The sequence below is a fragment of the Humulus lupulus genome, chromosome 7 (genome assembly GCF_963169125.1).
Source record: "Humulus lupulus chromosome 7, drHumLupu1.1, whole genome shotgun sequence".
Classification (NCBI taxonomy): Eukaryota; Viridiplantae; Streptophyta; class Magnoliopsida; order Rosales; family Cannabaceae; genus Humulus; species Humulus lupulus.
This window is the reverse complement of record NC_084799.1, coordinates 172226369-172298457: the sequence shown is the minus strand read 5'-3', so window position 1 is coordinate 172298457 and position 72089 is coordinate 172226369. Positions and strand designations below refer to the sequence as shown.

The 72089-nt window shown below is 34.4% G+C and overlaps 2 protein-coding genes and 1 non-coding gene across 11 annotated transcripts in view; 2 read left to right on the top strand and 1 right to left on the bottom strand.

The window, feature by feature from the left end:
* The window catches only part of LOC133788822 ((+)-neomenthol dehydrogenase-like), an 8588-nt gene extending 665 nt beyond the window's left edge, over positions 1-7923 (top strand). For 3 of the 4 annotated variants that reach the window (XM_062226433.1, XM_062226434.1, XM_062226435.1), the window contains exons 3-8: positions 5345-5458; positions 6046-6141; positions 6273-6522; positions 6747-6824; positions 7109-7294; positions 7414-7923. In XM_062226433.1, the coding sequence (XP_062082417.1) occupies positions 6119-6141; positions 6273-6522; positions 6747-6824; positions 7109-7294; positions 7414-7791 (915 nt within the window). In that variant the 5' untranslated portion in view covers positions 5345-5458; positions 6046-6118 and the 3' untranslated portion in view covers positions 7792-7923. Of the gene's footprint in view, positions 1-635; positions 697-5344; positions 5459-6045; positions 6142-6272; positions 6523-6746; positions 6825-7108; positions 7295-7413 lie in introns of all 4 variants that reach the window. The other variant, XM_062226436.1, reaches the window with a different exon arrangement.
* A 13421-nt stretch (positions 7924-21344) lies between these two features.
* LOC133788821 (uncharacterized) lies at positions 21345-44986 on the bottom strand. Of its 6 annotated transcripts, XR_009873391.1 has the most exons (13): positions 44753-44981; positions 44283-44436; positions 44107-44184; positions 43886-44001; positions 43533-43586; positions 31713-31800; positions 31476-31568; positions 25796-25836; positions 25244-25297; positions 24949-25112; positions 24578-24647; positions 23174-23356; positions 21345-21832 (listed from the first exon to the last, which is right to left on the bottom strand). XR_009873391.1 is itself a non-coding variant. In XM_062226431.1 (12 exons), exons 1-12 carry the CDS (start codon positions 44846-44848, stop codon positions 23231-23233), a joined length of 1116 nt encoding a protein of 371 aa, XP_062082415.1. In that variant the 5' UTR covers positions 44849-44986; the 3' UTR covers positions 22893-23230. The 6 variants fall into 6 exon arrangements, 5 of the variants coding, with proteins under 5 accessions (XP_062082415.1, XP_062082413.1, XP_062082412.1 ...); XM_062226431.1 differs by lacking the exon at positions 21345-21832 and having other exon boundaries at positions 22893-23356; positions 44119-44184; positions 44289-44436; positions 44753-44986; XM_062226429.1 differs by lacking the exon at positions 21345-21832 and having other exon boundaries at positions 22893-23356; positions 44119-44184; positions 44753-44984.
* Positions 44987-64547: 19561 nt separating this feature from the next.
* Positions 64548-64654, top strand: LOC133793073 (small nucleolar RNA R71). Its single transcript, XR_009874534.1, has one exon. It is a non-coding gene; the product is annotated as a small nucleolar RNA R71 (small nucleolar RNA).
* The last annotated feature ends 7435 nt before the right edge of the window (positions 64655-72089 follow it).

The window sequence follows — 72089 nt, the reverse complement described above, 5'->3', positions numbered from 1 at the left end:
CTCTCTCTCTCTAAAATATGGATTTGGTATGTTTTGTTTTTCATACGCATTACTATTTAAGTATGAATTTTACTTTTCTGTTGAAGCTCCTTTGATGCTATAGGTATTTTAGCTTAGATTTGTTTTACCAAGATTTGTTTTACCATTACTATGGCGATTCAGATTAGAGGAAGTTAAACCAAACCCTATTTTCATTTATTAATTTCTGATACAAAATTGGGCCAATTGAAACAATAAAAGCTGCTTTATTTCTTTTTTATGAAAAACTGAGTTCTTGGAAAGAGTTTTTGTTTGGCATTTCAATGCAAAGATTCTGTTTCAGTAATCTTTATATAATAATTTGGATGTATATGCAAAATAATGTATTCTATATTCATTTAGTTCTATCTATGCCTCCTTGATGTCATACTTGTATTAGTTACAATTACTGACTATGACTATGTCTTTTATAAAAGAACTATTTGTAGGTCCTGCCTTTTAGTTGCTTCTAGTGCTTGATTGGGGACTGTTTTTCTTGACCTGTTTGAAAACAAGAGTTGCACATGTGCTTGTTTTATTTTATACATGTGTAAAAGCGATTGTTTGAATTTTATTTTTGGTACTGTAAATTATTCGAATTTTTTTAAAATTTGCAGGAGATTCGTTATAACTACAAAAAAAATTGGATAAAAACACCCCTACATACTCATTTAAGAGGTGTGTTGTATCGGTAGGGCAAAAAGTACTACCCTACTACAGTTATTCCCAAATTTTTAATAAAAATTAAGATTATATATTATTATAATAATTTATAATATTAATATAATAATTAAATATATAGTATTGTGTTAATTATTATTATAATAATGATATTTTAAAAATATTTGAATTTATAATAATATAATTACTAAATATTTATTTTATCGAAAATTTATAAAAAAAATAAAGATTATGTATTATATATTATTATAATAATATTTTATAACATTTAAATTTTATAAATATTTAGTCTTGTATTAAAGATTATTATAATATGATATTTTATAATATTTGAATTTATATATTAATATAATTATTAAATATTTATTGAGTTTATATTTTTTTTGGACCTTATGTTTTTTCTCGTGTTTTAAAAAATTTATTCTTGGACCCTATATTTTGTAAAATAGTTCAAATAGACCCTTAAACTCAATTTAAAAAAAAAAAAATTGAATATAACAACACAATTTTTAAGCAGAATGATTTTATTTTTGTTCTGAATTGTTAGTTTGTTGAATTATTTATGATTTCAGTTGAGAAAACTTTGACCAAAATCGGGTTTAGGGTTCTATTTGAACCATTTTACAAAACATAAGGCCCAAAAAGTAATTTGTCAAAACACAGAGTCCAAACATGTAAAGAGACAAAACAAATGGTCTAAAAAGGTATAAACCCATATTTATTCTAGGGTTTATACATTTTTAGACCCTGTGTTTTGTCTCATTACCTGTTTGGACCTTGTGTTTTGACAAATTACTTTTTGGACCCTGTGTTTTCTAAAATAGTTCAAATAGACCCCTAAACTCGATTTTGATCAAAGTTTTTTTAACTAAAATCACAAATAATTCATCAAATTAACAACTCAGAACAAAAATACAATCATTCTGCCTAAAAATTGTCTTGTTATACTCAATTTTTTGTTCATCAAAATCAGGTTTAGGGGCTTATTTGAACTATTTTACAAAACATAGGGTCCAAACAAGTAATAAGGTAAAACACTGGGTCTAAAAATGTATAAACCATTTATTCTATTGTATTTTTAATTGGTTTTAAAGGTATATTCCTAAAATCGTTAAATACACATTTTTAGCAATGCACGATTGCTTAGTTTTATTTAGAAAATTTATTAATTATTTTTGTTAAGTTTTTATAATTGTCATATAAATTTTAAATAAATAAACAATATTATATATAAAAGAATATCATAAACATATTAAAAGAAAATTTAAACCAAAATATTATTTATGGTTTTTTTTAGAAAAAAAAATAATAACAATTTAGATTACAAACAACTTATTGAAAACTTGTTTATTCTTGATAGAATAGAAATATTATTTTCATTTCTTATGTAATTATATAATTATACTATTTGTACATACGTCACTTACATATATATTAGGCGTAAGTAACGTGCAATGCACATTTGCTTAGTTTTATTTTTTAAAAAATTATTAAATATATTTATTAAATTTCTATGATTGTCATATAAATTTTGAATAAATAAATAATATTATATATATAATAATGACATAAACATTTTAAAATAAAAATTAAACCTAAACATTGTATATGGTTTTTTTTTTAAAGTAGGATAACATTTTAGATCATAAACTACACTATTTGATGTATCAAACATTCATGACATTCAAATCACACATTTATGATTGGAGAAAAAATTTGTTTATTCTTGATAGAAGATAATTATTAAATATCTGGTTTTGTACTAAATATTATTGTAATAAGGGTTTTTTCTTTTTTAGCTGCGGTCTCCATTCTTTACACTTTGTAATACTTAGGTCCCAAAAGTTGATTTTGTATTAGTTATGTCCCCAATCTTTTCAAATCGTATCATTTAGATTCATAAATGCTATTTTTATTACTTTTTTCTTTTAAAATACATAAAAAATATTAAATAATTGGTAAATCATTCTTAAAATATTTGGACATTTAATTTATGACAATAATAATCATAACATGAGAAAAAAAATATTTTCATAACATTTTCAATAGTACATAATATTTTCTAAAATTAAATTAATATTTCATTAAAAAAATATTATTACCTACATTGTTGTTTTATAATTAATACTAATAATTATATTATCTCGATTATCTTGATATTTTTAATTTTTATTATGTTTATGTTTGTTTATTTCATACTTTTTTAAAACTTAATAGTGTATATAAAGTTATTTATGTGCATATATATGATTTGTTATAAGTTGTATTATAGAAAAAATTATAAAATAAAAATAAATATTTAAATGATAAATATTGATAATCTTGTTATTAATATTAAAAAATATAGGTGAGACTTTTTTTTAATGAAATATTAATTTAATTTGTAAAACTATTAAATATTTTTTAAAATGTCATGAAAATAATTTTTTTTAATGTCATGTTTGGTATTGTCAATAATTAAGTAGTTCAATTTTTTTAAGATTGTTTCACCTTTTTTATAATTTATTTATTTATTTTGAAAGAAAAAAGAAATAAAAATAGCATTTAGGGACCTAGATGATACGATTTGAAAAGTTTGGGACGTAATTGATACAAAATTAACTTTCGTGACCTAAGTGTTACAAAATATAAAGAATGAGGACTGCACTACTAAAAAAGCTCTTATAGTAATGATATTTTATAATATTTGAATTTATATTATTATAATTACTAAATGTATATTATAGCAAAATTTTATAAAAATTAGGATTATATATTACATGTTATATATTATTATAATAATTATAACATTTGTATTAATATAATTATTAAATATCTAGTTTTGTGTTATATATTATTATAATAATGATATTTTATAACATTTGGATTGATAATAATGGCGACAAAACTACTCAAATAGTTTCGAATCTTGCAGTTAAATACGTATGTAAAAAATTTGACGGTAAAACTACTTAAGTAATGGATTTTCTTACACTTAACTCTATGTCATTAAGTCAACAATTAAAATTAATCTTGTGACACGTGGGAGCCTCTAATTTGTCCAAAATATTTTTAATTTTTAATATTTTATAATTAATTAAAAATAATAAAAGATTCAAGAAAAAAATTTAAAAAATATATATTTAAATTCCTAAACTATAATTTTTAAATATTTAAAAATTAAAAAGAAAAAATAAAATAAACTATTTTGAATTCCAAAAAATTAACACGAGTATTTTAAAAACTAAAAAATATTAATTTAGTGGAAAATCTGAATAAAATCATAAAAATTTCATTTAGATTTTGATTAAAATCTAAATATAATCTAAATTTCATGTTAATTAAAAATGAAATTTCAATGATTTTTATAAACTTTTTTCATTAAATTAATGTTATTTTTTTTTAGTTTTTAAAATACTTGATTTAATTTTTTATAAATTTAAAATATGATATTTATTTTATTTTTTATTTTTATTTTTTCTGAATTTTTAATAAATTTTAAAATTAAAAATAGTTTGGACGAATTGGAGGCTGTCATGTGACCCAAAAGGTTAGTCAGTTGACTTAACGGCAGGGAGTGAAGTGCAAGAAAATTCGCTACTTTTGTAGTTTTGACGTAAATTTTTTTTACATAGGTACTTAAGTACAAGATTTGTAACTACTTGAGTAGTTTTGCCACCATTATCCCATAATAATATAATTGATAAATATCTAGTTATAATAATGATATTTTATAATATTTAAATTTATATTATTATAATTAATAAATATATTTTTTAATTTATTTTAAAAATATATTCCGTTAAATATTTTTAATTTATATTATTATAATTAATAAATATATATTTTAATTTATTTTAAAAGTATATTCGGTTAAATATTTAGAATATTCTATTAATAAAAACAAATCGTTATAATCAAGAATTTATGTTATCTACACATTTTAGAGATATTGTATATATAATATTTGTTGTTATTTAATATGAATATATATTTATATAAGTTAGAATAAAAAATAATATGTTTTTTTATAACATATAGATTTATATTAAAATAATTAATAAATATTTAGTATTGTATTAAATATTATTATAATCATGATATTTTATTATATTTGAATTTATATTAATATAATTAATAAATATTTATTTTTAATTAATTTTAAAAGTATATTTCATTAAGAACACACTTTTTAGAATAGATATAGATAAAAGTGTTATAAATATTAATTTTAATGAAAACAGCCATTTTGTGAAAGCATATTACAAGCATATATCTAAGATTAAAGGAGTCTTACAATTCTTATGAAAGTAGACAAAATTACTAAAAAAATAATCTAGTGTGTAGCCACTAATTTTCTTTAGATCAAAAGAAACGTAAGTATTGAACACTTCTTTTTATGTATGTATATATATAAATAATTGTCTTCATTATATTACTTCTAATGCATGTTATATTCTTGTCATCCTCAAACTTGGCGAAGTCACCAAGCTGTGATCATAAGAATTATTCCAAGTATATTATATGGTCAAACATGAATTGATAAATAATTTAGAATAGGACTAACATATCTTGTTTTTATTTATTATTGTTATTATAGTACTGATTTTTTGTCTCTAAATAGTGACTCAATTAAGCCTTATGATCATATCTCGTGTACATACAGGGTCAGCTCTCTCTCAAATAATCCCAACTACTTTCTACACTTTCTCTCAACCGAAGGAGTCACATAAAATTCAAGCTTATACACATACACATTCTACACTGATCCATTTATTCTGTAAGTATAATTTTGCAAGATTCCCTGATTATAAGTAACATATATTGCCGTCCTGAAATTAAAGTTTAAGTGTATTGACTTTAATTCTTTATGACTCGAACAGCACATTACTCTTGTATTATTATTGTATTAATTTCAAACTTAACTGGAACAGATATATCATATGGTCCAATGTTGCACATCCTTAACTATATTTAATAAATAATCTTCAAAGATCGTTATCCATCCTTAACAATTTTCTTATTTATAATTTGAAATGGTAAGGAAAGATATTGTAAATTCTGGAAAAAAAAAGGATGGATGGATGGATGTTTTTGTTATTATATCAATATCATTGATTTTTTTAAAAGGGTGCATGGATAGTCTATGATATGTTATTTGCAGTGTAGTATGTATAGTAGTATATATTACTCTATCTATAATTTTCTTAAAAAAAACTATACATGCATTTCAAGCAAAACATAAATTACATAATCATCATAGAACGAAAGTCATTGGGATCATGCATGAGTTTAAATCAAGCTATACCAAAGCAACAGAGCTGCTGGTCAAGTAGCTGATCTCACTCGCTTCTATTGATTGAGCAGAGCAAAAGGTATATGTAGGCATCACCACAGCTACACAATTCTCATCAGGATTCACAACACCAAACACCAATAAATGGCAACTGAGTCATCACAAAGGTAAGCATTCTTCTTACGATTTTTATCTTAAACATCATTTCATTATTCACATACTATAATAATGATAATGATAATGATGATGATGCTTTTTATTTGGTGTTGAATTTATATTTATATATATATATATATAGGTATGCAGTGGTTACTGGAGCAAACAAGGGGATAGGATTTGAGACAGTGAAGCAGCTGAGCTCAGAGGGAGTGTGTGTGGTGTTAACTGCTAGAGATGAGAAAAGAGGGAGAGAAGCTACTTCAAAGCTGCATCAGTTAGGTCTCAGCTCAGACTGTGTTCTTTTTCATCAACTTGATGTTTCGGACCCGCTTAGTGTCCAGGCCTTGGCTCAATTTATTCACCAAAATTTTGGCAGACTTGATATCTTGGTAAATAACCTTAATTAACATTAAGCAAAAGTATATGTTTATACGTTCATACATATATATCTACTATCTGACTATTTATAACATGTTTGATTCTATATATTATTATTATTATTATTTGTAATGGCGGAGTGTTAAATTTAAAGAATCATCTATTTTTAGTGGATTAAGTTATGAAGGCTTTTTTTTCCCTCTGGATTTGAATATTTGTTGTTCACACTTCACAGGTTAATAACGCGGGAGTCTCCGGAAGTGTAGTTGATGAGGATGCGTTGAGGGCAATGAACATAAATCCTGCGGATTGGGTAAATCATAATTTGCATGTATCAAACTTATTACATCTATATAAACATTCTATGGTCTTCTTCAGCTTTTTATTTATTAATGGTGTGCTTGTTTATGGCATTAGGTAGTAAGTGTCGTTACTAACTGTTATTCCTATATATTTTTAATCACGAAAACATTTGTTTCTAATTTCGATTCATTAATTTGATTCCAATCTAATTACTAATCAATCTGCTTGTAATCATTTTAATTATATGCATATAAACATATCATATAAGTAATAGTTGTTATAATGATGGATCAGCTATCAGGGAAGGTGGCCAACTTGGTTCAAAGTGTAATGAAACAAACATATGAGAAGGCAGAAGAATGCTTGAATATCAATTACTATGGAGTCAAAAGAGTCACAGAAGCTCTACTCCCTCTCTTGAAGCTTTCTCCTTCAGGAGCAAGGATAGTCAACGTGTCCTCTCTAAGAAGTGAGCTAAAGGTAAATATCCACTACTCAATTATCACTATAACTTGAAAACTTATAACAAATGATCCAATATTACTTTATCCTTTTTTCATGTCAAAATAGTTTAATTGGTTGAAATGAAACCATTACAGAGAATCCCAAGTGAGAGCATAAGGAAAGAACTTGGGGATTTGGAGACTTTAACTGAAGAAAAAGTGGATGGAATTTTGAAAAAATTTCTGCATGATGCCAAAGAAAATGCACTCGAAGCAAATGGATGGCATGTGATGTTGCCGGCTTATAGTATTTCCAAGGCAACCCTAAATGCTTACACTAGAATATTGGCCAAAAAGTACCCTAATATGTATATCAACTGTGTGCACCCTGGCTATGTTAATACAGATATTAATTGGCACACAGGAACATTAACTGTTGAAGAAGGGGGCAGAGGCCCAGTCATGCTGGCCCTTTTACCAGATGAAGGCCCCACTGGTTGCTATTTTGATCAGACCCAAGTGGCAATGTTCTGATTGTTGTTCTAATTAAAGGAAAACTGGGAAAGAAGATTTGGATCTACTTAGACGTGAGATTTCTCTTTTGGTAACGCCTGTTGGTATTTGTGACTGTTTTATGCGTATAAAAGTTTGAACAATTTACATCCACTAATGGCTTTTCATACGAGTAATGATTGGGATACACAAAATTGATTTACAATATGTATAATTTAACATAATGTGGTCCAATTTGAAAAATATTAATTGCTAAAATTAAGTAATCACATTTCTTACTTCAATTAATATTCTTATACCACTTTTATAACATTTTAAAACTATAGGGATATATTATTTTGGATCCTATGTTTTGCAAAAGTTATCGATTAGACTTTTTGTTTTGTTAAATAACAATTTGGACACTACGTTTTACAAAATGAAACAAATTAGTACATTTGATCTGATTTTGGTCAAACTTTTTTTTAAATATTACCAAAGTACTCCTACTTTTTTAAATTATTTGGTTTAGTAAATTAAAATAAAATATTATTATATTCAAATTCAATAAAAATAATAAAAAATTTATTTTAATTACAAAATACTTTAAAATGATTAGAAGAAATTAAAATTAAACCTAAACCTAAACACTAATCTTAAAACCTAAATTTAAATTAAACACTAATCTTTAATCTTTCCCGTCTACTTTTCTAAACTCTAGATTAATTTTATGCATACACATATGTCATCGTCAACTTTTAGATACAAAATCAAACCAGATACAAAAATTAAGAAAAACAAATTCTGAGATATAAAATCAAACCAAAATAACTGGGTACACATATTTCATCATCACATTTCAAATCCAAATTTAATAATCAAAATCATAGTTAAAAATCTACATATAAATAAAAAAATCAATCCCATATTTCAACATTACATCTCAAAATCAATATCACAACTCAACCTTTTTTTTCTTCTTATTTGTCCTCAAACATAAAACGTAGTATGAGGGACGAAGCTCCCCGACGCTGGCAGTTCATAAACCCAGATCTAGACTGTTGGGAGGGACGGAGCTCCTCATCGTCGACCTTTCACAAACTCAAATATCGTTTTCAACGATGGAGCTCTTCTAACCTCATCTTGGCGACAACCATCTGTACGGTGAATGTAACTACCCAAATTTACTAATAAGGCTTAATGGCCTTGATTAGTGTGCCGGGAGGGCATAAATGAGATTAGAGTGAATACTATTGACTTAAATGTGTGAATATGTGATTGATGATGATTATATGATAATTAATGATATTATGTGATAATATGAAATATTTATGTGATGTATGTGAGAACCACATTATTATTTGGTCAGGTTCATAGAGCGCAACTCGAGACGATCCTAGGGTCAGATAGCGGGAAAAGTCACAACAGGACTTAAGATATGACTTTGGACAAGTCAGGGGTATTTTAGGTATCGGGTAGCTATTTGGATTATCGGGTTATGAAAATAAATATATGGAGATATATTTGAGGTTAGGATGTCTAGATGGGAATACTGAGGGATTTTATCGTTTTGGCCTCGGGGACGGTTCCGGCACCCCGAGCCTTGGGATTAACTTAATGAGTGGGACAAAAGCTAGGAAGCCTTTAGGAAAAAGATAAACTGACCTTATTTTCTTCCTTCAGTTTAGTCTTCTCTCTCAAGGAACATTCAAGAGATACTCAAGGGGAAAAACAGGGGAAAATTCTTGAGAAGTTGGAGCTGTAGATTGTTGGGAACTCAGAGGAATTCATGGGTAAACTTGAGGCTTAGCTCAGTGAATAATCCAGGACTAAATCAGGGCTAAGGTAAGCACTTAATTTCTTTTTCTGTGATTAGAACTTCTGGGTTTTCTTGTTGGGTTATTGAGGAGGCTGTGGTTTTATATTTGAAGGCAGAATTGAGGAGGAAACTTGGGGATTTTGCTAGGTTTTGGCTTGGTGAAGTGGTTCAGCAGAAGAGGTAAGTTTCAACCCATGATTTAAAGGTTTTAATTTGGATTTGAATGGCTGGTTTAGGTGTTTATAGCTTTTGAGTTTCAGAAATTTGAAAAAGGAGATTAGTGTATGCTAGGCTGAGTTTTCTGTGGAATTATGTGGTTTAAGTCATGCCAAAGGAGTTGGGATTAATTGGTTATGAGTTGGGGAGCTTTGGGATGGTTTAAGGTGAGGTTTTAAGCTTTAAAATGGTGGGTTTTCTGGGTTCGAAAGGAAGGGTCGCGGCTCTGTTCTAAAGCACTGCGGCCCTAGGATGAAGATGAGCCAAGGGGGCTCGGCCAAAGGTGAGCGCCGTGGTGCCCAAGGCAAGGGCCGCGGCGCGTGTCCTCTTTCAGGGGTGGTCCTTGGCTCTGTTTGAGGCTAGGGCCGCGGCTAAGCTTGAAGGGCTGCAGCCCTTGGTTGTGCACATGAACTTTTGAGGGTTTTAGGCATGGGAATGTGGTCTAGTATGCTCAGGATTGATTTCACCACCGTGCTTGGTGGAATTCGGATTCCCGGGAGTTAGTTTTGTAACCGGAAACCTATATTCGAGTATTAATGGAACCCTATACTTTGGTTGTGACTAGGTGATAAAGGCTTAGGCTCGGGATCGGATCATGCTTGAGGGGCGTTGCTCATAATCAATAACCGTACAAACTAAAGGTAAGAAAACTGCACCTGGTTGAATATACGTGACGGGACTAAGGGCTCCCTTTTGTAATTGCTTGAAATGATGGTATTATGCCATGCAAGCTATTTAGTGAACCAGCGGCCTAAGGGTGCCGAGGGTTACACTAGCGCACAGGGCGCGACTCGGCCACTAGTAGCCGAGGACAACTTATTATGCACTGAGCTCGGTTTAAGCGGGCCAGAGTCAGTGGGTTAAACAGAGGGTGCAGCCTAAGTCGTCGGCCCTGAACACTATGTGATATGAGTGATATAAATGATTGATTGCATCCTGAATCTGAGTATATTGTGAGTTATTTGATGTGAGTTCATGCTTGATGAATGAACTGTCTGGTATCATTGATGGTGTTGTATATGATGTTTTCTTGCTGGGCCTTGGCTCACGGGTGCTACGTGGTGCAGGTAAAGGCAAGGGTAAGCTCGATCAGCCCTGATTGGAGAGCTCTGCAGGGTAAATGTACATGGCAGGCCGCTCAGCCACCATGGTTGAGGAGATTACATGGACAAGAGGACCAAAACCTTGTATTTTGCCTTAGTATGGCTAATGTTTACTTTTAACTGTTGAGTTTTGCAAACCAGCTTTTAAACACTGATCTTTTGGGGATCCCTTCTGTAAATTGTTTATAATTTATAAAATGTATCTTTTGAGGCCAAAATGTCTTTTAACCCTAGAACACTGAAGCTAATGACACGTTTTTAAATTAATGACTTGATTAGCAAGTCTTGCACTTTCTAAGTACACAGTGTAGCGGTCTTGGCTATCCAGGGCATTACAGTGAAGACCTGCAATAAGAAGATTGAGGATGACATAGGAAGATGAAGCAGATGAAGGAGAAGAATAATTCAAGGGTTTTCTTTATGACAAATAACATTTTAGGATTTTTTTATTAGTTTGTTTGTTTTTATCTTTTAATGAGATTTGATTTAAGGTTTAGTTTTATTTATATTTTGTTTAAATTTACTTTAATTAAAATAATATTTTAGTTTGTTTATTAAAATTGTTTTATTTATGTTTAATTAATTAAAATATAATTTTTTATTTTTCTTAATTTTATATCAATTTTTTTATTGATTTTTAATATAATAATATTTATTTTAAATTACTAAATAAAATAATTTAAAAAAGTAGCGGTACTTTGATCATATTTAAAAAAAGTTTGATCAAAATCAAGTTCAGGGTACTAGTTTGTTCCATTTTGTAAAAGGCAATGTCCAAATTGTCATTTAACAAAACAGATGGTCGAATCACTAACTTTTGCAGAACACAGAGTCTAAAATGATATTTATAGTTTGAGGCCCATTTCTATTTATAAGTTCAAAGATTTTATTACTATTTAAAAAAAATATTGTCATTTATATTATAAATTAATTACAAATTAAAAAAACGTCAAAATTGGAAATTTTTGTATAGCCATATTTAATTAGGAGATATATTATTTATATCCCCATTTTTAGTCATTACCCATTTAATTAATTACCTTTTATAACATCTCGTTATTCACTCTAATTTTCACGATATTCCTACTCAAAGCCCTTTCCCTCTCTGATTTTCATGGTGGTTCTCAACAACATCTAAGTTTGAGGAAGAAGATCTTATGATGCCCAATTTTATGGCTTGATTAATGGTTATGATTCGATTTTCTACGTTTTGGTTTAATTTTTATGGGATTTTGTGGTTTTGGTATTTTGAGATGGGAAATTTGGGTATTTATGCATAGTGTAGGTTCATATATCAAAAAAATACCATCATTTATCAACATTCCAAAATAATGCTACTATTTGCTTGGTTTCCAAAAATACTATTTCCATTTTTTTTAGCCTCCATTTCTCTTCTCTCACTCGGGTCACCATTTAATATTTTGGAAAGTTATGACAGCTACCACAAAACCATCATCATCACCAAATTTCTTTGAAAAAATGTCTCCAACTTTGACATCCTCCTCCCTTTTTTTCTTCTATCTTAAAGTATCCATTGAGACTAAAATAAAAATGCCGATGATAGTTTTTGACGATATAAAACTTAAATCCACTAAAGTTCAATTAAGACACTAATTTATGCATTTAGAATAAATCTGTGCATGATTTTTTAGTTTTTTTCACAATTTTTTAGATTTAAAACGTAAAAATTTGCAGAAAACTCGATATGCATCGATGCACAGCTCGATAGGCCCTTAAATATCATAATTTTCATGAAAAAAATTATCTGACTCGACACACCTCGATGCCACCTTGACATGGCTCGATGCAATTCATAGAAAGTACATAACTTTTCACTCAGGTGTCCGTTTTAGATATTTTTTTTAATTTGGGTATTTTTTTGTAATCTACACGTTTAAGATGTATACATACACATATGAGAAGTTTAAAGCTTGAAAATATACCCAACTTTGAAAATATAGGGATATTATTTTGAACTTTGGGGTGTTTTCAAGCTTTCAACTTCCCAAATGTGTGTGTACTCAAAACAATACCCAAATTAAAAAAAATCACATAAAACGGACACCCGAGTGAAAAGTTATGCACTTTCTATGAATTGCATCGAGTTGCATCGAGGTGTGTCGATGAATGTCGAGGTGGCATTGAGGTAGATGGTTTTTTTTCATGAAAATCATGATTTTTAAAGGCCCATCATGATGGGCATCGAGACACGTCGAGGTGTACCGAGGTATATCATAAAAATTGTGATTTTCATGAAAAAAAAAACCATATGCCTCGATGCCACCTCGACTCACCTCGATGTAATTTATAGAAAGTGCATAAATTTTCCCTCAGGTGTCCGTTTTAGGTAAAAAAATTTAATTTGGGTATTTTTTTGAGATCTACACCTCTAAGATGTGTACACACACATTGGAGAAGTTCAAAGCTTGAAAACACCCCAAAGTTCAAAATAATACCCCTATATTTTCAAAGTTGAGTATGTTTTCAAGCTTTAAACTTCTCAAATATGTATGTACACATCTCATATGTGTAAATACAAAAAATATACCCAAATTCAAAAAATAAATCATCTCAAACGGATACCCGAGTGAAAAGTTATGCACTTTCTATGAATTGCATCGAGTTGTATCGATGTGTGTCGAGGCATGTTGAGGTGGCATCAAGCTGTGTCGAGATAGATGATTTTTTTTCATGAAAATCATGATTTTTAAGGGCCTATCGAGTTGTGCATTGAGGCACATCGAGGTGTATCGAGTTATATCGAGCTTTCTGCACATTTTTACGTTTCAGATCTAAAAAATTGCAAAAAACCAAAAAAATTGTAACAACCCGAATTTGCTAATCGGGCTTAGGGCCCTGATTAGTGTGTCGGGGGGCAATAAATGATTTAATATGCTTTAATGTGTTAATGGGTGAATTAATGTGAATATATGATAGTGATGCATGTTTAGTGAGTTAAATGTGCATGTGGGCCCCGTCTGGATATTAGGGGCATGAACGTGATAAATGTTGTATATGTGATATGTCTGTGCAGCACGATCCGAGATAGTCCTGGGGAGCGCTTAACCCGAAAGTCACAACAGGATTTTATACCCGGCTCGGGAGGAGCCTAGGGGTACTTTGGGAATCTTGTAAGTTGAGTTGAGAATTAGTGGTTATGGTTATTTGATATTGAGTAACCTGAGTAACTATTAGTTACTGCTGAGAGTAGCAAGTTTAGATGGAAATTGGTAGAATTGTAATATAGGTGAAAGGATAAGAGTGCCCTTGAAGGTTTAGTTAGGAAAGGATTACTAGGAAGGGTAAAATGGTCATTTGGCAGGGGTTTAGATAACTTTCAGTTGGGAAAAAGGGGTACACGGTTTTAGCACTTAGTCATATTATGGTTTTTTTTTCTTTTTTTTTTGCTAAAAATTGAGAGAAGAAAGGCTAGAAGGAAATCTAGGGCAAGAAGAAGAAGAAGAGTAGAAGGAGCTGAAGTGGGAATTTAGGAGGAGTATCAAAGAAGCTTAAGGTTGGATTCTCCACTTGAGGTAAGGATTCTATGCAACTTTAAGGTTTGTTTCTGTTTTGGTTTAAGGAATTTGAAGCATGGTTTAAGTTTTGGTCTATGGGTTTAGATTTCTGAAGTTTGAAATCAAAGGTGTGGATTTTGGGTATGATTGTGTGTATGATCTTGATACTAGTGTTTATAGGTTGTTAGATGGTTCATTTGAGGTTTCAAATTGGTGTTGGGGTCTAGGTGTGTGTTTGGGTTGGTTTAGAGGTGTTTTGGATCAGGAAATTGCAGGAGAAAAAAAACTCAGAATTCTGGTTTCGCATAGGGGCGCCGCGGGGCGAGGCTGAGTCAGGGGGGGACTTTCTGGCTTCTCTGGGCACCGCGGCCCTCACGGGTAGCGCCGCGGCGCTAGGCTATTTTCAGGATGGGAAATTTTGCATTTTTGGGCATTTGTTCAGGGGGCTCGGGGGATGTTTCCGATGCATTGTTTTAGGAATTTGGAGGTCTTGAGAGTACGGGATTGGTCCCAGAAAGTGATTTTGGGTTGGTTAGTATTAAATAATGTTTTATATGTGTTGTGACTAGGGTTTCGGCGAGGCTCACGCTAGAAAGCTCGGGGCATCGGGGCATCGGTGTTCAGAAAGCTCGGAACTCAAGTAAGAGAACCCTTGTTCCCATAGAGCTTGTGTGCAGGGCTGAGCCCAATGTGTTTGAATGGACTGATATGCAGAGCTGAGCCCAGTGTGTTTGAACGGATTGATATGCAGGGCCGAGCCCAATATGTTAGAACTGCAGGGCGTAGCCCTTTATCTGATTATGCTAGAATTCTATACTTGCCTGTTATGCTATGTGTATTATGATGTGAATGGTCGGCTTGAGCCGGGAACGGTGTAGATCGAGAACGGTGAAGGGCCGGAAACGGCGTTGGGCACGTTGAGTGCAAGGCCGAGAACGGCAAGGGGCCGGGAGCAGCATGAAGCACGTGGAGTGCGAGTTGCCAGGGTGAGTCCCTAGAAGGATACCTGGGATATCCTCACGGCGTGGACCGCAAATCCAGGGCTTGGTAAACGCCTGGAACGGCTAGGCCGTATGTGTTTAGCCAATTGGTGGCCTATTTATATGTGTGATATATGTGTTGCATATGTTATCTGTTTGTGGGTTCTCTTGCTGGGCCTCGGCTCACAGATGCTCTGTGATGCAGGTAAGGGTAAAGAAAAGATCAACCAACCATGAGTATAGCAGGCGTGGGGCGGCGTGTACATGTTTGGCCAGCTTGGCTGCCACGGCCAGAGGATTTTTGGGAGATGCTTGTAAATAAACTCTGATTTTGTCGTCTAGTCGACTTAGTCTAGTTAATATGTTGTAAACATTTCTAAACTGTATTTTGGGATCCCAAATGTAAACCTTTTATGATTTTCTATGGAAATTATTATTTCTAAGGTTTTTCCTCTGTTTACTGCTTAATTACACTGTTTGATCTAAAACCTCGATTAGCGAGATGAAAGCACGTTTTTAAACTCACTTAGTAACGGTTCTAAGGAAGTAGGGCGTTACAAAAATCATGCACAGATCTATTCTAAATGCATAAATTAGTGTCTTAATTGAACTTTTAGTGAGTTTAAGTTTTATATCATCAAAAACTATCATTTGACATTTTATTTTAGTCTCCATGGATACTTTAAGAGAGAAGAAGAAAGAGATAAGAAAAAAAAGGAGAAGGATGCCAAAGTTAGGAACGTTTTTTCAAAGAAATTTGGTGGTGACGGTGGTTTTGTGGTGGCTTCCATGACTCTTTAAATAATCAAAGGGTGACCGAGAGAGAGAGTGAGAGAAGAGAGGGAGAAAGGAGAGATGAAGGCTAAAAAAATGAAAATGGTATTTTTGAAAACCAAACAAATAGTAGCATTATTTTGGAATGTTAGTAAAAGATAATGTTTTTTTGGATATAGGAACCTACACTATGCATAAATACCCAAATTCCCCTTTGAGATAACATCTTCAATGGCTTTTATACACAATATGGTTTATTGTATTTTTGGTTTTTGTATTTTAATATAACACATTCACCACGATTGAGGATGTTATTAAGGTCTAATTTTTTAAGGGATTTGGGTATTTAATTTTAACATGACGATTTTGGAGTTGCATGTCTTGTTATTGGTTGAATAGATTTACTAAATATTTTATTTGTGGATACGGACGTTGAATGTTTGATATAGTAAAAAAATTAGTTTATTTTGTGTAATTCTTATCTGTTTTAGTGATAAGAATTCATCTATTAAATATAAAATTAAATATTTAATAATTCCTTTAAAATCAATTAAAAATAGATATTTATTAATTATATTAATATAAATTCAAATATTATAAAATATTATTATTATAATAATATTTAATATAAGATTACATATTTAATAATTATATTAATATAAATTTAAATTTGATAAAATATCATTATTATAATAATATACGATACAATATTAAATATTTAATAATTATATTAATATAAATTCAAATGATATAAAATATTATTATTATAATAATATTTAGCACAAGACTAGATATTTAATAATTATATTGTTGACTACTTTTTTCGCTATCAACCTTAAGAAGAGAGATTAAATAAACAAACAATATGAACACAATGCTTTTTACTTGGTTCAAGTTATAAAAGAACCCTAGTTCACGAGTCTCTGGTATTAAGAAAATTGGAAGTTTGTGATGGCAAACTCCAATGGTGTATTCTCAGGCAGCGTTTAGATTGCTCTAAGTACAAGATGTTTTCTATCCAAAAAACTGAACCATTTACAATGAGACTCCCAACTCTATTTATAGAGGTTGAGGTCATTAATACTAATCATCAGTAATTAATATCATTCTTTCCATTATTGGGGGATTAATACCAATGCAATGCATTGTGCTGCATTGAATAGAGACCACGACCCAAGTGAAATTTGCGGGGCCCACTACAGAAAGACACCTACTTTATGGGGAACATGCCCCAAGTACTGTCAGGGCATGCTGTAAGTACCTCCATGTCAAACGACGTAGTGGGAATGCGAATTGTCGAGTTGTACACTCGACAACACTGTTGATGGATCTCCCAAAAAGGTTGTCAGCCGATCCTCTGGCACTGTAAACCCGCATTTGCTGACACATTGCGCCTTATCTTAGATCTAAGGACCAGAACCTCGGACCTAGAAGACGACTGGGAGAGGAGAGCCCTCACCTTAATTGCCTGAGCTGGAGAACCTCCAGTTCCAGGCAATCCTCGGAGAGTAATCTAATAAGGCACCCACGACCTACTGTCAAAGACAAGGTCTCACCTAGGAGGACCCTTACCTTGAATAAAGGCATCGGGGAGTAACATATCCCGATGATGTCTATGAGCGTCCAAGCCAGTCACGGGGATTGCCACGTGTCGGAGATGAAAATACGGATAACATATATTAATTTAAATTTAAATATTATAAAATATCATAATAATAATAATAATAATAATAATAATAATAATAATAATAATAATAATAATAATAATAATGATATATAATACATAATACATATTCTTAATTTTTATTAAATTTTTTATCATTTATATTTAGAAAGAAAATATGTTATTTTTTTATTTGATCAAACTTATATAATATATATATTCATATTGAATAATAATAAACATTATATATTATTGGTGTCGTGTGTATATAAATAGTATAACTGTGTAACTATATAAGAAATTATAATAATATTTATCTTCTATTGAGAATAAATAAGCTTCTTCTCTAATTGTTATAGCGTAACTTGAATAATATTATGAATATTTTGTAACTTAAATATGATAGTTTGTGATCTAAAAAGTTATCATATTATATAAATATATTTTTTTTAAAACTCAAACAATATTTTACTTTAATTTTTCTTTTAATATATTTATTTCATTCTTTTATATAATATTATTTATTTATTTAAAATTTATACGACAGTTATAAAAACTTAATAAAAATAATTAATGAAATTATCTAAATAAAACTGAACAAAACTACTTGTATCTAATATATATATATATATGGGTGCACTCTTAATGGTTACTACCCTGTTGACGCCGTTTTTCGTCAACAGTGAAAGAAGAGCACGTAAACAATAACTAGTAATGGCCAATAAAAGTTTGATAATACAAAACACGATTTTTACGTGGTTCAGCAGTTAAATCTGCCTAGTCCACGAGTCTTTTTTATTAAGCTCAAGATGATCTATGAAAATTCTTCAAAGATGAATTCTTCAGAGTTTTCTCTCAAGAATCAGAAATTCGGTCATTTACAATGGTGCATGACCTCTCTATTTATAGAGAAGAATGCAGAATACTATCCCACATATTTTGGGTAGTTACTCTTTATTTGCAAATAAATCAAATGGCTTTAAATGCCCATAATCCGATATAAAAGGAAACGTTCCCTGTAGACCAGGGAGCGTATAACTAATCAAATAATATCTCATGATTTTAGGGGATTTACATTAATAAATGTAGACCACGTCTCTTATGGACAACACTTGCAGAAATTCAAAGTTATTATCATATATCTCCAAGACCTTCTTCTCCCAGGTCTCACATCAAGTTTCGAGCTAATAACATCTCCCGAGGTCACATGGCTTTCGAGATTGTATGCGTGTCAGGCTCGGAACCCCTGACCCGAGGTCATCCCTGAGGACAGATGCATCTCGGGAGCTACCCTGGGAGATCGTGTGGATTTCGGGGCCAACATATTCGAAGTCGTCTCAGCTTTGCAGGCTCGATGTCTAGTCTTGGAACATACTTCAGACTTTACGAATTCATTCGCTGCGAATCCAGCTTTCGAGGTCACATTTAACATGGCTCGAAATCTGGGTATAACATACCCATAGATGGTTACTTTGATATTAACCATTGGATTAAGATCAATGGTTTATATTTATAGTTTTTAATTAAAATCTCTAAAAATAAATTGTGATTTTTAAAATTTTTTATAAGAGTGTCTTGATGACATGTCGGTCATATAATTATTAAATTAAATAATTAAAAAAAATCATATCTAAACATTATAAAGGAAATTTGTATTATAAATAAGCATTATATATTAATAAAAAAATAACTCAAGAATGTTATAACTGCTACATTCTAGTTTTCAAAAGAAAAACTGGTTATTTATTTTTTGGGTATTCAAAAAGATTGACTTTGAATGTCGCCGGCGTTTCTGGGATTCTCGGCTCCGATCTCGCTCTATAGACAGATATGAAAGTCACTGCCACCACCATAGGACACCTTAGGGTCAAGACTTCAAAGCCCAGTGTCGCGCACCTCCCATATTTTTCATTGTGCGGTAATGCTCTCATATACTTTTGTCATATTTTAATCTTCACTATCATCCTTATTTTCATTTTATCTTTTTTTCTGGGTTATTTTCTTATGATATGTCGAAGATATTGAATATTGATAATGAAATTTCTTTGAGTGTACGATTTTAATCTTCACTATCATCCTCATTTTTATTGGATTTGCAGGCATTATTTCAATTTAGTGATGCAGAGATAGCATCGTTAGCAAGAAATGGCTTGATGGAGGGAGCATATCTAGGTATCATTCTGTGAGATTTGGGAGGTTTCTGAATTACCAGTGCAAGCATTTTGACTATGCAAATTGCAAAAGAAAATTAAGAGCTTAGAAGATTTTTTTTTGAAGAAATTGAAACAAACTGAAGAAGAAGAAGGAAAGCTTTATACTACAATTATGTATTTTGTTTTAGTAAACTTTTGTAAATAGAATTACATATGTTTTATTTGTAATGTGTATTACGTAGATGTTTTGTATACATAAACTAATATTGTAATGTTAAATTGTTACTAGAAAGTATTTATAAAATTTTATTATATCAAAATGTCTACAAATATACATTAAAAAGGAATTTATTTTCTGAAATATCATTTAGTAACATTTTTATAGAATGTCACTAAAAAAAATTTAATATAAAAAACAAGTATGTAATTCATTATTATTAAAAATTTCGTAATATTTGAAAATGATATTTAATTATTTTTAGTTACATTTTTTTCAAATGCCACTAAAAAGAATATAGTTTTGCAACAGTTACAGTTTTGCAACATATTTTAGTTTCGATATATAATTAATAATTTTAACATTAGTATGTGTATATTTATTATTTCAAAATTTTAATTAATGAAAATTATAATTCTATTAGTTTATTCAACACCCTTAAGTAGTTAATGAAAAAATATTATTTTATTTGTTTCCAAATATAACAATGGTGATTGATATATTTAATAGCTTGTAATATACATTTAAAAAAATTTATTCATTAACATATCGTATATAAATATAGTATTTGTTAAAACATCTTTTTGTTATTTTATGTTTTTATTAAAAATTTCAATATATTTTTAATAATAGGTTTTTTCTATAATAAAACATTAAATACTAAAATTTACATAAATGTTTATTTGAAATAAACTATCACCTAATAAACTTTAATGCACAATATATGTCATTTTTATTTGTCTCGTAATAAAATTCATTGGTAGATTAAAAGTTACATTTTCTATTTAATAAGATTACTAATTACAAAATTTGGCTATGATTAGCATTTAAATTTCAAATATTCAATCACCTTTTTGTGTATTTATATTCAAAATGAGAAAAATATATTTATTAAAATAATAAATAAATTTCAAAGTTATTAATATTATATGAAAATAATGTAAAAAAAAGCAACAATAACTTTTTGACTTTTTTCAAAACATTTTTATATTATTATAAATCTATATATATTTTTTAATTGTATTTTAATAAAAAAAAAATCATATTCGGAATATAAAGAGAAAAAATTATATTAAGTATCTTATTGAAATATTAACTTTTTGAATTCTCATAAACCAAATATATGTTTTGTTAGGCATAGAACAAAATCCCAAATTAGCATAGAAGAATATTAAGTACATAGTAATCATTTATGCTATGGTGATGAAAGGAGTAAGCTCCTTGAGTCCATCCCCATTTGATATCCACTTCAGATTTTTGTTCATAATTCTTTATAGATATTATCAGACATTTTCTCATAGATTGGAGTGGAGAGAAGATGTCGTCTTCAATGAATTTCCAGAAAAAAGAAGCTAGTTATTCAAGATTTATCAGCATGAATATTAAGCACAAGAGCCAAAGTAGATAATAAACTCTATTAGCCTGAGGACTGACTGCTATGTTGTTTTGCCATCTCACTAAGAGAATATCGGCAGTTCTCAACGTCTATCTAAGGCCACAGATTCAGCAGAAAAGAGATACTTGACTCGAGAAAGAACTGAATCATGAGCATGGTCGTATGGATGATCCTTGGATGGGATCTCAAGTATGGCTGGGATAGGTGTATTGTAGCTGTCCACTAGGAACCTTATCATGTTTGTGACCTGTTTTAAAAAGTAAAAAATTAATCTTTGAGAATCATGAATGTTTTTAATGGATAATAGTTTCTCAAATTTATATAAATATGATATAATAGTCTCAATATTAGTATTACATTTGATCACACATCAGATAAATTAAAAAAGCAATATGGACTTACATATTGGCTAATTAAAATTATGTCAATTTCTATATAAAGATTAAAATTTCTATATAAAGATTAATTATGATAAAAAAAAATAACTAAATTAATCAAAATGACATGTTGGTGACTTGCTATATCAAGTCACCATATTGCCACATCACCATAATTATTAGTACTCATCTATGGGTAGTTACTATTGAGAAGTCTTCCATATATATATATATTATTATATACTTAGTATCTCACGAAAACTATTTTTATAATTAATAATCACATTTTTAAAATAAAATTTTCCTAAGATTGTAAAAATGAAAAAAAAAATGTCTGAAAACATTTTATGTTAATAAATATGTGGTAATTTAGTCTGATGGTTCGTCTTCGGACCAGATTATTTTTCATACAGATATTGTGAAAACTTGCAAATAGTAGCTTTCCGATTTTGTTGGACTTTTAACACGATATAATACCTTAACATAATAGTAGTTTATTATAATTAATAAGGTTAAAGGAGTTCCATTTGTTATAAATGTTATAGCTCCACTACACTTACCACAATAATAAATAAATAAAGGGATATATTGATTAGTGTTTATGATATAGTTATCTTAAATTTTGAATTTAAAATTATTAGAATTTTTTTATAGTATTGGGAATATTTTTATTTTTTCCTTAGCAATCAAATTCTTAAATTTATAAATACTAACTAAACCCGAATTACTGAATTTGCATCAATTTTTAATAATTTTATATCTTGAATTTGTCCAAAATACATAATATAATTTTGGAACTTGTCTTTGATTAGCAAGCATAATTTTTTTAAAAAAAAAAAAAACCATTTATCACTAAAATTTTACAATTTATAAATTAACTACTGATTAATTTAAATCAAATTAAATAACCTAACTACATAAAGAAAGAAATAAAAAAATAAATAACCATTATGCATTTTGGGGGCATTCATGTCAATAACCCTATTGATAAACTGATATATTTTTAACAAAAGATAGCTTATCCAAGTTGATAAATATGGTTTACTTGATCAAATAACCCAAAAGTGAGTCACTTTTCTAATACCCAACCCCCTTGATTTCCTCAACCGCTTATGCAGGGTCTAGTTTCTCAAATACATTAACAGCAATGAGAATGTATTGTGCGGGCACCACTCACTTAAAACTTGACACATTCTGAAGGGAAAATGTACCTGTCGAAAATGGCACCTGGTTTTTCCCCAATGTAGTGGAGTGGAGATATAAGCCTTTCAAGGAAATAAATCCTGAAGATCAAGAATATCAGCAAGGACACCAGTTGCTGTAGTGTCATTCCCAGCTCCAGCACCTTGAATAACCAATGGTTGTTCGAAATAGCAGCGGCTGTATATCTCCAACTGTTTCATAGTTACATGAATGCGCCATAACAGAATTAATCAAGCTTGATGTGCAATCAATGAAAGATAGCATTTCATAGGCAGGTAGAATAATAACAATAAATGTATGCAATGCCAACTAGGTCCTTCACCCTTTGATAGAAAGTTTCAGATAATTTTAGGGACTGTACAATAAGTTACCTGTCAAACTTCTCATTTTACTACATTCAAATGAATCTTTTTGCTGAAAAAAACCTACGTAGGATGGCGATTTTAGCTAATATTTTATTTATATATTTGATATCAACTCCTCCCATTAAACTCTACAATCATTGGGGAGGAAAGAAATCTAGGAAATCGCTAGGTAGGTCTTCATGAGGAATCTAAAACTCCAGTCCACATGAATAATAGAAAGTTATTACTAATCATAGGCCAAATGATGCCAGTCTACACAGACAGAATCAATAACTATTAGCAATGTAGCCTAGCCAAGCTGCAATTATGACTTATCCTTTTGGTGTTAATTTTTTTACTTGAAAGATCAGCTTAATTATATTGTTAAATTTGAAAAATAATAAGGAAATATTTGGCAATTAAAAAAATGGATTACATAACAATTACTAGTACAAAAGTCAACCATCAATCTAAATTCACCTATTCAGGAGTGACAGTGTCATTCATTTAAGTCTTAAGAAGTATTTAGTAAATTTAACAAAATATAAGGTCTGCCAATGTTTTATTTCCCTTTCCTCACCAACCTAAGTTCAATTTTATTGTGCATTTGGTACGAAAAATTGTGTAAACATATCTTCCTAGTCAGGTCATTTGGAACTTTAGGAAAAAAAACTCAGTGATTTTGTTACTAAAATTGTTCCTGTGGAAAATTAGCCTCACATTAATTTTATTGATAGAGAATAAGGCCTTTAAATAGACACTATACACGTATAAACAAATCTGGTATTGAATACCAAATATTCTAGAGTAATTACAATAGGGTAAATCAATTAGTCTAAAGCTAAATAATCTAATTATAGTATCTCTCCAATTATACAGCTTGGTTTCCCTATTGGGAGTAAATGCTCAATATACAATATTTTCTACAGTTCCCTCCATATCCCAGACACCAATAAACTACCAAAACATGAGTCCAGCAAAGAAATGAATCGCTTAGTTCAGGGTGCCCCGCTTTAAAATTCACACTAAAACAATTAAGGAGGTAAAAAAAAAGATATAACAGCATACCACATTGTCACTTCCTTTTAGTCTTCCCAAAGCAGAATCCTTTGGAAGTTCTTGAATGCCAACTTCGCATCTAAAGGGACAAAGAAAGGGAAAAAGTAAAAGGAAAGTACAAAGACATGAAGAAGAGTTGGTCGTTGGTACTTTTTTTTTATAAGAAACATAATATGTTATAGTTAAGAAGATGAGTTGGTATATGTTGAAGGTATCAGTTATCACTTTTAATATTTAAGTCAACAGTACCTGTTTTTCTCCTTTTTAAACCCTCCAAAAAAAAGGACATTGTGATGTTGACTCGGCATGCATTAAGCATAAGTTCTAGATTTTTGAGTAAATTACTAGCCAGTAGTAATTGAATATACAAGCTTGAATACCTTGAGCCCTCAATCACACAGACATAACGCAGCACATTTCCATTCAAGGAAGCCTTGTGTACTCTTTCTTGAATATCTTTATCTAGCAATGAAACCCCACTGCCCAGAAATTCTTCAGCAGACATCACACCAGGTCTCATTTCTTCCGGGTACAAGCTCTCAATCTAGAAGACAAAAAACATCATTTGATTAAATAGCTTATAGCTATATTGGGGCTACATAAAGACAAATAGAAATCTAGCTTTAAATAAGAATAACTCGTTTAAAAAACAAAGTCCAGAGATAAGATTCCAACCTTTATGCTATCCAAGTTCAGGCGCTGGCCAAGAAGTCTAGCAAGTATTAAAGCCTGTTTTAAGAAAGTCTGATAAATTTAGCTTTTCTTATTGAAACCATCTGAAACAATATTTCTCTAATCAACTACAACATTTACCATGCACATAAATCTTATAAGACTGTTAGTTGACCAATTCATAACTTCTGAGTATCTTTGTGGTTGTTGTTCAAATGCTTTGCCGTTTGAAATATGGAACTGGGGCGGTAAAAAGGAAAGGAAAATACCACTCACATTGTCTCACACCCCTTATCCTTTATCAATCTTACACTTTTAGATCGTTTAACCAAAAATGTTTTACCTTAATAATTAACTTGTCAACTGGACGGGAAAGAAAAGGACAAAGGAAAGGAGAAAAAAAGGACTGATTCTAATGAGTAAATCAGTTGAAAGGTTAACTGAGGATTAGGATTTATATCAATTTGATTAGATTGCAGGTACAAGCAAAGGTACTCTAAATAAGTAAATAAACCAATAAACCTTTATAAGATATGAAGTAAAACAAAATCAAACCTTTCTTGCCACATCCATCCCACTAAGGTCATCTCGCGGATCTGAAAGATGACATCAGTTAAAAGATCAAACAATATAGCCTTGATAATAAAATTTTAAGAACCACTTCTTCCCAAAAATGAGTGAGAAACAGAGAAGCTAAATAACCACCTTGATATTATACTGTATAATTTAAAATTGATACTGATAATACACTTGGAGGAGGTCACTCATGGACATGTGACCTTTGTCTCTTTTTCACAAAAAAAAAATGATATTAATAATCATATGTACTCTTAAGTAAAATTTAAATTACAATTCAATGAATGTAATCTTTTTTCCATCTTTGAGGTGAAGAAAGCATGTCTGAGATTCTTTTGCACATAAGGAGACCCCATTGAGAAGAATAATTTGCAAAATATTACAACTTATTGAGTTTACCTTCTTGTTAGAATATATTAGCTGTATTAGTTGTATATTAGTTGTAGAAATTAGAGTTAAGTGTATTTAGTTAGTTTCCTATTTAGTCTCTCTAATTTTGTATATTAATACATACTATTCTATTGAATATATACACAATTCATTCACCATATTTTACATGGTATCAGAGCTGATTTTGGGATTGGGAATTCGAAATTCGAAATTAGGGTTCATTACAAATTTGGGTTTTTCAATTAGGGTTCTTTTTTGGAAACCATCTTTAGAGTGATCATTTGTTCTCACCGCCCACTTTGAAAGATTGCCCAGCCGCCGATCTGCCAAACCCCAAAGTCCGGTCGCCGGATTCCTCGCGCGTGTGGCTCACGCGCCGCTTGTTCCTTCTGCCACCTACCCCACGCGCCGGCGCGTGGAGGCGCGTGTGATGGGGATTTCGACGACGAATCATCTCCGGTTCGTTTCTCGGCTCCTCTTGAGCCTACTCGCATCTGTCTCAGGTTGTAGTTTGGTATTTCTCACTTCTTCGTATCTGGGTGTTCTTTACTTTTTCTTCGTTGTTCGATTCTGTCTTGTCTCTTCCGATATTTGTTTTTGAGGTTATGGCAGAGATGAAATCAGATCCAAAACCACTAGTTATTTCTGATGTGGTTCCCATGATGTCTAAATTCACGGACCATAAATTGATTGGTTCGAATTATTTGGAATGGAGTAAGACGATTCGACTTTATCTAAGGAATATTGACAAAGATGATCACTTGACTGATGATCCTCCCAAAGAAAAAGACAATTCAAGAAAAGTGTGGCTACGTGAGGATACTCACTTGTTTCTTAAAATTCAAAATTCTATTGATAATGAGGTAATTAGTTTAATTAATCATTGTGAATTGGTTAAAGAACTAATGGATTACTTGGAGTTTTTGTATTCTAGAAAAGAAAATCTATTGCGTATGTATGATGTTTGCAAAGCCTTTTATCGCGCAAAGAAACAAAATCAGTCTCTTATGAACTACTTTATGACATTTAAGAGGACATACGAAGAGCTTAATGTGTTGTTGCCATTTAGTCCTGATGTGAAGGTTCAACAGCGCCAGCGAGAGCAGATGGCTATCATGAGCTTTCTAGCAGGACTCTCATCTGACTTTGACTCTGCAAAGTCACAGGTTCTTTCTGGGTATGATGTCTCCTCTTTACAAGATGTCTTTAGCCGTGTTCTTCGTACAGAAACTACTCCATCTGTTTCTCTTAATAGTGCTTTGGTTGGTCATAATAATCATGCACCATGGAGAAACTCTACTCCAAGTGGTTCCAAAGGAGGCAATTCACAAAGGCCTGACAATCGAACACCGGAATCCGGGAGCATTATGTGCAACTATTGTAAGAAACCAGGCCATACCAAGTTCGAGTGTAAGAAGCTACAGTTTAATAATCAGCAAAAACACTATGCTAATGTTGCAAGCACTAGTGATGCATCTGACAAATCGGTCATTATTTCTGCGGTGAATTTGCCAAGTTCTCAAGGTACCAGGAATCACTCAAGTCTTCATCTCCTTCTATCACTGCAATTGATGATTCAGGTAAATCTAATGCATGCCTTCTTTCCACATCTTCGAAATGGGTCATTGATTCTGGTGCCACAGATCACATGACAGGTAATTCCAGTCTCTTTTCCACTCTTCAGTCTTATAGTCCCACTTCTTCTGTTACCTTAGCTGATGGATCACCATCTTCTGTTCTTGGATCTGGCACTGTTACTCCTACACCTTTGCTTACTTTGTCATCAGTCTTACATTTACCTAATTTATCCTTTAATTTGCTTTCTGTTAGTCAACTCACTCGTAATTTGAATTGTTGCATCTCTTTCTTTCCCGATCATTGTTTATTTTAGGATCTTATGACGAAGAAGATTATTGGTAAAGGACATGAATCTGGCGGCCTGTATGTTCTTGATCCACTGTCCTCAACTCCTATTGCTTGTCGGAGTGTCGCTTCCGCTTTGAGGCTCATTGTCGTTTGGGCCATCCATCCCTTCCTATGCTCAAGAAGCTTTGTCCCCAATATAGTAAGGTGTCTTCATTAGATTGTGAGTCATGTCAGTTTGCCAAACATCATCGTGTTAGTTTGAGTCCTCGAGTCAATAAACGTGCTAGTGTTCCTTTTGAGTTAGTTCATTCTGATGTTTGGGGTCCTCCTCCTATTTTGTCTAAACCTGAATTCAGGTATTTTGTTACTTTTGTGGATGATTATTCTCGTGTAACTTAGTTATATTTAATAAAATATCGTTCTGAGTTGTTTTCTATATTTTGTGCTTTTTGTGCTGAGATTCAAAATCAATTTAATGTGTATGTTCGTACTTTGCGAAGTGATAATGCCAAGGAATACACATCTGCTCAATTTCAATTTTATATGATCTTTAATGGCATGCTTCATGAAACTTCTTGCGTTGATATTGCACCCCAAAATGGTGTAGCAGAACGTAAAAACAGACATCTTCTTGAAACTGCACGTGCCCTCTTGTTTCAAATGAAAGTTCCTAAACCTTTTTGGGCCGATGCAGTTTCCACAGCATGCTTTCTTATTAATCGCATGCCAACCTCAGTACTTAATGGTGAGATCCTATTTAAAATTCTTTTTCCTAGTAAGTCATTGTTTCCAGTTGCTCCTCAGGTATTTGGCAGTGTTTGCTTTGCTCGAGATGTCCGTCCACATGTCACCAAATTAGATCCTAAGTCATTAAAGTGTGTATTTCTTGGTTATTCTCGTCTTCATAAAGGGTATAGGTGTTATTGTCATGATCTTAACAAATATCTTGTGTCTATTGATGTTACTTTTGTGGAAAATACACCTTATTTTTCATCTTCACCTACTCCTACTCGCAAGGGGAGGATGATGATTTGTTGGTATATTTTGTCACATCCTCTGCGCCTGATACATGTTCTGACGAGTCTCTTGTTCCTTCACCTACCTCGGTCATAGCTCCCGCAATGCCTACACCTCCACCACCTCCACCACCTCCACCACCTCCTATTATAGTGTACTCCAGGCGCCCACCTCCTCCACATCCCATTTCATGTCCTACACCTGCATCTTCGTCATCAGATTCGGAACTCAACAATGATCTTCCCATTGCACTACGTAAAGGTAAACGTCAATGTACATATCCTATTTCTTCTTTTGTTTATTATAATCATCTGTCCTCTTCTTCTTACTCTTTTATTGCTTCTCTTGATTCTATCACTATTCCTAAAACTGTTCGTAAAGCTATGTCTCATCCTGGTTGGCTTGCTGCAATGATAGAAGAGGCTCGCTGCAATGATAGAAGAGATGAATGCTTTAGTTGTGAATGATACTTGGGACTTGGTTAATTTACCTTTAGGAAAACGGGACATAGGGTGCAAATAGGTGTTTACGGTTAAAGTCAATCCAGATGGAACAATTGCTCGCTTAAAGGCCCGTCTTGTTGCCAAGGGTTATGCTCAAACCTATGGAGTGGACTATTGAGATACTTTTTCTCCTGTTGCTAAACTCACATCTGTTCGACTGTTCATTTCCATGGCAGCTACTCATCATGTGCCTTTGCATCAGCTTGATATTAAAAATGCTTTTCTTCATGGGGATCTTGAGGAAGAAGTGTATATGGAGCAACCTCCTGGGTTTGTTGCTCAGGGGGAGTTAGGGCGAGTTTGTCGTCTTTGCAAATCTTTATATGGGTTGAAACAAAATCCTCGTACTTGGTTTGGTAAATTTAGTCAGGCTGTTGAGAAATTTGGTTTGTTGAAAAGTAAGTCAGATCATTCTGTGTTCTATAAAAGATCAACTGCTGGTATCATTTTGTTAGTTGTGTATGTGGATGACATCGTTATTACTGGAAATGATACTGGAGGCATCTCATCCCTTAAATCTTTCATTCATACCCAGTTTCACACGAGGATTTAGGGGTGCTCAAGTATTTCTTGGGAGTTGAAGTTACTCGGAGTAAACAAGGTATTTTTCTGTCTCAAAGGAAGTATGTACTTGATTTGTTAATTGAGAGAGGAAAATTGGGAGCAAAACCTTGTAGTACTCCAATGAATCTAGATGTGCATCTTACACGTGATGGGGAACCATTTGAAGATCCTGAGAAATATCGCAGATTGGTTGGAAAGTTGAATTATCTAACTGTGACTCGTCCAGATATTGCATTCTCAGTTAGTGTTGTTAGTCAGTTTATGTCTTCTCCAACAATTCATCATTGGGCAGCATTAGAGCAAATTTTGTGTTACTTGAAAGGAGCACCAAAATGAGGTATTGTTTACAAGGATCATGGACACACCCAGATTGAGTATTTCTCTGATGCAGATTGGGCAGGCTCCAAGGTAGATAGATGATCCACTTCAGGTTATTGTGTCTTCATTGGGGGCAATCTAATCTCTTGGAAGAGTAAGAAGCAAAATGTTGTGTCTAGATCGAATGCAGAATCAGAATATAGAGCTATGGCACAGTCTGTGTGTGAGATAGTATGGATTTATCAGCTTTTGACTGAATTCGGGTTTAAGACTTCAGTTCCAGCAAAATTGTGGTGTGATTATTAAGCTGCTCTTCATATTGCTTCAAATCCTGTGTTCCACGAGCGAACTAAGCACATCGAGATTGATTGTCATTTTGTTCGTGAGAAAATTCAACAAGGCCTGATCTCCACAGGATATGTGAAGACTGGAGAACAATTAGGAGATATTTTTACAAAGGCTTTGAATGGAATGCGGGTTGATTATCTTTGTAACAAGCTGGGCATGATTAACATTTATGCTCCAGCTTGAGGGGGAGTGTTAGAATATATTAGCTGTATATTAGTTGTAGAAATTAGAGTTAATTGTATTTAGTTAGTTTCCTATTTAGTCTCTCTAATTTTGTATATAAATACATACTATTCTATTGAATATATACACAATTCATTCACCATATTTTACACTTCTCTTCTTTTTTTTGTCTTCTTTTTTTTTTTTGGTCATCAGAATAAGAAAACTTGGTAATTAAATGATAAATTTGACACCTTGAACTATTTTATTTTCTACTGTCAAAAAATATATAGAAAAAAAAAATCTAACACGTAACAAGTATGAGCTGCAACATGTAAACAATAAACAAAACAATACAACAGTAAGAAGTAACCTTATCCTAAGTTATGAACCAGAAATAATGTATATCAGAAATATTAGGCATCAACTAACAGGAAGGTTGTAGACGCGGAATTAAAACTTTATGCTAAAATGCTGCTAAGGTACAAAACCTGGTTCGGTGTAGCCCAGGCTTTTAGCAGATTTAACAACTTGGCTAAAGGGCTTTCCATCTTCGACTTCGGACATGACATATCCCAGTGTGCCTATGACACGTATGAGACAGTTTTGTTTACTTTCAGGATTCTAAATATAAATGTAAAATTAATGATATGAAGATAAATCAAGAAAATCTCATAAACAATCATCTAACAATGCTAGATTAAAAAATAACTGGAAAGACATAGTACCACTCAAACTCCCAATAATACGGTGCACTGGATCTCCAGATGAAAGTAAGCGATTTAAGGATGCTATGACAGGAAGGCCAGCACCAACCTACCATATTAAAAAATAAATTCATACATGTATCTACTAACTGAAACAAAGAAAAAATAAATAAATAGAAAAATAAGCATTGTATAGCATAACAAACTCATTAAAAGAAAAATATGTGGTATTCAAAGAAGAGGGTGAAAGGTCCTCAAAAAGTCCCAATTTGAAACCCAAAACAAAGTCAGCAAATGTAACGGCCAATGCAACATTCAAAATAAACGATGTTTCTAGGAGAAGTCTTGCACTAAATAGAAAATACGCAAGCATAAATTCTTCTCTTTTGCTACAGTGTTCCTTCGCAAAATATATCAATTTGAAAGTGATTTTAGAAAAAATACTTATTTTTAAACTCTCAGTTCTATAACTGTTTTTACCATGCTCAACACCACACTGATCATTAAAAGGATACTATTTTGCAAAAGAACATTTTCAAAGAGGTTTTCTGCAATTGATTTGACAAAATGTCTAATACTCTTTAAATTCTTAACTTAATCTTCCCTTCACAACTGAGCTCAGAATGTTTGATATTCAGACGAAATACCACTTGATAGCATAATGACTTTTCTGGAATACGTAAAAGCTGAAAGAACTTAAGCCTTAATGAAGATTATGCAATCAAAAAATGAGTGTGACAGTTTCTGTGAGAACTTTAGCTTAATTTCACTTTTATTAGGACATATGCAGGAAAGGAATATCAGGGTTTGTAATAGGCCTCCATTTAAAGTAGCTTTCATGTGAAACTGAGATAACAATATGTTAGGTAGGGCTTGCCAATATAGAGTTACAAACAGAGAAATAAGGAGAAAATGGACAGAAACAATATCAGCCTTTCATTGAATTAACAGGAATTCGAGAGTCTGTATCTCTCCAAATACAATTTGTCTCAAACAATCCACACCTCTCTCTGGCTACTCTCTCTACTACATATTCTCTTACTACTTGGTACACCCCAACTCCCCTGTACCCTCCCCTAGGCTACCCCAGCTCACATAACAACTTTTGTATCTGCTGACTTGGCAGCCACTTCAGCTTCCCCTTTCTTCCTAGCATACACATATGTCAATGGAGGCCTATCAATACCCCCTGCCCAAAGACTCACCTTGTCCTCAAGGTGAAATTGAGGAAACTGTTGCTGTAAGACTGGGAAATCTTCCCATGTTGCTTCAAACTCAGGCAAGTTGACCCATTTGATCAAGGCTTGGGGAGGGGTCTTGTGTGTGCCTGGACGCACATCTAGCACTGCTTCAGGTGTTAAAATCCATTCCAGGTTCGCTGCCAGGTCCGGGGGTAAGTTAGAGGCCCGCTGATGTGGTCCCAAAGCAGCGCGGAGAAGCGACACGTGAAAAACTAGGTGAATGTTAGAAGCTAGAGGCAGTGCTAGGCGATGTGCCGCTGTTCCAACACGTGCCACCACTAGAAAAGGTCCGAAAAAACGTGGAGCCAGCTTCTCATTACGGCGTTTAGCCAACGATCTTTGTCGATAGGGTCGCAACTTCACATAAACTAAGTCTCCCACTGCAAAGTGAACATCCTGTCTCTTCCGATCAGCTTGTACCTTCATCTTTTGTTGGGCTTTGTGTAAATTCAGTTTGAGTAGCTCCAATACATCATCCGGAGCCTTCAAATGCTCCTCAACAGCTGAAACCTTTGTGCTCCCATTTTCAAATCTGAGTAATGGAGGTGGATCTCTGTGATACACAGCCAGAAAAGGAGTCATCCCGGCTGAAGTATGGTACGAAGTATTATACCAAAACTTTGCCCATGGCAGCCATCCTACCCATTGTTTGGGTTGTGTACTAACAAAGCATCTCAAATACGTTTCAAGGCATCTATTGACAACCTCCGTTTGTCCATCAGACTGTGGATGATATGAGGTACTATGCTTGAGTTGGGTTCCTTGTAGGCGAAATAACTCCTTCCAGAAAAGGCTCATAAACACCTTGTCTCGGTCGGACACAATGGACCTCAGTATGCCATGTAATCATACCACTTCTCGCACAAAAACTGTGGCGACGGTTGAGGCTGAAAACGGGTGACGTAGAGGTATAAAGTGGCTGTACTTGGTGAGTCTGTCCACGACAACAAAGATGGTGTTGAATCCATTGGATATCGGTAAGCCCTCAATGAAGTCCATTGAAATATATAAGCAATTAATTAGGAGAAAACTCTCATATATTCAACCTTCCATGAATGAATAAGTTACAGCACTATATACACAGAATTTACAATAGAGAAATTAGGAACTAACTTAGATAAAATAGGAACTAACTAACTAATATCCTACAAAATAGGACCTGACTAAATAGCCTATGAATCAGTCTTTATACGACTAATTCTACTCCCCCTCAAGCTGGATGATATATATCATACGTCCCAAGCTTGTCTATTAATCGTTCAAACATAGGCTTAAAGAGAGCTTTTGTAAGAATATCTGCAGTCTGCTGTGAAGTAGGTATGTAGGAAACCTCAAGAATCCCTTCATCAATCTTTTTCTTTATAAAGTGACGATCAATTTCAACATGCTTTGTCCTATCATGATGGACAGGGTTGTGCGAAATTGAGATTGCAGCCTTGTTGTCACACCAAACAGTTATGGGACCTTGTTTTAGTATGTGTAGTTCTTCAAGAAGATGCTTCAGCCAAAGAGCTTCACATATACCAAGAGCAATGGAACGGAGTTCAGCTTCAGCACTACTCCTTGCTACCACAATCTGCTTCTTACTTCGCCAAGTAACCAGGTTTCCAAAAACATAAGAACAATACCCAGAAGTAGACCTTCGATCATTCGGACAGCCTGCCCAATCAGCATCAACAAATACTTCAATACTCCTTTTAGCATGTTTTCTGAACATTAATCCTCTACCAGGAGTTCCCTTTAGATACTTTAATATCCAGTTCGCAGCATCTAAGTGACATTGGTACGGTGAATGCATGAACTGACTAATACAACTCACAGGAAATGCAATATCTAGCCTAGTGTGTGCAAGATAAATTAATCTCCCAACCAGCCGCTGAAACATACCTCGGTCAACATGTGAATCCTTTGGATTTGCCTCTAGTTTGACATTCGGATCCATAGGGGTATCAACAGGTTTGCATCCCATTAATCCCGTATCCCCTAGCAAGTCTAAAATATATTTTCACTGTGAAACAAATATTCCATCTTGACTTCGAGCAACCTCCATTCCAAGAAAAAATCTTAGTTTCCCAAGATCCTTCATCTCAAAAGCTGCTGCAAGGTGTTTTTTGATCCTGCCTATTTTTTCAAGATTATCACCAGTGATTATAATGTCGTCCACATAACCTATTAGTATCGCAATCTTGTCAGATCCATGTATACTTCTTCTGTCAAATCACCATTCAGAAAGGCATTCTTGACATCTAGTTGAAAAAGAAGCCAATCTAAGTTGGCTGCAAGATAACAACACTCGGATAGTATTGATTTTAGCCACAGGAGCAAAAGTCTTGGTGATCTATGCCATAAGTTTGTGTATACCAACGCGCTTTGTACCTTTCAACTGATCCATCATTCTTGTACTTAATTGTAAAGACCCATTTGCACCCAGCTGGATCTTTCCCTGCTGGTAGGCTGACTATTTCCCATGTACCATTCTTTTCTAAGGCTTTGATCTCTTCAGAGACCGCTGCATGCCACTGTTTGTGTTGAAACGCTTCTTCAATATTTTTTGGTATCTATGTTTCTGAGAGATTAGTTACTAAAGCTTGCAAAGATCTAGATAAGTGAGAATAGCCCAAAAAATCTGATATAGGATGTTTTATAGTACACAAACGAGTACCTTTACGCAGAGCGATTGGCATATCCAATTCAGTGTTATCAGGATCTGAATTCGAGACAGATGATTGGTGTGCTGGAGGTGTCAGATTGGAGATACTTTCTATGTGCTTTCTTCTGCTGTAGTCAAAGGAAAAGGAGAAATTTGTGGTGCCACAGGTGTTGGCAATTGAGAACTTTCCTCAACAGAATTTTGAGATTCATGGGCAGGGGAAAGAACTAATTCAGCTCCCTGATTTGGCTCAACTTGCTGAATTTGTGGAATATTTTGATTCAAATCAGAAAAATCAGAGATATTTTGTGGAATCTGTGGGATATTATTTGAAATATTTGGATTAATTTGATTTGAATTCAAATTAGAAATATTTTCTGGAATATTATGATTATCTTGATTTTGTTCCTGATTTTGGGGCAATAAAGTCTCCCCCTGAACCAAATTAGGAGGTGGATTTGAATTTCAAAAATATTCCCAATTGTGTGGAGCTGAACCAGAGAGGATAAAAAATTCAGGAGATGTTTTCTGAGTAGAAGAAGCTGAATAAAAAAACTGATGTTCAAAAAAGGTGACATCTCTTGAAATAAAATATTTTCTTTGTGCAGGAGAATAGCAACGGTAACCCTTTTGTGTAGAGGAATAACCAACAAAAACACATTTTTGACTTCTAGGATCTAATTTAGACCTAAGATGAGAACGAACATGAACAAGGACACTACAGCCAAAAATACGTAAAGGAAGATCAGAAAAAATATGACTTTTTGGAAAGCATCCATGTAGGACAGAAATTGGAGTTTTAAATTTTAAAACCCGAGATGGCAATCGATTTATTAAATAGCATGCAGTTAAAATTGCATCCCCCCAATAGTGTTTAGGCAAATTACTAGTAAAAAGTAAGGCACGAGCAACCTCTAGTAGATGCTGATTTTTCCTCTCAGAGACACCATTTTGTTGTGGTGTATCAACACAAGAATTTTGGTGAATGAAACCTTTATTTGAACAAAAACCATTAAGAGTGGAATTAAAATATTCAGTTTGAAGAATTTGAATACGAGTGTCAAATTGAGTGAAAATCATGTTATAAAATTGTTCAAATATATGCACAACTTCAAATTTGTCACGTAAAAGAAATATCCAACAAACACGAGAATGATCATTAATAAATGTAATAAACCACCTTTTATTTGAAATAGAAGAAATTTTTGAAGGAACCCATAGGTCACTATGAACAAGAGAAAAAGGTTTCGATGCATGATATGAATGAATTGAAAAAGGAATTCTAGTGTGTTTAGCTAATTGACAGACTTCACACAAAATTATCCGAGGAAAGAAATAATGAAGGAAACTAACGACGCATATAGGAGAAACTAGGATGGCCAAGGCGATGATGAAGCAATTTTATTTGGTGGTGACGCTGGGAAGAGGCAAATTCATGGACAGCTTGATAACAACTAACTACAGAAGGAGCACGTAGAAAGTAGTACAATCTAGCCACTTCAACAGCACGCCCAATCTTCGACGAGTCCTGATCCTGGAAAACACATAATTTTTTGAGAAATTAGCCACACAATTAGAGTCTCGAGTTAATTTGCTAACGGAGAGCAAATTATATGACAACTTAGGAACGAATAGAACATTGTGTAACATGAAATGGGAATTAAAAATGATAGATCTGATTCCTTCGATGGGAGATGTAGATCCATCTGCCAAAGTAACAGTACGAGTACCAAGATATTGTTTATATGAGGAGAAAATATTACGAGAACCCGACATATGCTTAGAAGCTCCTGAATCAACAATCCAAAACTCACCCAATGCATGTGACTCAGTCATAGTGAAAGAGGTAATACCATGAGCCATCAATGATTTAGAAGAGGAGAACAATTGGCCAATCTGGTCAAGTTGGGCTTGAGTGAAGGTCATGGAGGAGGAAGCAACTGCGTCAGATTTGGGGGTCACGACATCAGATTTGGAAGAAGTCGAAGGCTTAGGACCATTATTCTGGCGCTGGTTGCGTGGAACCCAATCAGCAGGCTTACTGTGGAGCTTCCAACAGGATTTTTTGGTATGGTGAGGCCGACTACAGTGTGTACACCAAAGAGGTGGACGGGAACCGTAAGATCGAGCAGCCATGGCAGATGCATTAGAATTAAGGGTCGGAGCGGAACTTGTAGAGGGACAACCAAGCATAATACGGCGGCGTTGCTCTTCACGACGAACCTCTGAAAAAATAGAGTCAAGAGTCGGGAGAGTCTTATGGCTCAGAATACGACTACAGACATCATCAAGAACAGGATTTAGACCAGTCAAAAAATCATAGGTTCGTTCTTTGGCGAGTAATTTCCAATAGATCTCCTAATTTGTAATGTCAGTCCAGATGGGTTGGGTAAAGAGGTCAAGTTCTTGCCAAAGTTTGGTTAAAGAACTGTAATATTGAGTGATTGTACCATCATCTTGACGCAGATTTCGGGAGCGATGTCGTAAATCGAACATTCGCGAAGAGTCCTCCAAATCTGAATATGCTAAAATAACAGCATCCCATATTGCTTTTGCTGTCGGGTAAAGAAGATAAATTTCAGCAACAGAGTTGTCCATTGAGTGTAGAAGCCACGCCATTACTATGGAATTGTTGATGTCCCAAGAAGCAAAAGTTGGATCGGTAGAAGCTGTTTTAGGAATGGAGCCATCAAAATAGCCAAAACGACCCTTTCCTTGAATGATGAGTTGAACTGACCGAGACCATTGAAGGTAATTCCGGCCATTCAATTTGAAGCTTGTGATTTGGAAAGGTAAGGAATTACCATCGATTGGAGTATGGTTGATTAGAGTGAGATTTGTGGAAGTAACGTTGGTGGTTGGAAGGTTGGTGGGAGTGATTGTGGCATTTGATTGATTGGTGTCCAAGGAGACATCAGATCCATCTGTCCCGCTCATTCCAAAATAATTCGAATTTTCTCAACCAAAAAATTGCGTTAAATCTGATACCATATAAGCAATTAATTAGGAGAAAACTCTTATATATTCAACCTTCCATGAATGAATAAGTTACAGCACTATATATACAGAATTTACAATAGAGAAAGTAGGAACTAACTAACTAATATCCTACAAAATAGGACCTGACTAAACAGCCTATGAATCAGTCTTTATACGACTAATTCTACAAAATATCCTCCCAAATTTGTTCTGGAATAGGCAATGGCTGCAGTAATCCAGCTGAGGATTGTGCCAAATATTTACTTTGTTGGCAGGTGGCACACTCCGCGACATACTTTTGGACATCCTTTCTCATACCCGACCAATAGAGATCCCTAGCTAACCTCTGAAAAGTTTTGGAGACCCCAGAATGTCCCCCACTGCTGTTGTTGTGGTATTCTTGGAGTAATATTGGAATGAACGGTGATGATGAGGGAAGGACTAAGCGACCTCTAAACTTCAAACAACCTTGTACTAGTGAATAGCCTCCTGTATCGTTACCATGACCGATTTCTTGGATAACTTTAGCCAATGTTGGGTCTGCCTTTACATGTGCCTGTAAGTCGGGAATGGAGATAAGTGTTGGTACCGATATTGCAGCTAAGGACACCTCTTTATAGACCCTAGAAAGAGCATCAGCAGCTTTGTTTTCCAAGCCCGGCCTATACACAATCTTGAAGTCATAACCTAGCAACTTAGTTAGCCATTTTTTATTTTCCGAAGCTACCAATCATTGTTCTTGCAAGTATTTTTAAACTCCGCTAGTCTGTCCGCACTAAAAATTTGCGACCCACAGATAAGGGCGCCACTTCTGTATTGCCAACACAATTGCCATCAGCTCTCGCTCATAAACAGACTTAGTGCGAGCTCTAGAAAAGAGGACCTGGCTGTAAAAGGCAATGGGTCACTGATTTTGCATAAGGACTGCCCCTAATCCACTGCCCGAGGCATCAGCTTCTAACACGAATTGCTGAGAAAAATCAAGCAACGCTAAAACAGGTACAAAACATATGGCGTCCTTCAATTGAACAAAGGCTTGTTGAGCTTCTTCCGACCACCCAAAGGCATCCTTCTTCAGCTGATCGGTGAGGGGTCGTGCGATCTGCCCATAACCACGCACAAACTTGCGGTAATACCCGGTGAGACCCGAAAATCCTCGCAAGTCACGTAGGGTCTTGGGACGGGGCCATTCGGCCATGGCTGTCAATTTGCTTGGGTCCGCTGCAACTCCCTCTGCTGAAATGATATGACCCAAGTATTCCAATCTGCTTTGGGCAAAGAGACATTTCTTGCGGTTTGCATATAAGTGGTGTTGAGTAGCCGTTTGAGGACCATTCCCAAATGGCGCTCATGATCTTCAAGAGTAGAGCTATACACTAAAATATCATCAAAGAAAACAAAAAAATTTTTTGCAAGAAGTCGCGAAAAACCTCATTCATCAACGCTTGAAATGTGGCGGGGGCGTTGGTCAAGCCAAAAGGCATCACGAGAAACTCATAATGACCTTCATGTGTTCGGAAAACGGTTTTCTCCACATCTTTGGCGCAAACCCGAATCTGGTGACATCTGGATTTCATATCCAATTTAGAGAAGACTTTGGCACCTTGCAACTCATCCAATAGTTCGTCGATGATTGGTATCGGAAATTTATCAACCACTGTGGCTCTGTTAAGAGCTCTGTAATCTACACAAAATCATCAACTGCCATCCTTTTACTTCACTAGGAGAATCGGACTTGAAAAAGGGCTCGTGCTGGGTATGACAATTCCGGTTTGCAACATTTCCGCCATTAATCTCTCAATTTCGTCCTTTTGAGCTTGGGCATACTGGTATGACCTCACGCTTATCGGACCCATACCTTCCTTCAAGGAGATGGCGTGCTCTCTAGCCCGAGGTGATGGCAGCCCTTGTGGCATATCGAACACTACGGCAAACTACTCTAAAATTGTCCTCACATTTGACGGTATCGACCTAATCTTGGGTTCCTCTTCCACTGAAACAACACCAAATTCCACCCAAAAACCTGCACCCTCTTGTTGCACGGTGTGAATCATTGCCTTAAGAGAAATCTGTGACTTACAAAGGATAGGATTCCCTTGGAGTGTAATCCATGAACCACCGACTTCGAACTTCATAACCAAGTTCTCCAGTTTACTTGCATATTCCCTAACGTTTCCAACCATTTAATGCCTAAGATCACATCTGCCCCGCCCAACTCTAACGGTAGGAAATCAGTAACTACCCGAAGAGTGCCCAAGTCCAACTCCACCGAGCTGCAAATACCATCAGTACGCACCTTGCCGCCTGTGCCCAACAATACGCCATAACACGATGTTGCCGTAATCGGAAGGTGGGCTGCCTTAACGATGTCTACTAAAAGAAAATTGTGTGTTTCTCCACTGTTGATGAGCATGGTAACTGGTTGTTGTCCAATTCTGCCTGCCAATTTCATTGTGTTGGCTGAGGTAATGCCAACCAAGGAATTCAGTGACAAAGTGGCTAAGGTCTCCTCACACACTATATCTTCAACCGGTTCCGGGGTTTGAGGTGGGGACTCCATTTGTGGACTGTCTTCTTCCTCATACATAATCAAAAGCATTAGCAATGCCTTCAACTCACATTCGTGCCCTCTATGCCATTTTTTTCACATTTGAAACAAACACCCCTAGCCTTTCGATCTTGATATTCAGTCTCGGTAATCCGCCGCACCTGAGAACCCTTTCCTGTCAGCGCGGTGTTTGTTGTCGCCGGAGCCAGAGCTGAAAAGATGAAGATGCCACACTGTATGTCGACGGCGGTTTGGGTGTCCAGGCTGAGATTGATGACTGTGTTGGGAAAATGGGGCTGAGAGTTGGTTTGATTGAGGCTACCCGATTACTAAGGTTTGGGCCCCCCACTATTTGATGCCCTTCTTCAATCCTTTGGGCCATATCCATGACCTGGGCCAGGCCCACAGGTTTCAAAATATGGATAGCCCCTTTGATTTCTTCTTTGAGCCCCTTTACAAAATTGCCTTCCAAAATGTGCTTTGGGGTATTGGATACCCGAGAAGCCAATGCCTCCCACCTGAGTCTGTACTCCTTCACCGTGGACTCCTGTTGGACCGACAAAAATTCTACCGAGATTGACCCAACTGGTTGAGCCCGAAATCGCGATAGGAGCAAAGCTTTGAGAGTCACCCATGATGTTATTCTTCTCTTCTGATTTTCCCATTGTAACCATGTCAAAGCATCCCCTTCCAAGCCGATGATAGCTGTCTCAAGCATATGTGCTTCAGTCATTCTGGACAATAAAAAATACCTCTCGGCTCTGTATATCCAGCCTTCAGGATTCTCCCCAGAAAATAGGGGTAATTCCATCCGCGGGGGACAGTAGTCGCGTCCAAACAACGAACTCGAAAAAACTGGGTCGACCTGTGTCGACGGAGGGACTGGTGCAGATCGAACGTCCTGCAAATCCACCGGTTGGCCTCCCATCACCGTTTCCCCATCAATGGCCCTGCAGGCTTGGTCGACGCTCACAGCTAAGGAATCGCCTACATCCCTTGGAGTCGATTGATACATCTGGGCAACGATCAACTGTAGAGCCTTCTCCATGGCAGGCATGTGAGCCATCCCTTCCTTCAGTGAACCCAAATCCCCCTTCATAGCTGCCATTTCCGACTGAACCTCCTGCTGGAGTTCTGAAAATTTTCCTTCCAAAACCTCCACTACTGCTTCGAATTTTCTTGCTATAGAGGATCGTGAGTCTTTGATACCAATTGATAGGTAGGGCTTGCCAATATAGAGTTACAAACAGAGAAATAAGGAGAAAATGGACAGAAACAATATCAACCTTTCATTGAATTAACAGGAATTCGAGAGTCTGTATCTCTCCAAATACAATTTGTCTCAAACAATCCACACCTCTCTCTGGCTACTCTCTCTACTACATATTCTCTTACTACTTGGTACACCCCAACTCCCCTGTACCCTCCCCTAGGCTACCCCAGCTCACATAACAACTTTTGTATCTGCTGACTTGGCAGCCACTTCACCTTTCCCTTTCTTCCTAGCATACACATATGCCAATGGAGGCCTATCACAATAACAAGCTAATAACATATACTTGGCATAGATATAGTGTAGCTAGTTCGAATGCTGAAAACTTGAGTTCTAAAAATTTCCCAAGATATATCCCATCTACCTCTTCTTTTTCTCTCATTTCTCCTCCTAATTTTCTATCTCTATATTCTATTTCACATAATTATCCTAGATTCCTACTTTGAAACCTTAGCATAGTTTAACTGAATACTGTATTCATATTTCAAAAATAAAGTTTAAAAGTTGAAACGAAATTATCAATTCAGTTCTCTCTTTCTTATCAGTAATTATTTCATTAATAAAAATATAATATACAATGTCTTCTCAAGCCCACATCTGATTTCTGTGTTGTCTATTCTAAACACCATCAGATCAGAAAAGAAAAAGAAAAAAACATATAAGTTGTTATATCTACAGCTACTGAGAGAAAATCCTACAATCATTAAGAATTAAATCTCTCTTCTCCATTACTTAGTCATTTACAAAACTTAAAACTTCATAACTCCAAAAAAGTTGAACTAACCAGTAAGCCAATACTCTAACCAAGCAGCCTAAAGCTTAGTTGTCAGAAGTTTGTGAGTACTACGGTAGAAATAAGACGTTATGGTTCTCCAACAGATTGTGCCCTTAAATGAAGGGTTGCAGGCATTACATCTTCTAGTAATATCATCTTAGTAATTACCGAATAAAAAACACTAATTTTATTTCTAATGATTTCGCCCCTAACTATATACTCGCCATGTGTCAGAGCAAAAGAAAAAATCTCTACTGTTGGGAAAAAAAAAAGTTCCTAATTCATTGAAAAACATCAAACAATCTCATACAAATAAAAGTCAAAGAATATATCTGTTTCTCCTGTCTTTTATTATTTTTTTACAATGTCACTTACAGTTGACTCGTGCCGAATGAACCTAGGGTGTGAAACAAGCTTGTCGTAATCCTCCTGTAGACCAGAGAAAGAAAGTTATTTGAGACATTTCATTTCATACGTTAGTCTTACAGGACAGATAAGAATACTAAAGTTCGATGACAAAAACTTCCTGCAAATAATAAAAAAGGAAGAGCCTCTGCTCGATGACACAATTACATTTCAACTTCTTTCTCGATCTGCTGTGTTAAATCTGATTGGTATATTAAGAGACCATGTGACAGTGAGTACATATATATGTTTCTTGCATCACATTCAGTAACAATAATTTCATCCTTTTACCAATAGCATAACAGCCTAAATCAGTTTACTACCATTTTAGAAGTAAGAGGCTTCTTATTTGCCAAGACAGCACAACATCCTATATCTACCACTCGATTTAGCACGCCAATAGTCTCCGAACTGGCAGAGCAATCAACAAGAGCCAAACCTATAGCAAGAAATAACAAAAAAATGTCAACATTCGAAATGATAACAAGAAAGACTGAACCATGGTAGTCTGAAAATATGATATATCACAACATAGATACCAGACCTGTTGATTTACCCAATAGAGCGGCAATGTCAATTATTTTCTTGGTCAATTCAGAATTCGAATATACCTGGCATTCACCTTTGTTGACGAAGTAATCAACATCAGTATACAAAAAAGAGCATAAAAATTGCTACTTAACCCCATCAAAATAATAATAATTAATACAAGAAAACTACCAGAACCATTTAGAGTCAACAGAGAAGAAGAAGAATCCAACTTGACCCGGCAAACCTCCAGCAATAGATTATCACTTAACTCCATGCTGTAAACATCAGGAGCAGCAACTAAAGATTTACTATCACAAACTCCTACAACTCTCAACCGGATTCCCTGCCACCCACAATGCTTCCCAGTATAAGAAACAGGTAAATAGTTTCACATATAGCTATTGAATGCTTAAAGAAGATGGCATATTACTACGAACCATATTGAACCAGAAGCATAACTAGAGTACAGTACAATAACTGCCCACAAAACAGAAAGCCCACAAATATAAAAGACAAAAGTTTATGAAGATATTCAAGTTTCGGATGTTAGCAAACTCAAACCCCCAAAGTTTATAGTATCAACCAATGTATACGAATATTTATATGGCTAAAACCGAGATAGAATAAATAAAAGAAATGTATATAATGAAGAGGAATACCTGGTTGGCGTGAAGGGATCGGCATGTTACAATGTGTTGGAGAAGTTGGCGCCCAACTCCTCCACAACCCATCAGAACCACAGGGATGTTCTTCATTCTCACTGTCAGTCTTTGCCTGCTCTTACTGGTTCTGATCCTTCTTCTCTCAAGCACTAGCTAGCGCGGAGTCTTGTTTTGAGAGTTTGTCTTACCCTCGCCTTTACCATATGTTAAGTTTTTAAGAAGTGTTTTAATTTTATTTTTTTGACAAAGGTATGGTTTTGATTTAACTAGGAGGGTTAATTAAACCGCCCACACTTCACAAAAATTTGTAGTTGTAGTCGCACACTTTAAGATTTTGAATTTTATAAATGAAGTTAAAATAGCATTGCATCATATATATTGTTGTATATATGAATTTTATAAATGCAGTTCAATAGCATCCCATATATATATAAATATATATTTATAGGATAATACTTATGTGAGGACTTCACTTTTGCCCTCTCATGTGTAGGAGTATTTTCTTTACATGATTATTGGTTGAATGTTGAAAATACAAGAATTTAGAGTGTGTAAATCCTAAAATTGGCATATTTTATAGAAATATCTTTTTAATTAAAAGATCAATTTATGTTTTCCTTTAATGTAATTTTCGGAATTTCACTTTTCCTTTTTGTGAATTTCGGATTATATTAGCTTCCTTATTTAGCTTTATATTGTCTCAATTTTATTATAAAGGAAAGTTATATCTTGCAAATATTCAGTACTTATCCAAAGTCATTTCTGGAATATTTGATTGTATATTTTCGTGCAGCTCAAGAATTGAAATTCAGGAAACTGAATATTTAATGTCATTAATTGTTCTTTTTATTTTGAGCATGTTTTTTATCCGACACAGGTTTGAGCTGTTCCCACCAAAATCGTATCTGTCGGATCGGCATCTTCTAAAAAAGGCAACTCTTCATCAATCAAGAATATCTTCAATTATTCTTGTCTTTATTGGGAGATTCTTTCTCAGCCTTTATGAGCACGAAAAATGACTCTATAAATAGGGTTCTAAAGGCAGTGAGAAAAGTGGACTCTTAGATGCATAATTTGTGAGTGTATTGTAATATTTGTGAGAGTTACTTATTTGTATTCAAGATCACTGTATTCACGTGATCTTGTAGAAATATGAGAGTTTAGTTTATGTGGTGAGTTTATACCACATTCATGAGTGAATACACATTGTAATTTGAACATAACTTTTATAAGTCTTCGGGAGAGGATTTTTACAAGCCTTGCGTCGGGAGGATGCAAGCACTCGCTGGCCATTGAAGGGAGTTCAAGTGGTTGAGTGTTTCAATCAAGATCAGATTAGTGAAGAGAAGTACAACAAAGTTGCGGCAAATCTCAAGAGGGAGTCTTGTTTTGTTTAAGTCAATATTTTGTACTTGTGATTCTTTATTAATTGGTTTTATTCTCTGGGCGTGGCCCCAAGGAGTAGGTTATCCGAAAGGGTTTCTGAACCTTGTAAAAATTCGTTATGTTCTTTATTGTTTTGCACTGTCTTTTTATTGTGTTCAGTTTCTGCCGTGACAAGATCGGATTCTGTCCTGACAGAACTGCAATTTGTTTAAACAGTTAATTACCATTCCGCACTTTAATTAATTCACATGGTTTAATTAATTTGGTAATTACTAAAAACGGAATTTCAATTGGTATCAGAGCAGGTCACTCATTTCTGAGTGTGATTTTGGTTTATTCCGTTTGTTGTTCTTGTTCTTGCAATGTCTTTTTTCACAGAAGGAGGCTCCATAACTCGCCCCCCTTTACTCAACAATTCGAACTATCCATATTGGAAAGTTAGAATGAGAGCCTTCATCAAATCTCAAGATGAAAAGGCTTGGAGAGCTGTTTTAAGTGGTTGGACTCCTCCAGCAGAAAGCGATGATGTAACTAAGGTAAAATATGAACTAGATTGGACTGATGCGGAAGACAAACTGTCCAGTTACAATAATAAAGCATTACATGCTATCTTTAATGGTGTTGGTGAAGGTTACATTAAATTGATTTATTCGTGTGTTTCAGCCAAAGATGCTTGGCAAATCCTTCAAACTCAATTTGAAAAAATTGCTGATGTCAAGCGTTCTAGGCTTGTTATGCTCACAACAAAATTTGAGAATTTGAAAATGAATGAAAATGAAACCCTCACTAAATTTTATGAGAAATTGTCAGATATTGCTAACGAATATTTTGCTCTTGGTGAAAAACTTGAAGAGAATGTTTTGGTTCGAAAAATTGTTAGAGTTCTCCCTGACAGGTTTAAGACGAAGCTAACTGCAATTGAAGAAGCAAAAGATCTGGACAAAATAAAAGTAGAAGAATTGATGGGTTCACTCCGAACTTTTGAACTAAACCAACAAATTAGACAAAAAGGTAAGACAGAAGAAATCAAGGAGAAATCTATTGCCTTGAAATCTTCTAAAGAAAAGAAGGAAAGTTTAGATGATGAGGATGATGAGATGACTCTGTTAACAAAAAATTTCCAAAAATACATAAAGAAATTGGGAAACAAAAAGGCCATATCCAAAAACCCAAAATGTAATTTTTCTAAACCCTTTGAGACTAATAAAAAGGGTATTCAGTGCAGGGAATGTGAAGGATTTGGACACATTCAATTTGAGTGTGCAAATACCTTAAAGAAAAAGAAAGTCATGACAGCCACGTGGAGTGATCAAGACTCTGAACAGAGTGATGAGGAGGAAAATAGTGTTGCCTTAACCTCTGTTCACAAAGGTATGGTTTTCTCTTCAGTTGATTACAAGGATGTGTTAGGCCTTAATAATTCTATTCAGAATAATGAGAATTCTGACATTGATTTTGATGATTCTGATTTAGATGAGGAGCCATTGAAAGAGTCTTATAAAATAATGTATGATCAATGGTTGAAAGTGTGCTCTGAGAATCGTCTAATGGCTAGCAATAATAAAAAATTTGTTGAAAAAATTGAAGAACTTGAGATGATTATTGCTTCCAAAAATGATGAAATTAATTTTTTGAGTAAAGAAATTGATCTTTCGCAAAAAGGTGTCAAAATGCTTATTGTATGATATTCTTTCTGCAGGAAAAAAGGCTGGTGATTATAGTGGATTAGGATCTAATGGATCTGAATCCCCAAGAAAAACGGTTTTTGTAAAATCTATGAATTATCCGACTGTTGTGCCAACTAACCGTTTTGCAGGAACAAGTCACTCTGCCGAGACCATAAAGTTGTCATCTGTTCCAACAGATCTACAACTAAAGAAAATTTCTTCAAAAAGAAACATTGGACAATTTGTACCATTTTTGTGGGATGAAAGGACACATAAGACCTAAGTGTTTTTCTCTGTTAAATTTGTTTAAAAAGAATTATGTTAAACACTTTGGTAGTATGAATCAATTCTTGACCAAAAGAAATTCAAAATAAAAAACAATATGGGTCAAGAAAGTTAACTCTGTTTACTTGGCTACCTTTACCTGTCATAAAATGCATGCATCTAGTTCATGGTACTTTGATAGCGGTTGTTCAGGACATATGACAGGTAATGCCAACATACTTACCAACTTCAAATCCTTGAAGTGTGGAGTAGTAACATTTGGGGATGGAATGACAGGAAATATTTTAGGTAAAGATACTCTAAACATTGAAGGGTTACCTAAACTAAAAAATGTGCTTCTTGTGGATGGGCTAAAAGCCAACTTAATTAGCATAAGTCAAATTTGTGACCAAGGTTTTCTTGTTAATTTTTCGCATGATGAGTGTAATGTTATAAATCAAAGTGGTGATATTGTTCTCAAAGTTTCTCGTTCTTTAATTAATTGTTACACACTCAATTCACATGTCATGCGTCTTCATTGAGTTTTAATAGCATGAAAAACTTGGACATATAAATTTCAAAAACTTGAAAAATATTGCTAATGCAAGTCTCATCTGTGGTATACCCAAGTTGGGTAAAGAATCGCTTGGTAAGTGTGAATCATGTCAATTGGGAAAACAGTTGAAAATTTCCCATAAAACATTGTCTGATATTAATACTTCAAATGTATTAGAATTATTGCATATGGATCTCATGGGTCCTATAAAACAAATACATTTTTGTATGTGTGGATGATTTTTCTAGATTTACTTGGGTAGATTTCTTAAGAGAATAATCAGATACATTTGAAGCTTTTCAAACACTATGTACAAGACTTAGAGTTGAAAAAAATTGTAACATTGGAAATATTGTAAGAATACGAAGTGATCATGGTAAGGAGTTTGAAAATTCTGTTTATGATGAATATTGTAAATCTTTTGGAATTTTACATGAATTTTCTGCTCCCAAAACCCCTGAACAAAATGGGGTAGTGGAACGGAAAAATCGTACTTTGCAAAAAATGGCCAGAGTTATGCTAAATAGCAAAAAACTCACAAAGAAATTGTGGGCTGAAGCAATTAATACAGCTTGTTACACAATTAATCGTGTTTTTCTGGGTCCAGGTACAAATAAAACTCCTTATGAAATCTGGAAAGGTAGAAAACCCAATGTTAATTATTTTCATGTATTTGGGTGTCTGTGTTATATTCTTAGAGATCGTGAGAATCTGGGAAAATTTGATGCCAAAAACGTTGTGGGAGTTTTTCTTGGATATTCCACCAATAGTAAGGCTTATAGTGTTTACAACATGAGAACCCAAACTATTATGGAATCAGCTAATGTGGTTGCAGATGATTTTAAAGATTTTTCTGACTACTCCCATGAGGAGGAAAATGACAGGCTCATTGATGTTCAACATCATAAAGAAATGGCAGATCTGACAGCACAACCTTCGGAGGCGACAACAGCCACTACTGATGTATCAAACGTTGATTCTGTCGACACAACAACTGGACAAACAGAGAAGGAAAATCCAGTTATTTCCTCTGACTCTGTTAAAAAAGAACCATCAACCAGAGTAAAAAAGAATCACCCTTCTGATCTTATTTTGGGAAATCTTGAAGAGAGTATGGTCACTCGAAAGAGGTATGTAAATTTGGTTCAATTTGTTTGTTTTACTTCTACTTTGGAACCAAAAAATGTGAAGGAAGCCTTAAATGATGAATCATGGATCAATGCTATGCAAGAAGAGCTAGATCAATTCACCAGGAATGAGGTATGGATTCTTGTCCCTAGACTGAGTCATACTAATGTTATAGGTACAAAGGGGATATTTAAAAATAAAACTGATGAATTTGGGACCATAATAAGAAATAAAGCTAGACTAGTTGCACAGGGGTACACTCAAGTTGAAGGAATTGATTTTGATGAGACATTTGGCTCTGTTGCAAGACTTGAATCCATAAGATTATTACTAGCTATTTCATGTGTTCTTGGTTTTAAATTGTTCCAAATGGATGTAAAATCCACCTTTTTAAATGGATTTTTGAATGAAGAAGCTTATGTGGAACAACCCAAAGGGTTTGAAGATCCTTACAATCCTAATCATGTTTTTAAATTGCAAAAAGCTTTGTATGGGCTGAAACAAGCCCCACGGGCTTGGTATGAGAGACTAACTCATTTTTTGGTCTCAAAGGGGTACAAGAGAGGGGGAGTAGACAAAACACTTTTTATAAAAAATGTTGATGAAAATATTATGATAGCACAAATCTATGTTGATGATATAGTGTTTGGTTCTACTAATGATTCTCTAGTGCAAGAATTTGTGAAACAAATGCAGGAAGAGTTTGAGATGAGCATGGTAGGAGAACTCATTTTTTTCTTAGGACTTCAAGTGAAACAGTCAGATGAGAGAATTTTCATTTCACAAAGCAAGTATGCAAGAAGTCTAGTGAAAAGATTTGGACTCGATGCATCTAAACCTGCTAAAACTCCAATGGGTACTACGGTCAAATTATCTAAAGATGAAAATGGGAAGAAAGTTGATCCAACTCTTTACAGGAGTATGATTGGGAGTCTCCTATACTTAACTGCAAGTCTCCCTGACATCAGTTACAGTGTTGGAGTGTGCGCTCATTTCCAAGGGAACCCCATGGAGTCTCATGTGACTGCTGTAAAAAGAATTATTCGTTACATTAATAATACTCTTGATTTAGGCATTTAGTACTCCAAAGAAACAAATTCTAACCTTGTGTGTTATAGTGATGCAGATTGGGCAGGAAACACTGATGATCACAAAAGCACAAGTGGTGGTTGTTTTTACTTAGGAAACAATTTGGTCTCCTGGCATAGTAAAAAACAAAACTCCATCTCCTTGTCAATAGCCGAAGCTGAGTACATTGCTGCTGGAAGTTGTTGTACTCAACTTTTGTGGATGAAACAAATGTTGGTAGACTATGGGTTTGATATTAAAACTTTAACCATTTTTTGTGACAATACAAGTGCTATTAATATCTCCAAAAATCCTGTACAACACTCTCGCACCAAACATATTGACATTCGTCATCATTTTATTAGGGAACTTGTTGAAAACAAAATATTGATTTTAGAATATGTTGAGACTAACAAACAAATTGCACCATTCAAAAAACAAACAAATTGCAGATATTTTTACTAAAGCTTTAGACACGGTCAGATTTGATTCCCTCAGGAAGTCCTTGGGGGTTTGTTTTATTTGAAATTGCCAATAAATTGATTATCTTGCCTTGCATATGTGTTTGTGTAAATCTCTTGTCCTGTTTGGAAGAAATTTGATGATCATATTTTTTGTATTTTAGAAAATGATCGCTATAAGTCCTATACTTTGTTTGGAATGAAAAACTACATTTGAAAAATTATAGACCATCCAATTTATATTTGGTCAAATCATTATGTTTGTATGAGCATTCCTTAATCCAGTTTCTTTTTCAGGCTCTATTTTGGAAAATAGCTACCTATACTGATGTGTGAAAATCGACACTGAGTAAGTTGGTACCAGGTAATTAGCAATTATATTGGAGGATACTCTACCAGTGTAAAGGGCTACCATCAGTATAAGAGTTATAGCCTCCATTATGGTTACAATTTGAAAAGGACTACAATCGCCAAATATGGGCAATGACCCTAGCTTTAAAAGGCCAAAAAAGAAACGCCAAATTGATTACACATGCACACACACATGCCTGTTGACTAGACTGTGTAAGATGGTTGTAAGACTCATACATATAATGAATTGATTCAAATATGTTTTGTGATTGGTATATTTTTCGAATTATGGTCACTTAGTATTTGAATTATAACTCATTTCTCTAATTTGTGAAAAATATGGTTATCTTGTTTCTTTTGAACAGGACTTGGCATTTACATGGACACATATGGTATGGCAATTTACACTCTATTTTTGACAATTTTGTAATAAAATAATAAAAAAATAATGATAAAATAAAATCTGTTTTGAACCGTGTACTTAAAAAAAAGTTTGAAAAATTAATTGATGCAATTTATTTGTTTTATCTCAATATATTCTAAAATATTCAAAAAGTTTCCAATTTTGAGGTGTGAAAGAATTTGTTTTAAAAATGAGATATTTTGGCATTTATCACATAAAATCCAGTTACCCATTTTTGAACTTGCCTCATTTGTGCACCGAATACTCTATATATTCGGATTCACTTTGGTTGTTTCATACTCAGTGTTTTCTTGTTTGTCTCTCTCACGTATAACCAAAGTGTTTAGGTTTTTTTCTTTGTGTGTTTCACTTGTTTCATTCTTAGCGGATGAAGACTCGAGGTCGTGGTTCATCTTCCAAATCTGTGAAGTCTCAGCAAGAGACAGTTCCTGAGTCAGTTTTCACTGCCACTCCTCCCGTCCCAGCATCAATCCCTGCTGTCTCGCCTCCTACAGGCCGTCGACCTAAAACCACAGTAAGAAAGAAAGTTCTTGCTCTTTCGGGTCCTATAGGATCTACCGTTCTTGGAGCTTCAAGTAAAGGAGTTACGTTTCCCAACTTGGATGCTGAGCCAATCCTAGCCTTGGCGATTCCACTCGCCTCTTCCGAAGGTCAAATAAAAGCCAAATCGGCCTTGGCTACAAGTCATTCCCAATCAATCTCCACTGAAGTTGTGTCTGATCCATCTGATCATGACTCTGAATCGTCGTTATCTCTTGATGTGTTGATCCCCAAGGCAAAGGGCAAACGCAAGACCAAAGCTGTTGGAACAAAGAAAGGCAAGAAGGCCAAAGTGGCTCCAACAAAAGGTACCAGCTCGATCTCTGATTCATCTCCTTTATCCCGATTTAAATTGAAGGCAAAAATCAATCCTCCTCCTTGCACCTCATCAGAGGATGTTTCTCCTGAAATAGAAGACTCTCAGCCTGAGTTGGGCCCTTCCTTGACCGAGCCAAATCCTGATGTTCCTCTTGATGATTTGGCGGAGGAGATTGAATCTGAAGAAGACCCATCAGAAGCCTCTCCTGTTGCATCTGACCCAAAAGGCACCACACCATTGGCATTTCCCGAATTGTCTTCCAAACTCCCTAAACAAAAAGGTGCTCCTGTCCGTACCTCAGATTCTTTCAAAGCTCATTCTCTTACTTTCTGTTTTAATGATAATGAGAAGAACATGCAATTTTATGAGCATCATCACTTTATTAGTGAGTGTAATTTCCTTTTTGCTCCTCATCGTGTTTTTGGGGTCTTACTTACCTTAGAGGAAAGGGGTTGGTTGCATTCCTTGTCTGGGTTTGTGCCTTGGGTTGTTAAAGAATTTTATGCTAATTTGAATGATGAGTTATTAGACCAGTCTTCTTTTATGTTTCATAAGGTGTATGTTAGGAGACATTGGTATAAGTTTAATCCTTCTGAAATTGCTAAAGCCCTCAATCTCGTTCATGTTGAGATTGATGATTCTATTGAGTTTGCAAAGGATCAAGCGTTGTCTGAGTTGGTTGGTCAAGCTATGGTGTGGGAACCAAGCACCTCTTTTCGAGTCTTGGATCTCACTCATTATTATGGTGCTCTTTTCAAATTCGCAATGTTTAATTGGATGCCTACCACTCATTCCTCTACCATCACTCAAGACATGGCTTTTCTATTGTTCAAAATTGGGACTGGAGTCACAATTGATCTTGCTGTTGTTATTTTTGATCAAATCATGTCCTTGAGTGGTGCCAAATGCAAGGGTCAACACTTGATGTTTTCACAAGTCATTTACAAACTTTTGGACTCCCAGCGTCCTTTGAAGAAGTCCCATGAGACCTTGACTTCTCCTTTGGTTGGTCCTACCTACACTGTCAAAGATGACCATGCTCCATCCACAGCTCGAAAAGTCAAAGGCATTAATCTGGCTAGTTCTGGTTCTGGCAATGTTGTGACTGACACTCCTGCTGTCCCGACTGATCTCGCTTCTGTTCAGACAGGAATTACAAGTCTTTTTAACCGGTTCACTCTCATGGAGGATACTTAGTGCCAAATTCTTGCTTCGTTGGCCCTTATCAGTGCATCCACCTCTCCTGCTCCATGATGGTTACAGTTCCTTTCGATCTTTTTTTATTTACTTTTGATACATGTAAAAGACCACTAGATGTGTCTTTCTTTTGGTTTCGTTTCCTTTGTTCTTTGGCATTTTCTTAGTCAATGAGGGGGAGAGAGAGTAACTATTTTTGGTACTTCGATTATGTTGTTTGACCTGCTGTTTCTCATTGGTTTTTGTTAACTATTTTATCTTGTACTTTGGTTATTTTTGGCAGGGGGAGTCATTTTGTGACTCTTGTGATTTTAAGCACTTACTTGTGTTTTGCAGGGACCTTTTAAAAATATATATGCTTTGTCTATAGAATTTCCAAAGGGGGAGATTGTACATCCTAAAATTGGCATATTTTATAGAAATATCTTTTTAATTAAAAATTCAATTTATGTTTCCCTTTATTGTAATTTTTGGAATTTCACTTTCCCTTTTTGTGAATTTCGGATTATATTAGCTTCCTTATTTAGCTTTATATTGTCTCAATTTTATTATAAATGGAAGTTATATCTTGCAAATATTCAATACATACCCAAAGTCATTTCTGAAATATTTGATTGTATATTTTCGTGCAACTCAAGAATTGAAATTCAGGAAACTGAATATTTAATGTCATTAATTGTTCTTTCTATTTTGAGCATGTTTTTGATCCGACACAGGTCTGAGTTGTCCCCACCAAAATCGTATCTGTCGAATCAGCATCTTCTAAAAAAGGCAACTCTTCATCAATCAAAAATATCTTCAATTATTCTTGCCTTTATTGGGAGATTCTTTCTCAGCCTTTATGAGCACGAAAAATGACTCTATAAATAGGGCTCTAAAGGCAGTGAGAAAAGTGGACTCTTAGATGCATAATTTGTGAGTGTATTGTAATATTTGTGAGAGTTACTTATTTGTATTCAAGATCACTGTATTCACGTGATCTTGTAGAAATATGAGAGTTTAGTTTATGTGGTGAGTTTATACCACATTCATGAGTGAATACACATTGTAATTTGAACATAACTTTTATAAGTCTTCGGGAGAGGATTTTTACAAGCCTTGCGTTGGGAGGATGCAAGCACTCGCTGGCCATTGAAGGGAGTTCAAGTGGTTGAGTGTTTCAATCAAGATCAGATTAGTGAAGAGAAGTACAACAAAGTTGCGGCAAATCTCAAGAGGGAGTCTTGTTTTGTTTAAGTCAATATTTTGTATTTGTGATTCTTTATTAATTGGTTTTATTCTCTGGGCGTGGCCCCAAGGAGTAGGTTATCCGAAAGGGTTTCTGAACCTTGTAAAAATTCGTTGTGTTCTTTATTGTTTTGCACTGTCTTTTTATTGTGTTCAGTTTCTGTTGTGACAAGATCGGATTCTGTCCCAACAGAACTGCAATTTGTTTAAACAGTTAATTACCATTTCGGTCTTTAATTAATTCACATGTCTTAATTAATTTGGTAATTACTAAAACCAGAATTTCAGAGTGGACCGAGAAGTATATTAGTATTTGTCTTTACTATAATTCTTTTTAGCTTTTTCAACATATAGAGATATAAAAGGTAAATAATTGTACCGAATACAAAGAAGAATTGAATTCAGTTAGGATTTTAATTATTTTTAACTAAATTTTTTAAAATATTATTTTAAATATATTAAATATTAGTTGATAATATAAAAAATTCAATTTTGAAACAGATTTTTATTTAAAATAATTTAGAATTTGAATACCAAATTTACAAAGTAAAATTCAAAATATCTTTTATCTACCATATAATATCGTAGATCTTTTTTCTACGAGATTTATTAATTTCATAAATTGAAGATATTAAAATAGTCTTTGAACTTTTTTCTTAGCAATTATTGTTTTAATAATCTTGCCTCTTACAGGTTGTATATTGTTAACAAGAGGAAATTGTCTAGAGTAGATAGAGATCTAATATACAGATTAACATGTAATTAATTTCTGCTTTTGTTCTTGAGGAGCCTCAGTAGCTTCTTTTGTAGCTGTGTTGTGAGTTGAGGGTGTTTTTTGGCTGGTTGATTAATGAAGTTTTCCTTCTTGATCAAAAAAAAAAAATCTTGCCTCTTTTTTTGTGTGGGGAATAATCTTATCTCTTAAATTCACTGTATATGTGATTATGAGGAAATTCAGTGCATTTTTGTAATGTATTTCTTGATCTTCTCATCAATTTCCACATATCCCCTCTACAAAAATATTATAATTGAATTTTATAAATTGTATTTAATCGCCAAAAATTAATCATAAGAGTACTTGACAATTGGTCAAATTTTTATGAGGCAATTATGCCTATGACTAATATTTTATTACAAAATGTGAAATAATCTATTTGTTTTAATTTTTTTTATAAAATGTTAGATAATATTAAAAATATCAAGTAAAAAAATAAAAATATATTATTGTCTTATTTTCTAAAAATAAGTGTTTCGTTAATCACATGAGTATTATTATTGTTGTTGTAAAAATTACAATAATAGTATTAATACATATTTAAGCAAAAACGATAAAAATGATAAATTAAAAAGGAGATACATTCAACTGCATGCATTATATATAAAAATAGAATATTATGAGCCTGAAAGTTTCAATAAACATTAATATTAAATAAAATATTAATATTTTTCTCACACAACCTTATCATCAATTGCGGTTAAAAAACTATTCTATTAAAAAAATTATCAAAACCAGCAGGAATGTAATTAATGTTGCACGTGATTAACACAAAATAAAATAAAAGAAAAAAATCAAATGCAACATGTTCTATTGTAACCAAATAAATAACAGCCATGATGAAAAATTAAGGTCTACAAACTTACAAATGAGGGCAAAAGTGATGCCCTCACTTAAGCATTATCCTATATATATATATTTGGAGGGTTCTCTTGTGCACACCCTAAAAAAGAGCACACCGGTGCAACCCTTAGCGTTTTTTACTTGAAAAATATTTTGGCAAAATATTTTTTATGACTTTGTATATAGTAGTTATTTAGAGCATTGATATCGCCCAATAACTCCTAAGCGGTCGCAGTAGTAATCGGGCTATGTCGTATCCACAGAGAGGTAAAATACAAGTAAAAAGAAAGATTAGTAAATTAAAAATAATAAACTTTGAAAAAGAATATATATTTTTAAACATTAAATAAACAAAATCGAAGAATTAGAATCAGAAAGAAAATGTGGAATACATAAGTTTCATTCATGCTAACATATATATATTTTAATAAAATTAATTCCTTCAACTTAACTATAATTCTACACCATTAATTATAGTTGAAAAATATAAATAATAAAGCTCACCTTAAAATATGTTCTTAATTAAATTATACTAACTTCTAATTTTAAAACCTATCATATTATATACCTTAAAGCGACAAAATACCAATGGCAGAATGCAGTAAAAAGCATGTAATATAACAAATATCCTAAATTAAATTAAGAGCCTAAATTACATAAGAAGAGCATGACTAGACTTATGTAAAAGACACTAATAAATTTAGAATAAAAATTAGAAGAAAATAAATCTAATTGTAACAAAGATATAGAAATGAAGAACAAAATAAAGAATCAATATATTAAAAATATAATGTGAAATATGAACTTCACTCTAGCCTTTTCACAAGAGAATTTAGCCTAAAATAGGCATTGTTTTCACTCAAAGTAATGTAAAAGAAATGAAAGAAAAATAAGAACAAAAAATGCTTTTCTCTCTCACTATACTCTCCACACTTAATTCCACAATCTAATGATTTTTTTTCCTACATTTGGCTCTCTATTTATAGTGGAAAAATGACTCAAAATGTGTTAAAATCGTGTACTAAAGAGTGGGAAAAATGGCTGCAAAATGGATGGAAAGTGAGACAAGTGGGAGACAAGTGCAGCAATAAAGGAGACATGTTGGCCACGCGTCAAGCATCGATTGGCTCAGCTTGGAGTGCGTCAGGCGCGTGGGAGACAGCAGTCAGGCGAGTGGGACAGGTGGCATCTTCTGGTTGGTTCGGCAGGCGGCATGGCAGCGTATGTCAGGCGGCAGGAGGTGTGCGGCTCGGCTGGAGGCTGGTGGCTTTCTGCCACGTGGCAACTTCTAAAAGCTTGGGCTAGGCTCCTTTTTGGGCCTAAGTTAACTTCAAAAATACCACTTTTTTCATGATTTCTTCAATTTTAATTCATTCTTTATTCTTTCTTTTTCTTTGTATCAAAACACATTTTATTTCCTGAAAATTAAACACAAATTAAATTAAAATTAATATTTTCAAATATAAAATATATGACAATAAATCCATAAAAATATTAATTAAAACTCAATTAATTTTAAACTTTAAGACTAATAAAATGATATTTTTGAACACTAATCACAACCCCCAACCAGCTTATTGCTAGTCTCTAGCAATTCAAGCGAAATAATAAATGTCAACATGATATATTTCAGGTCAAAAATTACAAAAGAACTTAAGTATTAACACAAAATGTTAGTAACAAGTCAACAAGAGTTATCAAAATTACTTTGAATAAATCTAGAGTTGTGAGTGTATGCACCAAACTTGAACCTTCTTACCGCAAACCATAGCACATAAAGCCTTCGAAATTATGCCAAGTAAAAGTCTAAACTCCATTAACCTCTCATGTAATTGAAAATATTTAAAGTTAAGGGTTTCACTCATGGGGTTGGAAATAAAGAAGTAAACACTCATCAAATAGATATATATTTAAGACAAACTTTTAAATAATCATTGAAACGGAGATAGGAAATAAACTATTTGGACAACCACCATAAAGAGTACCACAAAACCAGTTTTTCGGGAATTCTAAGTTAAATAGACAATCTTTACATTTATTCTAAGAGCCATAAAATAAAACATGAAATTAATAAATACACATTTTTTTTTAACACAAGAGACAGCATAATTGAAAATGATAGAACTATTGCTCTTGTGTTTTTTTTTCTCTATATATTTCTTTTTCTTTTTCTTTTTCTTCTTTTTTTTTTTCCTTTTTTTTTTCATGAAGAACATAATAAAAGGCTCTCTAATAAGATTTTCCCATAGAAAATATTATCCCTAAAACATCATCCATTTATACCACAATACCTTGTCCAAATAATTATAACCATTTCTAAGAATCAATAAAAATTTTTAAGTTGTTTTCTCAAGTCTCACCTCTCACAGTAAAGAATGAATTCTTAAACAAGACAAATTTCTAAGAAAATATGTGCTAATCAACCATCTTACCACAACGTTTGGCATGTGTATTAGGTAACTCTAGAGAAACTCTTAGTAATACAGATAACAAAAATTGACTCAAAAGTAACATTTTGCAAAAATAAATAAGTAATTTTTAAAAAATTTGACCGTGAAAATATTAATATGAAAAAAATCAACATGAACGTTCATGAATATGCTCACCACCCCCAACCAAAATCTGACAGTGTCCTCAATGTCTCAAAAGATAATAAATGTAAAAGAGCAAGGAAAGAGAACACATGGATAGCGAGCATCGAGTGATAGAGCTAATATTGATTCTCTAAAACATGAAAAACTGAAAACACAAAATGATAACAAATAAAATAAAATGACAAAAGGGAAATAAACAGAAAACAAACCTATGTACAAACAATTTGGAACACTACTCAGACTTGGCAAATCGGTTCCACGAGAGTGACTTCTTCAGGCTGGGTCACCCTCTCTATGTAGTGTTTTAGTCGTTGGCCATTTACTTTGAATTCTCTCCCATTAGTTGGGTCTGTGATCTCAACAACACTATTGGGAAAGACGAATTTCACAGCATATGGGCCAGTCCACCTTGATCTCAGCTTACCAGGGTGGATATGCAGATGAGAGTCATAAAGATGCACTCGTTGGTTTGGCTCAAATTCTTTTCTCAAGATTTGCCTATCATAGGATGCTTTCATTTTTGCCTTGCAAATCCTAGAATTGTCATAAGCATCGTTCTGTTCCTTAATTCTTCAATTTCTGACAACTGAAGCTTATGATTGAGTCCTGTCGCCTTGAGATCAAAATTTAGGCTTTTAACTGCCCAATAAGATTTGTGTTCTAGCTCAACAGGAAGGTGGCAGACTTTTCCATAGACTAGCCTATAAGGAGACATACCAAGCTAAGTTTTGTAAGCAGTGCGGTATGCCCAGAGAGCATCGAGAAGTCGTGAGGACCAATCTTTGCGGTTAGGATTAACCGTTTTTTCTAAGATTTGCTTAATTTCTCGGTTGGCTAACTCAGCTTGGCCATTTGTCTGTGGGTGATAAGGCAATGCAACCTTATGAATTACACCATATTTTTGCATTAAGGTCTCGAAAGAATAGTTGCAAAAATGGGTGCCTTGATCACTTATGATAGCGCGTGGTGTGCCAAACCTAGATAACACATTTTCCTTTAAGAATTTCACAACAGTTGTGTTATCATTATTTCGACAAGGCACAGCTTCCACCCATTTTGAGACATAGTCTATGGCGAGGAGAATGTAAAGGTAGCCAGAAGAAGGTGGAAATGGTCCCATAAAGTCTATCCCCCAACAATCGAATATTTCTATTACAAGAATTGGGTTTGATGGCATCATATGTCGCTGGGACAGAGCACCTAATTTCTGATACCTTTCACATGATCGACAGAAATTGTTAGTGTCTTTGAAAAAAGTGGGCCAATAAAGACCACTGTAAGATTTTTGCAGTAGTCTTTTCATAGAAAAATGAACACCACAAGCTTCATTATGACAAAAGTTCATAACACTAAAAATTTCATCATCTGGAATGCAATGTCTCATAATTTGGTCGGGGCAATACTTAAATAGAGATGGATCGTCCCAATAGAAGTTACGAACCTCGACCAAAAATTTACATTTATCTTGTGCACTCCATGCAGTTGGAAGTTCGCCAGTCACTAAGTAATTAACAATATGAGCGTACCATGGAAACTTAGTGACTGGGAAGAGATGTTCATCAAGGAAGTCATCTCGAATGGCTGGGCCATCAGCGGAATCAGAAAATTCAAGATGAGATAAGTGGTCTACTACCACGTTTTCAACTCATTTCTTGTCTTTTATGGTCAGATCAAATTCCTGTAACAGAAGGATCCACCTAATTAAACGTGCCTTAGCATCCTTTTTGGAAAGGAGGTATTTTAAGGCAGAATGGTTCGTAAAGACTGTGATAGGTGAACCAATAAGGTAGGAACGAAACTTGTTAAGTGCAAATACTACAACAAGTAACTCTTTTTCAGTAGTAGAATAGTTCATCTGAGCACTGTTAAGAATTCTACTTGCGTAATAAACAACGAAGGGCTTCCCTTCCCTTCTTTGACCTAAGACAACCCCTATAGCATAATTGCTAGCATCACACATGACTTCGAACGGTAAGTTCCAATCTGGTGGCTGAATGATAGGGGCGGAAGTGAGTTTTGCAACGAGTGTTCGGAAATATTCCTCACACTCGGGTGCCCAACTGAACACAACATCTTTTGCTAGGAGGTTTGACAAAGGGCGAGCAATTGTCGAGAAATTTTGTATGAACCTCCAATAGAATCCTGCATGCCCAAGAAAAGATCGGATGTCTTTAACAGTCTTGGGGGTGGGCAGCTTTGATATGAGTTCAATCTTTGATTGATCGACCTCAATTCCTCGTTCCAACACGACATGCCCCAAGACTATGCCTGATGGCACCATGAAATGACATTTTTCCCAGTTAAGTACCAAGCCTTTCTCTTTGCAACGTTTAAGCACATATTCTAAATTGAGAAGGCTTGATTCAAAAGAATCTCCAAAGACTGTCAAATCATCCATGAATACTTCCATACATTTCTCGATCATATCACTAAATATGCTCATCATGCATGGCTGGAAAGTGGCTGGAGCATTGCACAAGCCAAATGGCATACGCCGGAAGGCAAATGTACCAAAAGGACAAGTGAATGTGGTCTTATCCTAATCTTCTAAGGCAATCTCGATTTGGTAATACCCTGAATAACCATCGAGAAAACTATAGAAAGGATGACCTGCCACACGTTCCAATATTTGATCGATGAATGGAAGTGGAAAATGGTCTTTGTGGGTGGCTGCATTTAATTTTCTATAATCAATGCACATGCGTCATCTAGTTGTGACCTTGGTAGGAACAAGTTCCCCTTTTTCATTTTGAACCACTGTTACCTCTGATTTCTTGGGAACAACCTGAGTTGGGCTAACCCATTTACTGTCAGCAATAGGATAGATTATTCCATAATCAAGAAGTTTTAAGAGTTCAGTCTTAACTACTTCCTTCATCGTTAGGTTCAATCTTCTTTGAGGGTCACGACGTGGTATAGCCCCGTCTTCCAATTGAATGTGATGGGAGCAAATTAAAGGACTAATACCTTTGATGTCAGCTATCGTCCATCCTAATGCATCTCTTTGTTCTTGCAACACATTGATGAGTTAGCGCTCTTGTGTGACATTGATCTTTGAGGATATTGTGACAGGAAAAGTGTTTTCAGCTCCCAGGAAAACATGCTTAAGACCCTCGGGAAGTTGTGCAAACTTTGGCTGAGGAGCTTGTTCAATGGAGGGTTTTGGTGTTTCTCGACCTTGTGGGAGTTCCTCAAAGATCGGATTCCAAAACATGGTTCTTCTAGCCTGTGAGTGTTTGACGATTTCAGGGTTGATTTTAGACTCATCTGGCTTAGAACTTTCTGAAATTTGGAAGAGGTGATTAAAATGATTAGACGTGTATTTCGCTTTGACCTCTTCTGAAATAAGTGTATCGATCAAATATGATTGGAAACACTCATCGTTATTAGGTGGTTGTTTGCCGATGTGGAAAACATTCACTTCTAGAGTCATGTTCCCGAAAGAGATTTTCATGAGACCATTCCTACAGTTAATGAGTGCATTTGCTGTTGCGAGGAAAGGTCTACTGAGAATGATGGGGATTTTGGACTCTATACTCACTTCAGATTGAGTGTCCAAGATGAGAAAATCAACAAGGTAATAGAATTTTTCAATTTGAATCAGAACGTCTTCTACTATTCCCCGAGGTTTCTTAACTGATCGATCGGCCAGTTGTAGCACCATAGATGTGGGTTAAGTTCTCCTAGACCTAATTGCAAGTATATTGAATATGACATGAGATTTACACTTGCTCCTAAGTCTAGAAGGGCTTGACCAAATTCCTACTCCCCAATTTGGCATGAGATGGTGGGAAAACCAGGATCTTTGTACTTAGGCGGTGTCTTGCAGTCAATTACCGCGCTAGCTTGTTCTGCCAAGAATGCAGTTTTCTTGACATGGTGCTTTCTTTTAACGGTGCACAAATCCTTGATAACCTTGGCTTAAGTCGACACTTGTTTGATCACATGTAACAAGGCAAGTTGATCTTCACTTGTGTTAAAAGGTCTAGGATTTCACCGTGATTTTCCAGTACCTTTCCAATGGATTTCAAAGCTTGAGGAAAGGGTGCCTTTACTAGAATGCTTATTGGCACATCATCATCTGGAGCGGGCATTGACGTACTCATTGTCTTAGTTAACGGTGAAACCATACTTTGACCACTTCAAGTAGAGATGGCATTAACCTCTTTGAAATTTGTATCTGGAGAGGAGGAGGTTTGTGCCATGTGTTGCCCTTTTTGATGGATTAGAGGTTGAGCGGGAAGTCTACCATGCTCTTGAATTGCCAAAGTAGTGTTTAGCTTTGTCATTTGGATTTTCATGTCTTTCATTTCCTCTACCATTTGTGTGAAACAAGATTTGAGCTCTTGAGTTGAGGTTATTTGTGTTTGCGCAAGCATTTGCAAAGTATTCTCAAGAGAATTACTTGATTGCATGTTATTTTGAGGAGCAATGTATGCTTTTGGCGGTTGTTGCTGCTCACGCCTCCATTGGCTCCCAGATGCTTGGTTTGAATACTTCCAGCTGAAATTTGGATGGTTGCGCCAACCGGGATTGTAAGTGTTTGAGAAAGGGTTATAAGGCTTCTTGTAATCCCTTAAAGCATTGCATTGTTCCTCATTTCCTCCCCTTAACTCACCAAGAGTTGGGCACTCTTGCAGTTGATGTTCCGTCCCTCCACAGATGAAGCATGGATCTCGTGTCTCTACCTTTGCAGCCATGTGGATTCCTCTACCTTCTTGAGATTTGAAAGCCTCGAATTGTTGTCTCAATGATTCAATTTGGCTTTTGACGTTGTCATCTTCCCTTAATTGGTAGATTCCAGTTGATCATGGCTTGTCCATAGGACTCGGTCCATTCCATGTGTAGGACTTTTCAGCGAGATCGTCGAGGTACTCGAAAGCTTCATCGGGATCTTTTTGAAGGAATTCACCATTGCACATCATTTGTATGGATTGTCTTTGTCCGGTTGTGAGACCGTCATAGAAATAGTTGATCAGACGCCAGCTTTCGTATCCATGATGTGGGCATTGATTTATCAAATCTCTAAACCTCTCCCAAACTTGATGGAAAGTTTTATGGTCTTTCTGGGTGAGGGTAGAGATTTTCCTCTTAAGGCTGCTAGTCTTATGGGGTGGAAAATATTTGGCAAAGAATGCTTTTGTCATTTCGTCCCATGTTCCGATAGATCTAGGCCTTAAGGAATACAACCAACTTTTTGCTTTGTCTTTGAGAGAGAAAGGAAAAAATTTCAATCTTACAATGTTGGTGACATCAGCTCGGTTGTTGAATGTAGTCACCACCTCTTCGAATTCCCGTATATGCACGCACGGACTCTCATTTTCCAACCCATGGAAGGTTGGTAAGAGGTTAATCATGCCGGGTTCGAAATCGAAATTTGGCATATTGTTGGGATACATTATGCATGAAGGTGTGGCTGTACGCGTAGGATGTAAATAATCCTGTAGCGTTCTTGGTTGGACTTCATCTTGATGAGCCATCATGGGTGGTTCAGGAAGTCTCGGTGAATCGGGAGTGTTTGAATGAATGGAAGAAAACGATGAACTAGGAGAGTTTTCTAAAGTTTCTACTTGTTGTCTCACGAATCTCCCTAGTGCGTCTCTATTTCGTGGCATAAATATTTTTTTATTTTGTAAGTATTATAAGCGCAAGTGTGTAATAGTGTAATAAGTATACACCAAAAATGTTCCCACGTCAATTGGGAAGGTTGCCAAGGTATCACTTTAGGCCCAAGAGCTTTTCTAGAACTCCCCGAGGTTCTTAGAAAAGATTGGAGGGTAACGCTAACACATACCTTATTTAAGAACCAATTTTTCCAAGACAAAACAAGTTTGGTTTTTACTAATTTCCAAAATTACACAAATGTTCTCAATACTTTGTTTTTTTTTAATGATTTAAAATTTTATGCTTTTTTCAGAAAAAAACTAAATCTATAAAATAAATTCTAAACCTAAAAGTAAAATGAATAAAATAAAATAATAACAAAAAAAAAATGAATAAAAAAAATTACTAAGGAAAAATAAAATAAAAGAGAAATAAACAATTATACTATTTTTTTTTTAAATAGAAAAAAATTAATTTACTATGCAAACCTTTAATTGTAGAATTACCTCCCCGGCAACGGCGCCAAAAATTGATATCGCCCAATAACTCTTAAGCGGTTGCAGTAGTAATCGGGCTATGTCGTATCTACATAGAGGTAAAATACAAGTAAAAATAAAGATTAGTAAATTAGAAATAATAAACTTTGAAATAATGTAACTTTGAAAAAGAATATATATTTTTAAACAATAAATAAACAAAATCGAGGAATTAGAATGAGTAAGAAAATGTAGAAGACATAAGTTTCATTCATGCAAACATATATATATTTTAATAAAATTGATTCATTCTACTCAACTATAATTCTACACTATTAATTATAGTTGAAAAATATATATAATATAACTCACCTTAAAATATGTTCTTAATTAAATTATACTAACTTCTAATTTTAAAACCTATCATATTATATACCTTAGAGCGACAAAATACCAATGGCAGAATGCAGTAAAAAGCATATAATATAACAAATATCCTAAATTAAATTAAGAGCATAAATTACATAAGAAGAGTATGACTAGAAGACTTATGTAAAAGACACTAATAAATTTAGAATAAAAGTTAGAAGAAAATAAATCTAATTGTAACAAAGATATAGAAATGAAGAACAAAATAAAGAATCAATATATTAAAAATATAATGTGAAACATGAACTTCACTCTAGCCTTTCCACAAGAGAATTTAGCCTAAAATATGCATTGTTTTCACTCAAAGTAATGTAAAAGAAATGAAAGAATAATAAGAACAAAAAATGATTTTCTCTCTCACTATACTCTCCACACTTAATTCCACAATCTGATGATTTTTTTCCTACATTTGGCTCTCTATTTATAGTGGAAAAATGACCCAAAATGTGTTAAAATCGTGTACTAAAGAGTGGGAAAAATGGCTGCAAAATAGGTAGAAAGTGGGACAAGTGGGAGACAAGTGCAGCAATAAAGGAGACATGTTGGCCATGTGTCAAGCACCGATTGGCTCAGCTTGGAGTGTGTCAGGCGCGTGGGAGACAATAGTCAGGCGAGTGGGACAGGTGGCGTCTTCTGGTTGGCTCGGCAGGCGGCGTGGCAGGCGTATGTTAGGCGGCTGGAGGCGTGCGACTCGGTTGGCAGCTCGGCTGGAGGCTGGTTTTCTGCCATGTGGCAGCTTCTCAAAGCTTGGGCTGGGCTCCTTTTTGGGCCTAAGTTAACTTCAAAAATACAACTTTTTCATGATTTCTTCAATTTTAATTCATTCTTTCTTCTTTCTTTTTCTTTGTGTCAAAACATATTTTATTTCCTGAAAATTAAACACAAATTAAATTAAAATTAATATTTTCAAATATAAAATATATGACAATAAATCCATGACAATATTAATTAAAACTTAATTAATTTTAAACTTTAAGACTAATAAAATTATATTTTTGAACACTAATCAAGCATCCTTCAAATTTTCAAAAAATTATAAATAATTTATAATGCTAAAAATAATATTCAAACATATTATTTTCATGCCCATAAAAAAACAATCACGCGTGCAACAAACTATTTTAACATTATTTTCGATATTATAAATTATTCAAGAATTTTCTGAAAATGTACAGGATGCTCTAAATAATTACAATATGCATGACTATAAAAAAAAAATCATCGAAAATACTTCCTGAGTCAATAACACTAAAGGGGTGCACCAGTATACCCCTTTTTAATGGGTGCACCGGAAAAGACCCTATATTTTTTTTTAGTTTTATTACATTTAAATTTAAATTTAATGTGTATATATATTTATAGGGGACTTCTAATGTAGCAACATTCATTTTGTCCCCATAGAATATGGTCAATTTTTTGGCTCTTGATTTTGGTGACTTTTTGTTGTTCAGGGTAAGTATGGTGAAGATGACCGCATATAAAACGGGAATGTTGTGAATGAAAGGATTTTTGTAGTCAAAAGAAGAACACAAGCCTGGTTCATCTATTTTCTTTTATCCCGAAAAAATGTCTTATCTCTAAGGTTCGAAATCTTGGATTCTGATGGTTTAATGAGTATATAGGCATTATTCTCGATGGTTTTCAGAGTATAAAGTTTGAAATCTTTGGTTCGTCACTATAATCTCACTATCCCTTTCCCCGTTATTTGGTTCATCACTCAAACAGAGATTGGCAACTGAAGCTTGATGACCAGTATTTCTTATCCTCTTCTTCTTACTCTGCCTCTTAAAACACAACAATTCTCATATGTTGCCAATGAACTTTATGTTTGAATCTGAGAAAAAATTGGATATGCAATAAGAATAAGGATTTCATTATTGTTGAAAGTGTTTGTATTTTTTTTAATGTGGTAAAACGAAGCTTATTGGGGATTTGGGCAGATGGAGGAAGATTCAAGAGTCTGTCAATACAATTAAAAAGTAACCCACAAAATAGACCTGATGTTGCCACAAATTCAACTCTCAAAATCAACCATCACTAACTTAATTAATTAATTAAAAACCTAAAAATATCATTAAAAGACGAAAATAAATTCATAAAGATCATTAAACTGCTTGATTTGTGATCTTTTGCGTATCAGTTGCTCAAAGCTCCACTCATTTCGCCACTGTATCATATTCCCTTTCAATTGAGCCCTTAAAACCCAACCCAAATAAACAAAAAAGAATCTGGCGATTATGGATATTCGTCGATAAATTTACGATGCTGGGCCTTAAGCTAAATCAATCTTGATTCAAGATCTTGAAAGCTGCATTGATTTTGAAACCTTTTCTTTATCAAAGATAAAAAACAAAATTAATAACCACAACAAAGAATATTTGAACTGTACATGCATCTCTTATTTTTCACCCTTGGATGCACAATAGACGATCTTGAAAATGCTTTCGCCCGTGGGGACAAAACCGATGCCCCCATAGTAGAACTTTCCTTGATAGGAGTAAACTGCCAACACCGCACTGCAGTTTTGTGGTGTAGTTTGTGCAATTTAAGGCCTATGCAGTGCGAGTGCGGTTTGGAAAGTTGCTCAAACTGCATGTGTGGTACAATTCAATAAATTGGCAAAAAACTGCATTGTCTGCATCACAAACACCCCTAATATGCACCCAAATATTGTACACATTGTACGCCATTGTGTGCAATATTCATGTACATATTTTGGGTACGCACATTGTTGACCAATATTTTGGTCAATGACACTCAGTCAATTTTAACGACAATAAATAATTTAAAGGGTTGAATTCAAGTAAAACGACACAAAAAACTTATAGTGGTTCGACCCCAAGAGTTGGTAATGACCTACGTCCACTTGCAATTTTATTAAACAAGAAGGTCGCAGACTCAAGATCAAGAAGAACAAGGTTTAACCGAGTTTACGAAGCTTAAGTGAGAATACAATTCAATGGGGTTTTGTATGTAAAGTGGGCATATGCAAATAATGATTGTGAGAGACTTCTATTTATAGAGTCTCTTAGTGGGCCATGGGCCTTACAAAATGATCTAGGCCGTGTAGTATGAGATTGTTACAACTGATTACATATTTAAAATAATACGAAAAATATATTCAAATATCAGTTACATAAATATATCGTGAAATCTGAATCACTCTTGTTGAATGGTTTGACTTCGAGCAAGTCTCCCTTCGAGCAGCTTTATGAGGTTGTTGTGTCTTTGACCAACTCCTTGCTATTCGAACAACAAGCTTTGTGTACAAATTTTCCTACTTCCCAAACACCTTGCTCCTTTGATTCTACAAATTTTCCTAGCATCAAACATACAATCAAACAAGTCTGAAGCCTATAGTTCATTTTCCTATTTCCCAAACACCCATTTTTTCCAAAAAATCTGTAATTTTTCAAGAAAAAAATTCAAAGTTCTCACGATTTGCTCAAGAACACCAAGAGGTCAAAAGTGAAAATTTCGAAATTACCACAAAATTTGTAGAAAATTACAACGAAAAAACTATGAGAGAGTAATTAGAAACCTTACTTGTTTAATGAACTTGAAGAAAAACTTGCTGCGAAGTTGGATTGAAGAACCAGAAATTGGGAAACAAAAGTTTCGAGTTGGAGAGAGTTTTTGAGATAGAGAAAGTGTGGAAAATTTGAAGAATAGTAGGAAATTTTTTATTTTTTATTTCTGAAAAATAGTGGGAATTTTCTCTCCAAAAGGTAAGTGGAAAGGTTTGAGAAAAACCTTATAAACTGCTTTTTGGATCCATTTTTACACCTGGTCGAATAAAAATTGTGTTTATTCGAGCAGCACACCTGTTTAGGCACACATATGCTGGTCGAATAATCACTTCCCCTTTCCTTGTTACCAGATGTATTCACACGATCACTAGGGAAGTGATTATTCAATTGACCCAAATTTACTCCAAATATTAGTCGATGATGTGGATCAAAATCAACCAATTATTGATCTCAACCGCGATACTCCTGAAACTCCTACTCAACCTGGGGAGCAATCCCACCAATATGATTTTCAATTTTTCCTCAACCGGGTGTAACGACCCAAAATTACTAATAAGACTTAAGGGCCTTGATTAGCGTGTCAGGATGACATAATTGGTATATGTGTGATTAAATGGTTAAATGCATGATTATGTGGCATGGATGATTAATATGATTATATGAATATGTGATATGCATGTTTATGAGTATTAAATATGCATGTGGGCCCTTTCTAGCTTACAAGGGCATATATGTAATTTTGACCCGTTGAGGGCATAAATGTGATTATTTGTGAAAAATTGTTGAGACCACATTATTATGTGAATATATTTGCAGCATATGGCTTGAGACGGTCCTAGTGAGCGGTTTAGCGAAATAGTCACAGCGGGGCTTAATACTCGGCTCGGTGGGAGCCTAGGGGTATTTTTGGGAATTTAGATAGTATTTTGGGATTTATTAAATATTGAGTATGTATTTGGTAATTATTTGGAATGATGGGATTAATGGGTAAATATTAGGAACACTTGAGGAGTTAGCGGGAACCGAGAGTGGAATGACCATTTTACCCCTAGGAACAATTTGAGGATTAATAAGCTGTGAGGGACAAAATAGTCTTTTAAGGGTTAAAGGTTATAATCAGTAGGATTCCAGACTTAGCCAAAATCACCTGGAACTTTCATCCCTCTTTCTCTCGTACTCTCTCTCTCTCTCACCATCTTTCATTGTGCTTTGAAGCTAAGGAAGGAAAATGGCAAAAAACTTAGGCCTTAAGCTGGAATTCTTTGAAGGGAAATTGAAAGGAAGGGAGAGTCATGAGCTGCTGAAGGATTTAAGCTGGATTGTACAATAGGGTGCTGGAGATTTAAGCTGTATTTGAGGTAAGGATTCAGACCCTTGATTATGTAAATTCATCTTGTTCTTATGCTAGGATTTAGGGTGTTAAGATTTGAGATTGGACTGGGTTTTGAGTAGTGAATTGCTAATGAATTGGAGTATTGATTTGAATATAATTGTTAGGAATTTTATGTTTAAACATGTGATTAAAATCTTGAACTTGTAGCTGGGTTCGGTTATGGTTGAGAAGCTTTTACTGAGTTTGAGTTTTGGGAAAATTGGTTGGGAGAAGTGTGAAGAAAACCCATAATTTCTGGGTTCGAAGGGGCTCGTTGTGACACAACTCTGGGGCACCGTGGCGCGTGTGCCCAAAAGGGCCTGGGTGTGCTCTCTGATTTGGGGGTGCGCCGCGACCTTATGAGGCAAGTCGCGGCCCGCCTCCCTTATGGCTTGGGTTTTTAGTCTCTGACTTGAGGGCAAGTCGCGGACCACCTGGGGGTTCTTTCCTTAGGTTGGGTTCTAGGATAGTGAAGCTCGGGGGGGGGGGGGGGCTTGAACCTAGGCGCTCGGGACAATTTCTACTACCCGATTTAGTAAGAATTGAGGTCTCGGAGGCTAGTTTTTGTCTCCTAAGTATTTATTTGGATTAGAAGTTGACAATTACCCATTGGCTACTGTGACTAGGTTCATCACCAAGGCTCAGGATTGAGGATCGTGCTCAGGACCGTTCTATTATCTCTGCTCGGAATTCAAGGTAAGAAAACTGCACCCTTGAGTGGTTGTAACGGGACTGAGATTTCCAATACTTGAACATGTATACTGTATGGCTAAATGATTGATTTGGCATATGAGAATGAACGGCCTAAGAGAGTCGGGGCTGATAATTTGCGCACAGGACGCGACTCGGCCACTGTGAGCTGGGGTTAGCTAGATAAACACTAGACTTTACCTAAGCGAGCCAGAGTTAGTGGAGTAAACGGAGGGCACGACCTAAGGGCGTCGACCCTAAATATTGTATATTGATTGAGATAAATTGCTGAATGTATATGTTTATTGATATTAGTTTGATGTTTATGACTTGTTGAATATTTGGATGACTGTTTTATGATTGAACGATTATCATCACTGATTATGTATTACTGTTATGGTTTTCTTGTTGGGCCTTGGCTCACGGGTGCTAC

What these genes read in the sequence shown, in the direction of transcription:
- LOC133788821 (XM_062226427.1), bottom strand. Translation starts at nt 44,848, where the DNA reads ATGAAGAACATCCCTGTGGTTCTGATGGGTTGTGGAGGAGTTGGGCGC. An exon ending in TCATTCGGCACGAGTCAACT is followed by an intron (nt 31,801 to 43,532) that starts GTAAGTGACATT and finishes TTAATATGGTAG; the next exon opens with GTTGGTGCTGGCCTTCCTGT. An exon ending in TATTATTGGGAGTTTGAGTG is followed by an intron (nt 31,569 to 31,712) that starts GTACTATGTCTT and finishes TACGTGTCATAG; the next exon opens with GCACACTGGGATATGTCATG.